The 72,089-nt window shown below is 38.8% G+C and overlaps 1 long non-coding RNA gene across 1 annotated transcript; it reads left to right on the top strand.

Annotated features, from left to right (window-relative positions):
- The first annotated feature begins 42,337 nt into the window (after positions 1–42,337).
- Positions 42,338–50,596, top strand: LOC309387313. The gene is made up of 3 exons (XR_014174579.1): positions 42,338–42,429; positions 47,223–47,323; positions 48,500–50,596. It is a non-coding gene; the product is annotated as an uncharacterized lncRNA (long non-coding RNA).
- The last annotated feature ends 21,493 nt before the right edge of the window (positions 50,597–72,089 follow it).

Genomic DNA, 72,089 nt, shown 5'->3' with positions numbered 1-72,089 from the left:
GACAGTTAGAACAATTAATCAATGCAACAGCTTGCCTCCAGAAGTTGTGAATGCTCCAACACTGGACGATTTTAAGAAGATGTTGGATATCCATTTGTCTGAAGTGGTGTAGGGTTTCCTGCCTAAACAGGGGGTTGGACTAGAAGACCTCCAAGGTCCCTTCCAACTCTGTTATTCTAAATTCAGACCCTTGGCAACTGACTCATACTGTATTTATGATGGTTGCAGTGTCCCAGTGTCATGTGATCACCTTTTGTGACCTTCTTACAAGTAAAGTCAATGGGGAAGCCAAATTCACGTGACAAGAATGTTACTCACTTAACAACTGCAGTGATTCACTTAACAAGTGTGGCAAGAAAGGTTGTAAAATGGGAGCAACATTTACTTAATATTAAATGTTTTGCTTAGCAACAGGAATTTTGGGCTCAGTTGTGGTTGTAGATCAAGGACTACCTGCATAAATATGGGACAGAGATTGCTATATAAACAGGATTGAAATAATGGTATGCATAGAAACCTCATCTCTGTTCTGGGTTATTCCTAATTGTTAACATTTTTTTTCAAGCATTTGTCATGTAACCATGAAGTTCGAGCCATTATTAAAGCTGTAAAACTTATCTAAAAGTCTTGTTGAACTCAGCTAGATTTACGACTAAGTCACTATGGATAAGAGTTAGTATATGAATACTAATTGGCGAATTAGTATATGAAATAATTTGAATACTGAGGAAAACTGCTGCATAAATCTCAGTGCTATTACTAGGCTTGAAATGAGAATTGTAATAGTTGATGGGCAAATCTGCAGTGATGGAAATAATCCTCAACCTCTCCTAACCCATCGTTCCCCATAGATGACAGTTCTATGGAAACAGCAGGCAAACAAATAGGGCATAAAGTTCACTTGCTTGTGCATTTCTGTCATTAAAGCAACGTATTTGTTCAAGTCAGATTTATTGCCATCCCTATCTGAGAAATGCCTCTCTAACTGCTAGAGTGCAGCACTAAGTTTTCATTAATTGTTTCTCAAATGTGCCTGCATTAAAATTCATGGATAAATATAAAATAACACAATTTTCCTTTATGAGTTTGAATCTACTCAAAGTGTTTCACTTTATCAGATTAGTATTGCAGCCTGTATTCAATAAACCCAATGCTGGGCATAAAGAAAGGAACTGATAGTATTTACTGATCGATCATTCGTTCATTCATTCATTCATTCATTCATTCATTCATTCATTCATTCATTCATTCATTCTGCCTATCGCCAAATCAAAAACCCTCCTGGCAGTTTACAGCAATCCACTAAAACTTACAGCCAGTTTTAACATCCATGGTAAGGAGCATTACAATCAAAATTGTAAATAATAATAGCAACAACAAACAGCAAATAACAACAAGAAGAAAGAGTTCAAGCAAAATACAAGATGAAAGTGGAAACTGCAAGCAAAATTGAAATTTTAAAATAGTGTCAATAAATTTTAATTTAAGCAGCTTCTTAATGGGGAGAGATGGTGCAAGTTTTAAATTTAAAGGGAAAGTATTCTGTCAGAATAGTACAACAACTTATAGAAGTGCTCCTGGCCTCTTTTTCCATTATTTCAAGAAATAATAATGCTGTAGATTTACTTATGACTTCCTCGAGATACTCCAGTGTTGATAAATAAGTCCAAGATTCATTGGTTTTACTTGCCATGACTGTTGACAAAATTCTCCTACTCAGACCAAGAGTATGCTTGGTGCTTATGCTCTGAAGATAGGAAGCACTATCAAGAATGTAATTTCATGAGAAGTGAGATGAGAGAGGAATCAGGCCACAAAATTAGCCCAACTCAGCATGAAATATTGCTAACTATTGATATTCAACTATCAGCAAGAGTACCATACATCTCTGATTTCATCAAAGGAAGAATCTCTTCTCTTAACAATTCATTTTGTTACAATCACATCATTAGTAGTCAAACACTGGACCAGTGAGTATTGGGACTCTGAGTCATTCCTGAAAATGCAATGAAAGATAAATGTAAGAGTGTTCCTTATAAAAGAGGTAACTTGACAACATCATTAATTTAAATGAAATTGTTCTGTAACCAAGTTCAGAATTTTCCAACAGGCCAACATGAGAATGAGGAGAGAACAGGAGGGAGAATGATTAAAACAGGAATGATCTTTAGGGATATTGCTCAAACATAGCATAACATAACAATAGAGTTTGAAAGGACCTTGGAGGTCTTCTTGTCCAATCCCCTGCTTGAGCAAGAGACCCTATACCATTTCAGATAAATGGTTGTCCAGTCTCTTTTTAAAAGCCTCCAATGATGGAGCATCCATAATTTCTGAAGGCAAGCTATTCCATTAGTTGATTGCTCCCACCATTAAGAAAGTCCTCCTTAGTTCTATAATGCTTAGTTCTATAATGCTTCTCTCCTTGATAAGTTTCTATCCATTGTTTCTTGTCTTGTGTTTTGGTGTTTTGGAAAATAGTTCAAGGTGTGATCACACAACTGAAGCCTCAGTTATTTAAAGTGCATCCTGTGCATGTAAAAGAGGAAGAATTATTATTGCATGGCAGTGGTCATTATCTTGACTTTTTAAATTGCCTGTACCTTGGATGTCCCTGGTGGTCCTAGTCACCTGTTGACTATGACAAAATCTGTGGCTGACTCAACCTTTTTCACCAAAGGCATGGCGACCCTGACAGACTGTCCCCTGCAATATTTAAAAAATAATTGGGATAACAAGATGGGGGTGGGGAGATGATACTGTTGGATGAGTAGGAAAAACTCAAATTTTATGATAGTCTACACAAGTTTTATTCAAGAGTTAAATGCTTGGAAAAAAGAGTTACCTTCCTACTCTTTCTTCTGCTCTTCCTTATTTCCTTTTCTACTTTTGTCCATAACAATGAGTTTTCTACCATTGGGATCTCATTTCTTTGCCTGAGGAATTCTTGTAATCATCAATGGAGTTACTTTCATAAGTATAATCTTTATTGTCATTGTACTTAAATACAATGAAATTGGTTACTCCCAATCATACTCCCATCACTCCCATTGAAGCCGACACCATCTGGTCCACCCTCCACAGACAAGAGCAAAGAAGACAATTTGCTTTTACTATTCCTTCATAAAAATGAAGATGCAATCAACGCAAAGGAATCTCCGGGCCCTCTTTCAGAACTTCTGCTGTTTTCCCACTGTGGGAAAAAGCATGCTACAAAAAGTAGGCAAATATATAATCTGGGTGAATGAACACCGTGAATGTTAGATGCAGAGAAGCAGCCAGGACTTTAAAATGAAGAATAAATATCCTTGTGAAGAGGCTATGCTGCAAAACCATGTGGCAAAATTATGCCTAATAAGCTACAGCAAGTTTGAGTCAGTGCTCATATTACAGAAAATAGTGTCCACCAGAGGTCTATAAAAGAAAAGAAAAAATGTAGCTTGAGACACAGGACTTTTTTTTTAAAGGCAGTGATTTATTAACCAAATAAAGATAAAATCAAACTACTTGGAAAGGTCAATAGAAGGCAGTAAACATAATCATCCAACAAGAAGACAAATATGTTTCTGTGAAGCACTAGCATCTATCACTTAGAAGAAGGCTTTGAACACAATGAATTTAATAATGCACAAATGTTTACTTCATGTAAATTTCTCCAACAAAAAGATGGTTGATCTTTCACAAGGAGCTTGAAACTGTGTGTGTGTGTGTGAGAGAGAGAGAGAGAGAGTCTGCGTGAGTGTGTATGTGTGTGCATGTGTGTCTGTCTGTGCTTTGTCTGAATCACTTTGTGAGCTGTTGTGCAATGACAGAACTGGATTTATAGTTGCACTTTTAAATTTAGCTATCTCAGAGGTAGTAACTCAAAGTCTCAGAGAAAGAAGTGGCTGCTTACCTGCATTTTTGTGTTTTCACACAATCCCCTCAAAGCAGAAGTACTAAAAACTTTCTTGTCAAGAGAGGAATGGCATGGCCATGAAATAGAGAAGGAGAGAGATGCTAATGTGGTGACTTTTGATTTACATAAACATTGCTTTTGTAGCAACAGAGAATGCTTCACAAGACTTTTGATCTCATGTACATTTAGAGAAAGATTATGCCAAGACAGCTGGTGTATACGTGTGTTGTTTCGCTGAAATACCTATGCATGTTTAGGCACACAGAACTTATTCCCTATTTTTGACTAAGATAGGAACAATTATTTAGATGAAACTTTCTTTGGTAGATATTTTTCAATGTTAAAAAATAGTGTTAATTAGCTTTAGCTCTTTCTCTGATTATTTGGAGATATCCCTTGTTTTTTTTATTTAGAAGTAAACTGTTCTCACAATGGCAAACACTACTTCAGGTCCAATTAATTCTGGGAGGGGTGAGACAAAAGAATCATAATTGATTTAATGACGCCTTCTCAATTTCATTGTTACAAATAATCAGCCTGGCTGATTATTTGAGATAAGCATATGCTACTGTCCCTTGTGAGTGACACATCAGCAATTAAAGAAAACATTTGATTGCAGTTGCTCATCTAAAGAGTTTTCAGTTACTCAAATGCATCCAATGTTTTCACACTGCCTGATGTATTATTGATTACATTGTTTATGAAATAAAAAAAAATGCTCACCATGCACATGTCCCTGAAATTCAGATTATTATAATATAATATACAGGTAGTTATTAACTTAGAGATGTGGTGGCTCAGTGGCTAAGACCCTGAGCTTGTCGATCAGAAAGGTTGACAGTTCGGCGGTTCCAATCCCTAGTGCTGTGTAACGGAGTGGGCTCTCGTTACTTGTCTCAGCTTCTGCCAACCTAGCAGTTCGAAAGCATGTAAAAATACAAGTAGGAAAAATAGGAACCCACCTTTGGTGGGAAGGTAACAGCGTTCTATGCATCACATGATCACAGAGACATCTTCTGACAGCACTGGCTCCTTGGCCTTGAAACAGAGATGAGCACCACCCCCTAGAGTCAGGAACGACTAGCACATATGTGCGAGGGGAATCTTTATCTTAGTCATTAACTTATGATAGGTCACTTAGTGACTGTTCAAATTTACAACAGATTTCTCTAAAGCTACTTATACTTTGGTTTTGAATTTCCTATGGATGCTCTTCCCCTGTACTCATGTGATCACACAGCCAGCCTGAATCATGGCATTTTGTAGCATCCCACAGTCATGTGACCATAATTTACTACTTTTTTTGCCAGAATGCTGATGTTTACTTCCAGTTTCCAATAAAAAGCCACAATTGGGTACAATGGGTTCACTTAACAACTGCTGCTACAAAAAAAGTGTGTCAGGCCTGCAGCCATATTCCTTTTGGATCTTTGGCCTCCCATAATTTCTATTATTCTACTATGCCTTTTCTATTGTGGGAAAATGGGAGGGGGGATTGTATGGAGTTAGATGCTATGTAGCCAAAACAAAATTCCTTCTAGAAAGCCAAGGTCAACCTTGTCTCTGCACCTTTGCACCTGACCAGAACTGGATGGGTGGAACTGCCAGCATGGAAGTGAAAGATTGGATCATATGATGGGCTTGTAGGTGTGGGGCAAGATCTTGAACTTTCAACTGGGTGGGGAAAACCGGAAAGCTTTCAAATTCGGCTTTTCCCAGATGTGCCAACATGGCTCTCTTAATAAATTGGAACTTTGAGCAATACTTTGCCTTGGACTCTGATTTAATTTTGGATGCTATTTGGAACCCTGACAAAATATTTAACACCCGGCTTGACTTACACATATAAATCCAGTCTCAATTACAGTCATAAATGAGGAACTATCTGAAATAATAATATAATAACATAATTAATATAATATAATTAATACAATATAATATAAATACAGAATTAAGAAACCCCCAACTTTTTTTCCAGATCTGTATCAATGCTTTTTCATTTCCAGGCCAACCCCTTCGATCGCAACATAAAAAGCCCACAGAACGAAGAATAAATTGTAATATAAAAGCACCTTTGAAATGTTAAGTATACTAAGAAGTAGGACCAGAAAAAAGGGCTGTCATTTTACATATTCATATTTAAAAAGACCTTTATAATGTAGTAAGATGAAAAAATGCCTAGAACAGTTTGATTTTATAATCAAACTTTTATAATTTTATATAATTTTCTGATTTTATTCAGGAGATAGAATATGAAACACAGCCTGAAGGCAACTGAAAGAATAATGAAAGATACAGCTGATTCATTACTTTTTCTTTCTTTCTTTTTGCTCTCATTTCCAGGGACTGGGGAAATTTGTTTCTTAAAGCATTTTAGGTGACCTGACACAATTTGCACTTTCTGAAGTAATGCAGTCATTCTTTTGATTTCCCATTTGTCTCAACAAACAAACATGCAATAATAGAGGAAGATGCATATAGAGAAGAGAATGCCAGCAGAAATGGGCATGAAAATAATAAAATATTTCTAGTTGTCGTTGTTTTGTTTCTTCACATGGCAGCCTTGTGGGAATAGGAATGACAGGAACCTAGGCATAAATAAATGTGGAAGCTTCTAATGTTGTGGATATAGAATGATTGATCATAGTAGGACTTAATTAATTTTTAGTTTATTAGAGATTCTCAGAAATCATCTCGAGGTCAATTTGTGGGCACAATCACATTGTTTTCTTGGCATCAATGAAGCATTGCTTTTTCACAGGAATTGCTTTTTCAACTTCCTATTCTATTTCATATCCTTGGGCTATCCTCAGAGGTGGGCTTCAAAATTTTTAGCAAGGGGTTCTCTGGCCTGTTGCTGGGTGGGGGTGGCCTAGTTGGCCTCCTCCACCATGGCAGGGATGCATTTTTGCCCTCCCTGGGCTCCAAAGGCTTTCCTTGAAAGTGAAAATGGCTTCCCCATGCTCTGGAGGCTGGAATTGGGCCCATTTCTGGCCTTCCCAAACTTCCGGTAGGCCTGTTTTTTGCCCTCCCTGAGCCTCTGTGCACATCCTGCACTTACCTGCATCTAAAACAGGCCACATGGGGACTCCTGAGAGGGGCAGGTCAGGGTGGGCAGGGCCAGCCAGTAGTGGGATTTGGGGGGTCTCCAAACTGCACAGAATCTTAGCTAGAGTTTCTCCTGAACCCCTGCGCACCCTCCTGATGCCCCCCTTCCAGTTACAAACCAGCTTTATTGAGTAACTAATAGTACTTAGTACTATCATCCGCTGTGGCTTTTTTCTAGTAAATCACCCTAAATTATAGTCTGCCCTTAGTTATGTAAAGATATCATATTTCTCTTTCTTGCAGCTTTGCAGCTTATGCTTGCTGAAGAGATCCATGAGCTTAACTTGAAATAATCCATGCACTTAAGTTAAAACCGAAATATAACTCTCTCGAACCCATGGGTGCAGCCTTTCTATTAGCAAGCACTAAGTCTTCACACACACTTAAATGAGTTCCATAAGCAAACTACATCTATATTTTAACATTGCTCCTGTCATGTCTTCTACAACTTCAGCCTTACCATTAGTCATCATTTTAACAGGGTGTACAATTTTTTTTCTTAGTTATTATCAGTTATAACAATGAGTTTCAGTTCAACCCTTTGACAAATTATTATCAATGCAATAGGAATCATATGTGTGTGTATATATATATATATATATATATATATATATATATATATATATATATATATATATATATATATATATACACACACACACACACACACACACACACACACACACTATTTTTTCCTCATCCATATTTTTCCTACAATCATACCTCTACATGTCTATGGAGATTCTCAGTCATCCAGGTCATGGTTGTCCCAAAGGTGTTTTTTCAAGAGGCAACTGGACTTTCTGGTTTTTCTTTAAAGATGTTTCGCTTCTCATCCAAGACGTTTCTTCATTTCTGAAGCTACCAAACATCTTTTTTCATACTATCCCTTATTGGAAGTCTATACAATTCTGTAACACTCTAAGAAACCATTGTTCCAAGCAGCTTCCATATCCTCTTTTGCTATCTTCACTTCCATTCAATCTAATGGGAGAGTAATTTTAAGTGTACAGTCAAGATGGCTAAATGGTTAAATGTTTTCCACTAACCTGCTTGAGAAGAATCCTCCATGTCTCATATCGCGACCACGTCACTAAACAAGAGGTGCTAGAAAGATCTGATTTAGAACATCTATCGAGAACTGTGAATAAACAACAAATGTGGTTTCTTGGCTCTCTCTTATATATACCTAAAGACCAGCCTCCAAAAATTGAATTATGTTGAATGTTTTCTCCTGGAAGAAAAAGGAAAACTTGATGCCAAACACTTAAGGAAGCTCTTGAGACTATTAATGTCTTTTGGAACAATGCTGAAGATGCTACAAATGATTGAAACCTCTGGAAAGCACTTGCTGCCCAATGAAACCTCTGGAAAGCACTTGCTGCCCAATGTCCTGTATCATCCTCATACAGGACCTGATGATGATGATGATGACAATGACTTCACAAGATCAGATCACCTTCATTGGATCTATTGTATGTACTTCCCTTCTTAGTTTCATAGTTACACACCAACCCATACCATTTTTGGAAAAAAAATATTTTATTTGTTAGATTTGTGTTTGTTTTACTATTTATACTTCTTTTATTCGAAGACACAATTATCCATTATATCACCAGGGAGATACAGGGATGCTGATCATAAAGTGAAGCTTTTCCATAAAAAAGACTTAAACTTTCTCATGAAGGTGATTAAAATAATACTTAACTACAGTCACAGACCAGCGTAGGCAAAATAGAATGAATAATAATATAAAATGTAAAAAAAAAATCCATCCTTATCAAATCCTAACTACGTAGATAAGTGAATAAGAAAATAAATGTAGCATAACAATTTTAAAAAAACCTTGTAGTTATAGAACTCATGAAACACATAAAGCTAATCTAAATGACTGAACCTATAAAACCTTTTCTCTGTGAGGCTATCTTCTGTATTGTTTTAAAATCTTAGGTTGAGTGTACTTTCAAAGAAGAAAAAGAAATAAGATAGAAAGTAATTTTATAACCTAAAATGTTTAAGACATTAAAATAAGTTAAAATATAATTTTGGACTTCCTAAGCATGCTGGCATTTTACATTTGCAGGTTACTTCTATTTTTATAGGAGCAAAATCTCGGACCTTGTACCAAGAAAAGATTGTTAATAAGTTGAAATGTGGACTAAATTATCAGATGGAATCATGTTCATGCTAGGTGCAGCATTGGCTACTAATGGTAAGAAAAATACTAGTTTGATTTGTTCCACTTCGCCCAAGATGCCACAAACACAACCAACACTCATTTTTTACCCTCCAAGCATGCTCACGCTGTATTTGGCAAAAGCTAGGACTTATCTTGACTTACAAGCCAGCATGGTGTTCTGACCCAGGCTTCCTTAGAAAGCAAAAGCAAATATTGCCCCATATTAGAACTACTACCGATTTCCGCTCCTTCCGACAAAAACTTAAGACTCACCTGTTCCGACTAGCCGGCCTGGCCCACTTATAGTTCTACTCTTACCTCCTGGCGGATATTTTATTTGGGATAGCTTTTAAGGTTAATGTTTTTAACTTTTTTAAATTGTTAAAAAAATTTTAATCTAACTTAACTAAATTGTACAGGGAACTTCTACTACCTCCTCCAGTCCTATGTTTAATTTATTTATTGTATACTTATAACATGTATATTTACTGTTCAACTATTTTAATATGACTGTACACCGCCCCGAGTCTCTTTTGAGAGAGGGGCGGTCTAGAAATCCAATAAAGTTAAGTTAAGTTAAGTCAGTGCTTCTCAATTATTTTCTGTCATGCCCCCCCTAGGAAGAAGAAAACATTTCGCGCCCCCCCCCCGCGCGACTGTAAATAGTATCATTTGTCTATAAAATTGTTATAAGTACACCTCTGCATAACATAGCACACCGGTCTTTCCTCGTCTCCCACCGTAGTCACATGCTTTCTTTCCTCTTTCCCTCTTACTTGTCTATCCTTCCTTCCACCCTCCCTTCCTCCTTCCCTTCCTTCCTGCCTCCCTTCCAGTTCCCTCCTTCCTCTTTCCCCCTGCCTGCCTGCCTTCTTTCCCTCCTGCTTATCTATGCTTTCTTCCTTCCTTGCACCTCCCTCCCTTCTGCCTGCCTGCCTTCTTTCCTCTTTCCCTATCCTCCTATCCTTCCTTTCTCCCTCCCTCCTTCCCTGCCTCCCTTCCAGTTCCCTCCTTCCTCTTTCCTCCTGCCTGCCTGCCTTCTTTCCCTCCTGCTTATCTATGCTTTCTTCCTTCCTTGCACCTCCCTCCCTTCTGCCTGCCTGCCTTCTTTCCTCTTTCCCTATCCTCCTATCCTTCCTTTCTCCCTCCCTCCTTCCCTGCCTCCCTTCCAGTTCCCTCCTTCCTCTTTCCTCCTGCCTGCCTGCCTTCTTTCCCTCCTGCTTATCTATGCTTCCTTCCTTCCTTGCACCTCCCTCCCTTCTGCCTGCCTGCCTTCTTTCCTCTTTCCCTATCCTCCTATCCTTCCTTTCTCCCTCCCTCCTTCCCTGCCTCCCTTCCAGTTCCCTCCTTCCTCTTTCCTCCTGCCTGCCTGCCTTCTTTCCCTCCTGCTTATCTATGCTTCCTTCCTTCCTTGCACCTCCCTCCCTTCTGCCTGCCTGCCTTCTTTCCTCTTTCCCTATCCTCCTATCCTTCCTTACTCCCTCCTTCCCTGCCTCCCTTCCAGTTCCCTCCTTCCTCTTTCCTCCTGCCTGCCTGCCTCCTTTCCTCTTTCCCTATCCTCCTATCCTTCCTTTCTCCCTCCCTCCTTCCCTGCCTCCCTTCCAGTTCCATTCTTCCCTCCTTCCTTCTGCCTCCTTCCTGCCTGCTTGCCTTCTTTCCTCTTTCCCTCCGGTGTGTCTGCTTTTCTTTCCTTCCTTCCACCTCCCTTCTGCCCTTCTTCCCTTCCTCCCTGCCAGCAGCTCCTCCAGCATCCCAGCTGGAAGCAGCAGCACAACAGTCGCCGTTACCAGGGGCGAAGGGGTGGCGGTGGCAAGATCGGGCGACCGCCGCCCCTTTGTCCCTTCCCCAACAGCGGCTGTTGCGCTTCCGCTTCCAGACGGAATGCTAGCGGTGGAGCTGCTGGCGGGGAGGCGAGCTACGCGGTGGCGAAGACGGGCGGTCCCATGCTTCCCTCCCTCCCACCCCCACCCGAGCAGGCTTCTTGCACAGCTCCAGCCCGCGGCTCCAATGAAAATCCACAGTCCGAAGTGCTGCCACTTCCAGGCGGGATATATTATGCCTCGCCCACACCTTCGCCGCCGTTGCACCCAGATGGAAAGGGAGCCTTCGCACCCCCCTTTATGGAGCCTCGCGCCCCCCCCAGGGGGGCACGCCCCACTATTTGAGAACCGCTGAGTTAAGTTAAGTCTTAGTCCCAACAAAACCTCTTTTATTTACACCACTGAATTCTTTTCATTCACAGTCAGAAAGGCTTATCAAGCAGCCTTTCAGAGGAATGGTTTTTTTCCACACGTGCCTTAACCTCTTAGGAACGCTGCCAGATAACTAGTGTCCAAACACAGAGCAAAGCCAAACTTGGCACAGAGTCTCTCACAAACAGAACTTTCCAGACCAATGAACAAATTGTTCCCTGCAAAAGCCCATTCCCCGTTCATTCCTCTTTTGTTTCCTATGGGAGGGCCCAATCACCCCCAAGGTGTGGTTTACTCTTGAGTCGACCTTGCTTTCTTAGTTGTTCTTGTTTCTGGCAGCTCTGTGCATGCACACACTGGGAACAAGCTCCAGCTGTTCCTCTGCCTTGCTGCTGTCTAGCTCCCTCTCTGCCTCCGATGCAAAGCGCTTGTCTGAGCTTTCCTCAGCCCCCAAGACGGGCCCATGTTCCTCCCCAACCTCCTCACTGTCTGAACTGCCAGCTCCACAGGCTGCTGGTGGACCAGAACACGTGGTGCTTTTTGCCTTCTGCCTAATGCAGTGTAAGATAGGAGATTTATTCATTTTTATTTTTTTATAGGTAGGGAGTTATAAGCCAGACATGTGGTCATTCAGCAAATCTAGCTTTGCTCACTGACTTTGTTCATTGGAAGGCAGCTGGGAAAGTCACAACTGATGATGACACGACCCAGGGATGCTGCACGTTTTGTAAATATGTTTGGGTTGCCTTGAATTTTGATTGTGTGCAAAGACCAGTCATAAATCCTTTTTCCCCCACTGCCATTTGTAACTTGGAACAGTCACTAAATGAATGGTTGTAAGTTGAGGACTACTTACATACATTTTCCTAAAATGCTTTTTTAGAGCAAGGCAAAAAGAGTGTCTGATTTTATTTTCATAGCTTTATTCAAATAATAATGCAACTGAAGATCGACAAACAAACAAAAAGAGAAAAGATTAGGTCCTTGGGAGCATTTTATGAATGTTGTCTTTAGTCTTGGTCTTGTAATTAAAAGGCAATATTGACAATGTCAGTGGTAAGAAGAAATAGATAATTAAAATTTGTATGCTAGAAGGAAAGTCGACCACCTGCAGAGAATAAATCAAAAGGGAAATTTTAATAGAAGAACAAGGGCTCTACGGAAGAAATTTTAGTTAACTATATCTGGATTCTTCTCTTAATGAGACAATGGATAAACTGAAAACTCTGAAGTACAGTTTATTAATCGAAGCACTCACAGAGAAGAGTTTCTCCTAAATTTAGGACAAAAATGTAAGAAGGGATTTTGCATCAAATCAGCCAAGCAATGCTTTTCACATCCATCAGTTCCACAGTAATTATAAGAGAAAAACCCTAAGTATATTGTAAGCTACAAGGCACAACCATCAGAAATTTGTGATACTTTAGCTAATCGTAATGCATTCCACTTGATACGCAGTAGTTTGCACTTATTCGGGAGAACCGGTTGTTAACTTTCTAAGCAGTTTGGAGAACCAATTGTTGGAAGAAATCTCATTTAGCTTTTTCTACTTTACAGGGTTAATCCTGTAAGGAAGGCAGGAAGGAAACATTCTGGCGTTGTTTCTAGCCTAATCTTTATTGCCCTGCTTACAGAAACTGCCTCTCCGGTTAACCTTTATTACATTGTAACAGCTAAGGTGAAGCACTCATCCATGTGAGTGACATTGAGTTGGCCATGCCCACCCAGTCACATGAACACTGAGCCCCGCCTACCCAGCTGGTGATTAGGGCAGAGAAGTGGTTGTTAAATTATTTGAATCCCACGTCTGTTGATAAGCCATCAGCTTGCTTTCCAGTTCTAAAGTGTTTGAAAAGGACAGAGAAGATGACAGTAATTAAAGAGAGACTTAGCTTCAGATTCCACTTCCGGTTTCTGGGGACGATGGACAGGCGCCGTCCTGGTGGACCCCCCCTGATTCTGCCTTGTAGGGGCATCCTGCCAGAGGGACGGCTTGTTGGAGCCCCCTGGAGCGGCGGCGGCCACAGGGGGGCTGCCAGCTTTGCCCTAGGCACCGGGAGGCATTAGGGGGTGTGCAATGCCACGCGCGCCTTCGTCCTGAGGAGATCGGAAGAAACGCTCTACTTGAAGGCAACAGCTGAAATGCGGTGAGGGGGGAGTTCCCCCAGAGTCTTTTTCTTGCTTTTCTGAACAATAACTAAATAAGGATTAGCAGCTTTCCTAAGACTCTTCGATCTTCGTAAAGCGTTAAGATTGAAGAGGGGGGTTTTTCTCCCCCCCTCTCGGAAAAGAGGCTTTACACGATCTCACTCTCGGAGGAGAGAGAGAGAACTTGAAAAAAAAAACTCTTTTGATATTCACTTCTTTCAAGCAATTGGATAATGACTCTTTAGAACAATTGCGAAAGAAAGAATGTGAGCTGACCTTATAAACTATGAATGGAAACTTTTTGAATGGTTGCTTTCCAATCTCCGGAGAGGGCTGAGCCAAAATAGTGTTTCTTCCCCCTCTTTTACTGCAGTTATAAATGAACTGTCGCTTTTGAAAAATCTTCTGGTTTGGAATTACTTTACCCCAGTAAACTCTAGAGGCATCTTTTCATATAACCTTCCTTGGATTGGGAAAAATTGACTTTAACTGGCAGGGAGCTGCATTGAAAGACTAATATCCCACATTGGACTTTGCTTCTCTGTGGACCCCGCCCGGCGGTGCACTTCTGCAGACGCCATTTTTCCTGTCTAGACTTATAACTTTCTCTGAATTTCGCAATGCCTGCGAAGAAGGCCCCCCCACCTAAACCAGCGTCGGCTTCAACATCCTCTGTCTCAATCCCTGTCCCCCAACAAATGCAATTATCTTCCTTTCTACAACCTAAAGCTTCTGAGGGGGAACAGCAGTCTCAAGAAATGTTTCATCAAATGTTCCAGACGCTTATAAAGGGACAGAATGAAATTAAAAAGCAGCTGACAGATTTAAAGGAACAACTCAGAGAGAATCAACAACAGACTTCGCAAAATAGACAGAAAATTGGCGCCCTGGAGGAGGGTGCTGTGGGGATGGGAGAAGAGGTGAAGGCATTACAAAAAAAAAATATTGGAATTGAAACCTACATGGAAAAAATAGAATTTGAAAGGATGTCGTTCTTTCTTAGATTTCAAAATATACCTGTAACGGAGGGTGAAGATTTAAGGGAGACTATGATAACAATGTTAGCAGACTATCTTAAAAGAGATAAACAACAGCTATGATTGAAGATGTTAAAGAATTTGAGACAAACCTAAACTGCTAATATGTATGTAATAATGATATTTTGATATATATATAAAATAACAGAGAGATGTAAGATCCCGGGGAAACACCACCTTCCGTATGATGTAGCTGTCAAATTTTTTTCCATACCTATGTACCCTTTTCCCCAAAATATTTGTAAAAACCAATAAAACTTTTTCTAAAAAAAAAGAGACCTTCAAGGTAAAGGTTATTTGGTCTATATTTGAAGACTATATGGTGAAGATTATTAGGACCTCTAGCTTGTGGCCTTTGCTGCTAAGAAAAAGAAAGGGGAAGAGAAATGTATATTTACTAATTTTGTTCTTAATATTACTGCTGCTTAGCTTCCAGTGGAAAAATAATGTACCAGGGCCAAAACATATTAATTTGGCCTACAGTTTTCCCTTGAAGATTACTTCACTCAAAATGTAAAAAGAATAATTTACAAATAACAGATGTTCAAGTTACTTAAGACTAAACAATAATATGTATTAATTAAATAGCTATTTGTTTATTATTTCATGTAAAGTACTTAGTTAGTTAGTTAGTTTGCTCATTTTACCAAAGTATGATACAGGAAAAAAGACACAGTGACTGTAAATATACTGCCCTACAAAAATTATTAACTAATTCAAAACTAAGCCAATGAAACAGATACCTACAATGAAGACAAATCTCCACATAATTACCTATGACTAAAGCAGTGCCTGTGATTTAGATGAGCTCGTATACATCTATAATTAATATAAAGTAGATACCCATATACGAATTGTCAATATTCATGAGCTAGACAGGTTCCTCACAAAGCCACTTCTCAAAGAAAAAGGATTTTAAAACTCTTTTTAAAAGCCATCCCACTTTCACAAAGGCAAAAGGGTAAAGGAAGGTGATTTCAGAGCTATGGGGTCAGACTCCAAAGAACCTGGAATACAAAGACAATATAGTCCTGGAGTGGGAAAACAAAAAGATCATTAAGAATTGACAGGATTGTAGAGAGAAATGAAGGCAGACAGATTCCAGGGAGAAATGTTTTCTCTTGAATTTTTGGCACAATTCTGTTTGTCTTCTCAGGAATAAGCTTCATTATATTTATTTGTTAGTAAACATTTTAAATAAGTGTTCAAAGAGTATAACCTTCATTGGCCAAACCTTTTGGTATTTCATAGCCTGTCTAGATCTGGATGAATGGCTGGAAAACTGGCAGCCCAGGTTAGAGTCTGAGCGCCACATGACAGGATGAGCTCCTGTTTTGTGCCCCAGCTCCTGCCAACCTAGCAGTTTGAAAACATATAAATGTAAATAGATAAATAGGTACCACTTCAGTAGGAAGGTGGTACCTTCCATATGACCATAGAAATGTCTTTGCATGGGGCTCTCTCAATGGCCTTGAAACAGAGATGAGCACTGTCCCTACAGTCACCAACTACTAGCAGAGTAACATCTACAGGGACATACATACATACATACATACATACATACATACATACATACTTGTTCCTATATTTATGTTATATTCTGGGGTACAGGGGCAGTGGTGGGATTCAAAATGTTTTACTACTGGTTCTGTGGCCATGGCTTGGTGGGCATGACATGGCTTGGTGAGTGTGTCTTGGTGGGCATGGCAAGGGAAGGATACTGTAAAATTTCCATTCCCTCCCCACTGCGGGGGAAGGTTACTGCAAAATCCCCATTTCCTCCCATTCAGTTGGGAGTTGGGAGGCAGAGAATAGATGGGGGTAGGGCCACTCAGAGGTGGTATTTACCGGTTCTCCAAACTACTCAAAATTTCTGCTACAGTTTCTCCAGAACTGGTCAGAACCTGCTGAATACCACCTCTGTAACAAGGATAAATAGATGTAGACAAGGTATGTTTCACTAAATTTTTCATCTTTTTCACTTTCAACTGTGAAATGAACATTGAGGAAGATCTTTTGTAAGTTGAAAGCTCATGGTTTGCATTTGAAATATTGATGGTGTTAATTACTTTCTACGTTCAAGGCCGTATTAGTTTTTAAAGTCAAATTATAGACAATTATAGGATCAGGCTGCAATCCTATTCCCTGCTGGTAATCAGACCTATTGGAGTAAATGTCAAATAATAATCTATAACTGTGAACGTAGGTATTCTCACAGATGAGCCCTACGTATTTGAACAGAGGATAGTAGCTGATCAGGTTTTGCCTTGCATCCTTTTCACCAGTTTTAATGACACGCAAATGACGTTAAATTGCATGTAGTTGACTATGCAAATTAGTTCTGGACCACCAGTGCATGAATTGACTCCACTGCAGCTTTTAGTAATGGACAAATCACTTTAGAGGATAGGCAAATGTGTTTCTGCTCCAACACTCCTGAGGGCAAGGCTTTAATAGGGTGTCTGTATGAATTTCACAGTCCTTGCTCTGAGCCCCCTAAATAGAAAGGTAGAATGAAAAGTCTTTTGACTTGACTCAGAGATTCGATCTTTATTTGTTGCTTGTTATCAAAAGCTGACCTTCAGGTTGGGAAACTCATTAACACACCTATGACAAGCTGAGCCAGATGTTTTCTGGCATGCTGTTTCAGCAGTTTGCTTTCCCAGGTTCCTGTCATCATATAATTTGAGGGAAAATATAAGGATGGAAATAATATCCAGGCCAATTGGGTCAAATCTCCCTTTTCCTTTCCCTCCTTCCTTCAAAATATCCCGGAGTACCACAAGCCAAAGTTCCATCTAACTAGATTGAAGCAGAGTTGATGGATCAACTCAGCTGATCATATTTCTGCTAAATGAAAGTACAGGTAGTCTTCGACTTACGACTACAATTGAGCTGCACATTTCTGTGACGAAGTGAGACATTTGCGAAGTGAGTTTTGCCCAATTTCACGATCTTTCTTGCCACCACTGTTCAGTGAATCACTGCATTTGTTAAATTAGTAACACAGCAACCTGGTTCCCCCATTGACTTTGCTTGTCAGAAGGCTGCAAAAGTTGATCACGTGACTCTGGGACACTGCAACCGTCATAAACCTGAGTCAGTTCCCAAGTGCCTGAATTTTGATCACATGACCAAAGGGGATGTTGCAACGGATGTAAGTGTGAAAAATGGTCATAAGTAACTTTTTCGATGCTGTTGTTACTTTGAATGGTCACTAAACAAACTGCTGTAAATCAAGGATTACCTGTACAGGTAATCTTTGACTAGCAACCATTCATTTAGGGACCATTCAAAGTTACACTGGCACTGGAAAAATGACTTATAACCAATTCTTTTACTTACAACCTTTCCCACATCATGTGATGATAATTTGGGCATTTGGCAAGCGGCATGTACTTATGATGGTGGCAGATCCCAGGCTCACGTCATCACCATTATGACCTTCTCAGCCAGCTCAGAAGCAAAGTCCATGGGAGAAGGTGAATTCACTTAACGACCTCATGACTCACTTAACAACTTCAGTGATTTGCTGAACAACCTGTTGTGAAATTGGGTGCAACTTACTTAGCAAGCCACTTACTTAGCAATGGAAATTCTGCTTCCAATGGAGGACAACCTATATCTCATTTACTATATGTGGGATTTTTTTATACTGAGAATTGCATGCTTATGATAGTATCATAGAGGCATGATACTACATGAAGCAAATATCCCAGCAGTAGCCAGGACCCAGATCATGAAAATGACACTATCGGTAATAAGCAACAATCTGAATTATACACAGAAACCTATAGACAATCAAGGCAGGGACTACAGAAAAAGTATGACTCTGCAGAGTTGACTTTCACCTGTCAACATGTATAGATTTTGCACTAGGTGCTATTTCTGAATGGTATTTAAAGATACCTCCAGAGTACATTGTTATAATCAACCAAGTGTGGGTTGCTGCCGGTTTTACTACTGGTTTGCAACATGTGTGTGCGCTGTTCAATGTAAATTGTTCTTCGTGCATGCGCATTCATTAAAAACCAAAATGGCAGCGGCCCAGCGGCAGCTAGGGGACTGGTTCGGGGGCGTGGCAGGCATGGGTTGCTGCCAGTTCTGCGACCCAGGCCTGAATTCCACTACTGGTTCGGCTGAACCTGGCTGAAAAGGTGCGAGCAACCCACCTCTGTAATCAACCATTAAGTGATGAAGGTGTGAATAACTGTACTTAGAGAACCTGGCTTCAAAAAGGCCAAATCCAGCAGACTAGCTGAAGCTGAGTGAATGTCCTTCTGGATTTGAATTTCATAGGCTGCCCACATCATGAACAGTGGCTCCAGTTTGCTAGGTTTTCTTTAGGATGCGTTTGGAATATCCAGTGTGTCTCCTGTTTAATCCAGAATAAAGATCTCCCACATATTTCAACTTGGCTTAGCAGATAGCCCTCTTCAGTGGCTTCACCCTGATGAAACTTCACCTTGGCTCAGTAGATGACAGTCCTCAATGGCTTCATATGGATGTTGAATAAGGTTATGATACTGTTAATGTTAAAGTTCAATGTGATATCTTCACATCATGCTCATAAAGAGAATTATGAAATCTATCAGCTAAATACAGGTCAGGCAGGCATTTCCTTAAGCTTTGTGAATCATAAATATGTATATTTAATCAAATCCACATTATAACAGGTTAAACCAAGAATATAAAAGACAATGAATTTATATACAAATGCATGCCATACAGCGCCAAGGTGACCTTATTAATATTTATATTCTTAAGCTTTTCTGCTGACATGGCAGTTATCCATGACCATATCATTTTTCATTATCTTCCTAAATTTCTCTCTGTTTCAAAATTAGATCTGATGGTTTCAAGCCTCATAGGTATCAGAGATGACAACTATTTGGACAGAGATTGATGTTCCCAGCTATGTTTCCTAATAGGTGAGCCCTTCTTTTGTCCCCATCGTACCTTTGGGAATTTACACAGGTAAATCTCATATCACCTTTGCATTGGAAGAGAAATGTTCATCTTGGGGAATCACAGTCTTATTAATGTGTTTTGAATCATGGTGAAAATGGAAGTAATTCATTTCAGTGCCAATGCGACTTTTTTTTCCAGTCACCATAACTGATGCCAATAATGTATTAATTATCAGGTTCTTTTTCCTACAGAGCAAAATAAATAAATAAATAAATAAAGCAAAGACTTGTCATGCTGGGAATCGGTAATGCAGGTAGTCCTTGATTTATGACTACAATTGAGCCCAAAATTTATGTTACCAAGTGAGACAGTTGCTAAGTGGGCTTTGCCTCATTTTACGACCTTTCTTGCCACAGTCAGTTGTTAGGTGAATCACTGCAATTGTTAAGTTAGTAACACAGTTGTTAAGTGAATCTGGTTTCTCCACTGACTTATCAGAAAGTCGCAAAAGATGATCACATGACCCCCGGGAAACTGCAACCGTCAAAGATATGAATCATTGGCCCAGCCTCTGAATTTTGATCATATGACGATAGGAGTGCATGAAAAACAGTCACTCTTTTCAGTGCCAATGTAACTTCAAACAGTCACTAAATGAACTGTTGTAAATCAACAACTACCTGTGCAATAGAATGGGATAATCCATACAATAAACTGCTCTTCCAAGGGTGGCACTGTTGTTATACATAAGCATTTCCATTAGTTTCCATTAGATAGTCACACCTTTTGAATCAGCCTTCAGCTAACTTTCCTTAGAAACCAATCTTATACCCACTTACCGCAAAATAAACTTACTTTCCCCAGTAGGACATATGTATATCTAAACAGAAATCTTTAGCGTGCACTATAACGTGGAAATGTTGTTGCACTATCAGAAAAATACATCACTCATATATAATAGTGTCATTTTGAATTTTCTAATCAGTTTTCTGAAATTAAGACTGTGCAGCGCTTTCAATAAAATTTACCAAATTTATGGCTCATGAATATAGCATATTTTTTTCATTTCTTAGCATTTTTCTGTAAGTATAAAGTCCACTTATTTAGAATCAACTGAGTATTGATCCATTGGTTGGGACAGAAATGGATCCACTGGCTTGTCACTGAAGTCTGACATTGTGGGCTCAGAGAAAGACTGGCCTAAAGTCAACCAGCCAGCTTTCATAATTAAGACAGGACTAGAACTCAAGTCTCCTAATTTTGGAGAGCAAAAGGTTGACTCTCAGTCAAGACAGAGTGACCTTTGGGTTCAAAGACTTAACAAATACATTGAGATACCTTAGTTGTACAGTATATGCTGTTGGTTTTTACACTTACGTTGCTTTTAATCCCAATGAAACATTGTAAAGTTGTGTGCTACTCAGAGTTTGAAAGACATCTTCTGACTTCCAACTTTCCTTTTTGTTGGGAGAAACAAGTTCTGGTTTTGCTAACAAACTGCCTTTAATTTACTGCAAAATCTGCATGTAGAAATCCATTTTTCAACCTTGAGGTAAGGAAGAGGGGTGGGTAGATGTTCATTTTTTCATGGCAACACCAACTCATAATATTTTTTTTAATACTTGATTTTTAAAAAGAAGAAAGGGAAAACAGATAGAAACTTGCCTATGTACTTCAAGGACATTAGCATTGCAATGCTCACTGATTAGATTTTCGTGTTTAACATTTATGGGGTGAAATTTGCAGCAATTATAGCATTGCTAATATAAAAAAAATAAGATATTCTGTCTTCCTAGGGCCAGAAGAAAATGAGTTTTAAGGTACCCTAAAAAAAAATCTAACACTAAAAATGATTTAAATATGCTGAATTAAAGATGGAAATGAGACGATGGTAATGAGTTCAACCTATGTAAACTCTGCATAAATAGGAAGTTGATCACTAAGACATTTCTGGTTATTATTATCATTATGGAAAAAAGATAACAATAATTTGTGTGTAAGCATAAAAAAGCTCATCTATATTTAGAGCAGAGGGATTTCTCTGCTTTGCCCTCTCTGTGAGTTTTTTTTCTTCTTAAATTAATGGTATCTGGAATATCTATGGGAGATCTGGAATTTATCTGAATAATAAACCAATTAAAAAGCTATAGCGGGATCCAGCTAAAATTAAACCTATTTAAGTCCCACTGATTCCAGTAGTAAAACTAAATACATGCGGTCCATTAAAACACAAAACAAAACACATTGCAAAATTACAGAAAAAAAGGTCAACAGAGTACCAACAGAGCGATGATAATAAAAGGAAGTGATCCAAAGAACAAAAATGACATTTTATTGCCTGCTTTTATATTACTATCAGTCTTCTACTCCCTCCCCCCCTGCCTACAAAAAAAGACTCTTTTACAATAATTGGCTATGGAAAATTTGCATGATACATTTTATTTGCTTTTTCCTGTATCAGAACTTATGTGAGGGCACCTGATTAATTTTTTTTTTATTAATTGCATGTTTAAACCACCTTTCAGATCCACTTAGCAGTGATACGTGACTTTAATCACCATCTATGTATATTCTCAATAGCTCCTGTAAAGTCTGAAAAAAGATTACCCAAGAGTTTCCTGGTTAGATTAATATTTGTGTTTTTCTAATTCTGGGTTTGGGATTATTAAGAGGAGGGAGGGAGGGAGGGAGGGAGGGAGGGAGGGAGGGAGGAAGGAAGGAAGGAAGGAAGGAAGGAAGGAAGGAAGGAAGGAAGGTGAGAAACAAATTCACCAGTCAGAAATTTTAGAGTCATGAAGTGAAGCAGCAAGCAGTTTATTGCATGTAATATACATTCTTGCAAGAACGGGTGGCTAGCAGCTAGACATACAGAGGAATACATTTCTTCAACTTTTTATTCCCTTCACCCAAGCCATAAATCCCTCCCTGCAGCTCCCTTTGACAAAGACCACAGAGTTGCAATCTTCCCAGAATGCTTGTTTCTCCATGAATTTCTCCATGCTTAATCTGTTTCCCCACCTTTGCACAGTTCCCCCTTTTCCATATTGCCTTTTGTCCCTTTTATATATCTTAACCTATATTTCTTGTTTCCTTACAATCCTAGCAGCATAAACATAATAAACTGAGGCAAGCAATTGATTAATTTCTCACTATATTACTAGACTGTGTGGTTAAAACTGTTAACTGATTTGCTTGGTAAAGCTGATTTGCTTATCAGAATAGCAGTGTCTCCCTGTTCTCCAGACTTCATCCTTTTTCCTTTAATGTCCCAATGTCAGTGGTGAAATTAATTTTTTTTACTACCAGTTCTGTGGGCGTGGCTTGGTGGACGTGGCAGGGGAGGTTACTGCTAAATCCCCATTTCCTCCCGATCAGCTGGGACTTTGGAGGCAGAGAATAGATGGGGGCGGAGCCAGTCAGAGGTGGTATTTCCTGGTTCTCCAAACTACTCAAAATTTCCGCTACTGGTTCTCCAGAACCTGTCAGAATCTGCTGAATTTCACCCCTGCCCAATGTCCTATTGAACTTTTATACCTACATCTCTGGAAAATTGCTTTCTTTGCAAAAACAACATTATCTCCCTCAGTTTCTTACAGACCGATGGATGGACGGACGGACGGAAGGAAGGAAGGGAGGGAGGGAGGAAGGAAGGAAGGAAGTTTGGGCTTCAACCCAAAACCTTATTCCTGTTCATCCTAACGATTAGCCCTTACATATTAACCTGACACCATAAATTCCTTGGCATTTTTTTAAAAATGTTGCTTTCAAAACATTTATTTTTTCTTTTTCTTTTTTGATTCTGTATTTTAACTTTGGAAATAAATAAATAAAAATTATAATAAAAATGTTTTCACTTTAATCCCTGCATTGCACTTTCACCCCTGCATTATCACACAAGAAAGGGAGCCTTGTTTCTTCTTCTTTTGTGGAAAAAGAAACCACAAGATTTGGATTGTTTTTAGATTGGGCAATCTTGTAATGGTTTCAGCCAGGTGAAGTTCAGCAGGTTCTGACAGGTTCTGGAAGTACCACTGGTAGTGGAAATTTTGAGTAATTCAGAGAACCGGTAAATACCACCTCTGACTGGCCCTACCCCCATATATTCTCTGCCTTTAGTGAACCATACCTTGTCTACATCTACTTATCCCTGTACAGAGGTGGTATTCAGCAGGTTCTGACCAGTTCTGGAGAAACTGTAGCAGAAATTTTGAGTAGTTTGGAGAACCGGTAAATACCACCTCTGAGTGGCCCCACCCCCATCTATTCTCTGCCTCCCGACTCCCAGCTGATTGGGAGGAAATGGGGATTTTGCAGTAACCTTCCCTTGGAGTGGGGAGGGAATGGAGATTTTACAGTATCCTTCCCCTGCCACGCCCACCAAGCCACGCCCACAGAACCAGTATTTTTTTAAAAATGAATTTCACCACTGGTTTCAGCTCATCCTGTGTAAAACTCCACTCTCTTCTACTATGCCATACTACCTGCCCATTACCTACCTGTCTGTCTCATGTGAAAGAACCCTCAACTTTCTCTTTTTTGTTGTTTATTATTTGTAAAATTCAATTTTATAAATTAACAACTATTATTCCTTACCAAGCCTCCTCCCTATCCAACTCCATGGATGCCAATGATCCATCAATAGCTTAAGCTACCTACAGCTGGAAGTACAGGTAGTCCTTGACTTACAGCAGTTCACTTCGTGACTGTTCAAAGTTACAACGGCTCTGGAAAAAGTGATTTATGACTGCTTTTCACAAAACCATTGCAGCATCCCCATGGTCACATGATCAAAATTCAGACCCTTGGGAACTGACTCACATTCATGTCCCAGGGCCATGTGATCCCCTCTTGTGACCTTCTGACAAGCAAAGTCAATGAGGAAAGCAGATTCACTTAACAACCGTGTTACTAACTCAACAACTGCAGCGATTCACTTAACAACTGTGGCAAGAAAGGAGGTAGAATGGAGCAAAATTCACTTAAATAGTGGTCATAAATTGAGGATTACCTGTAATTGAAATCCACTTTATTTTCTGATGAATAAATCAAGTTGTAATGAGGTTTTCAAATCTTACTCTGATCTGTGATTAATTAGCACAGGAACACTAAATCTATGAGTGTGGAATTTTCTTTCATTTTCTTTTATGGGGTTCTTTCTTCAAAAAGTCCACTTTAAGCCACAATCAGCAAAAAAAGACTGATGCAATATATTTAAAGAAAATCAAATTTTACATTTCAACTGGCTGAACATCTTTTGGGAAATTCAGTGTCTTTTACAACATCTGGTATCAGAAATCAGTGCTTTCAGTGAAGCCTGCTCCCACTGTGTCTAGCATTTTGCTTAACCCAGGACTTAATAAATGGATAGCATTTTGTTGAACACTGCTGTTCTTTCATCTGCTTATTTTTTTTCCTCTGTCTATTGTGGGATGTTTTTGTGGGAAGAATTTATTTCCCTTTATTCAAGATGTGGGATACAATACAATAATACAATACAATACAATACAATAGTAGAGTTGGAAGGGACCTTGGAGGTCTTCTAGACCAACCCCCTGCCTAGGCAGGAAACCCTATACCGTTCCAGACAAATGGCTATCCAACATCTTCTTAAAGACTTCCAGTGTTGGGGCATTCACAACTTCTGGAGGCAAGCTGTTCCACTGATTAATTGTTCTAACTGTCAGGAAGTTTCTCCTCAGTTCTAAATTGCTTCTCTCCTTGATTAGTTTCCACCCATTGCTTCTTGTTCTGTCTTTGTTGTTTGGATGTTTGGATAAGATTTTCTTTTGGACAAGGGATTGTAACTATAATTACATGTAGTCCTCATTTAGCGACTGCCTTATTTAGCAAGTGTTTGGGCAGTTACGATAGTGATGAAAAAGTAAGTTTGTGACCAATCCTCGCATTTATGACCTTTGCAAGTCTTCAATTCAAAGAAAAGGTTGAAGTAAGAATTGAAGGAGAGTTGCAGTTTCATTTAGCAACTGCTTTGTTTAACACACTCACACTCACACACACACACACACACACACACACGGAACCAGGAACTGTTTATTTCTCCCTCTAGGTCAGGGGTGTCCAAACTTGGGAACTTTAAGACTTGAGGACTTCAACTCCCAGAATTCCCCAGCCAGCATGGCTGGCTGGGGAATTCTGGGAGTTGAAGTCCTCAAGTCTTAAAGTTCCCAAGTTTGGACACCCCTGCTCTAGGTAATCTGATTACTACCATTCGCAATTGCAAACACCTCATCATTTACACTGGGGGATAGCCTTAAAACAACCCTGATAGTTCATCATAGGAGAACCCCCCCAAAATTGACTGATACTTATGTTTTTCACAGCATTTTCTCTGTAACACTAATTCAAGATGAGGTGACGAATGAATATGGCGGCATGGTGCAGTGGGACATAACACCACCTTCTCTCTTTCTAATGCCTTTCTCAGCATTATTTAACAACTGTTTCTAAGAACAGCTGTGTCAGCCGGGTTGAGAAAAGAAATTGTTCCTTCAAGGCAATTTCTCAAAATGAAACAGCTCCAGCCTGGCTTGGATTTGCGGGCTATGCTTCAAAATTCTGAATGTGTGTCATAATTTTTTTCAGTCAAAAATATACAACCCCCTCAAACAACAGCAACAACAACAACAACAACAAACCCTGTTGTGAAAAACAGCGAGCACAGAAATATCTGTATTCATTTAAACAGCATGTAAGTAAGCTTGAAACCTTTGGGAAATGCTCTAAAAATGACAGGAAACATGAGAAGGAATATGCCAAAAAGAATTAGAAAAAGATCACACATTTTTTAAAAAAAGTCTCAGGCTTACTAAAAGTAGGATAAACTGCATATCATTTGTCTTTATATTTTATTTATAGATCATACAGGATGATTAATATCCATTGAAACCTATTACAAAAACCAAGAATGCTGGAAGGAAAAAGAAAACACATCAAAAGGGAAAGGAACCCAAATCACACTGTTAAAATCCATCTGTCCAGAACAGTCTTCACTGCCTATAAAAAACATGATTAAAGAAGAAAGGATCGTGATATCTCTTATGAGAAGGCAGAAGTTGCGTGTTGCTATTTAGAAGCTCCTGTCTTGAATGCTCGTGACAGGCGTGGGCTGCTGGAGGTTCGCTGGGGTCTAGGAGAACCTCTAGCTAAGATTCTGTGCAGTTCGGAGAACCCCCAAATCCCACTCCTGGTTGGCCCCGTCCATTCTTCCCCTCCCAGGAGTCCCCATGCAGCCCATTTTGGATGCAAGTAAGAGCAGGGTGCCCACGGAGGCTCAGGGAGGGTGAAAAACAGGCCTACCAGAAGTTTGGGGAAGACATTTCTGGCCTCCAGAGGGCCTTCGGCACCTGGGGAGGCCATTTTCACCCTCCCAGAGGCTCAAGGAAACTCTGGATGCCCCCACCCCCCAGTGTGGTGCAGGAAGCCAACTAGGCCATGGCCACGCCCACCCAGCAACCAGGCAGAGAGCCCCTTGCTAAAAGTTTTGAAGTCCACCCCTGCTCGTGAACCAATTATCACTAGGGCATAATGTCTGTATCATATTATTATTAAGGTGACCAACTTTTTTACAATGAAAAGGAGGACAAAACATGTTCTATTGTCCAAAATATTATTCAAAATATTAAGGTTGGTTTTCAGAATTAAAAAAGACTGATCTGAATTGCTGGCTCAGAAATTCTATGAGTTGAAGTCCACAAGTCATAAAAGGGCCATGGTTCCTCACCCCTGACCTAGGACTTCAGAAGAAAAGAGATTTCACTCTGGGAACAGAGCAGTAATTTGCTAGGGTTATATACAGTATGTATACTTTCTCTGTGAAAATATTTTTGTTATTTGGCAATGAAGAAGGAAATGTTAAATTAGCTAAATGCTAGAGAGAGAGTAATGGTTAAGGCACCAGGCGAGAAACAGGGGACTATGAGTTCCAGTTCTGCCTTAAGTACAAAGCCAGCTGGGTAACCTTGGCAAGTCCCTCTCCTTCAGACCTAGGAAGGAGGCAAGGATAAACTACTTGCCAAGTTTACATTAGAAATTAGTCCAGGCAATTGCCAGAAGTCAATATCAATTCAAGGGGTCACCCACAAAAATGTTAAATACCGTGTCTTTTGTAGGTTCACTTGCACAGAAGTATCCATTAGGTTAGAGAAAGAGAGAGAGACGTACAAAGCAGGGCTGATAAAAAAATAAGTGACTGTTTATTTATGGTAAAAGAAACTAGTAAATTTGTAAAAAAAAAAAAAACTTTCTAAAGAAATATTCCAAAGGGTTGTAAAAAGGATAATAAAATAGAATGGAATAGAATTCTTTATTGGCCAAGTGTGATTGGCCACATAAAGAATTTGTCTTTGGTGTATATGCTCTCAGTGAGTGTACATAAAGAGAAATAAAATAGAATACATTCATCAAGAATAATAAGATACAACACTTAGTGATAATCATAGGTTACTAATAAGCAATCAAATTATACTAGGAAACAAATAAAACAATATAATTTTTTAAAGATACAAGCGACATGGTTATAGTCGTAAATGGAAAGAGAAAGGTACTAGGAAAAGATAGCTACTAGGAAGGAAGAGAAGATTAATAGTAATACAGTCTTAGTAGATAATTGGACAGTGTTGTGGGGATTCGTTGTTTAGCAGAGTGATGGAAAAAACTGTCCTTGTGTCTAGTTGTTCTGGTGTGCAGTGCCCTATAGTGTCATTTTGAGAGTAAAAGTTGAAACAATTTGTGTCCAGGATGTGAAGAGTCTGTAGATATTTTCACAGCCTCTTTTTGACTCATGCAGTATACAGATCCTCGATGGAAGGCAGGTTGGTAGCAATTGTTTTTTCTGCAGTTCTAATTGTCCTCTGAAGTCTCTGTCTGTGTTGTTTGGTTGCAGAGCCAAACCAGACAGTTATAGAAGTGCAGATAACAAATTCAATAATTCCTCTGTAGAACAGAATCAGCAGCTTTTGGGGCAGTTTGAGCTTTCTGAGTTGACGCAGAAAGAACATTCTTTGTTGTGCTTACAGACATGCAAAAGGGTATAAAAAGTCACCAAAAAGTCTTTATCTCACACACATTCCTATTGGGAGTTGTGTCCAAATAGATGACCAAATAAAATTCTTCTGGAAAACTGACCCTGACTCCAAACCCATCCCTCAGAGAAATCCAGATGAAAATTTCCAGCTGCAGTTTAACCTGTGCTCTCTGTCTCTGTTGTTCTGTCTCTTTGTCTCTGTCTCTCTCACTCTCTCTCCCCTCTGACCTCTGTGCTTTTGTCTCTCTAGCATTTGAGGTTCTCTTTATGGGACAAAAGGATTCACTCAACATTCTCCCAAGTTGTCTCCTCTGATATTTTTATTTTTTATTTTAATTTTTTTATTGAATCAACATTAAAAACATTGGACATAGAGCAACCTTTCTGGCATTGTTATTTCCATACATATCAAATACAGTTTCTACTTATCGTACATAACTGCATTAATCTTATTAACACATCCCTTATCCTCCTTTGTATATTTATCTATGTATTATCCAGTTCCAATTTTACAATCCTCAAAAAATTATGTTCCAACTCCTTTTCCTCATTTCCAACCATTGATACATTTTCTTCCAAATTTCGTAATATTCTGTCTTGTCTCTATTTTTGATTTCTAGTGTCAGTCTGTTCATTTCTGCACAGATCAAAATTTTCTTTATTACCTCTTCTTCAGTGGGGGCATCTCTGTTTTTCCAATTTTGTGCATATATCAATCTTGCTGTGGTTTCTCCTCTGATATTTTCCGGTATGAAATAATTCTGCAAATCTGCAATTTGCATTCTGAGTCTCAGGTACAAAGTTTGCCTTCGACTGGCAATGTTTCCCTCTTGCTTCTAACTGTGACACAAAGTTGCCCAGGCAATGTGTTGTTGTTGTGGCCACATGATGTTGCCTTCATCTCATGAAACAAATATGCATTCTCCTTCATTGTGCCAGTCCCTTCTTCCTAAAGAGACCCTCGTATACAATCTTCTCTACTTTGTCTTCAGAGAGGGAGGCCCTTGCTAACCTCATTGACTTGAAATAGTGACAATAGAGCAAAATGGAGATCAACAAAAGGGAAAGAATATGTCATGCTGATCAACTCATACTTTGGGAAAAAGCCATTTCTTTCTTTTTTCTTTGTAACTAAGCAGTATCTGTTTCAGTCAAGTTGTTGTTAAACAGGCTCCTGACCTATGGTAAGCTAAGTTGTGGAAGTGCCCATGATTTTTCCACTCGGGACTTTAAACCTCTTCTATAAATCCCAATAAATAGAAGACCCCAGATCGGCATTACTAACTGTTGCACACAGAAATTTCAGAGCTGTATTATCTCAGTTTTACATTCTGTAAGAATTCCCCATCCATTTCTGTGTCTATTGCGCACACCTTTGCAAAATGCCTTAATCTAATCTTCTAAGCCCCACACTTTCATTCCTCTCCTTTCTTTCCATGTTCACGTAAATGCTGCCTTTTGAAAACTTTGCCCGGATAGGGTTTGCTTGACATGTAGAATGAATGGCAGTTTGTGGGAATAAAGAGTAAAACAAAACAATACAACTATGTGCAAATAATAATGTCAACAAAGAAGCTCCTGAGAGGTAAGAATAAATTGCAGCCTGTCTGGTGATAGATCATTGCCATGCTGTTAGTGATACATCAAAGGCGCTGTCATGCTCGTGAAGTCAAATCAGGTTTTTACATAGTTGTGTTGTACTTTCTTGAAATGGTACATGTTGACTTTCCACACATCTTTTCTCTACCATTTCGAAAAACAATAAAACTCCTCCTTAGCCTCAAACGCTAGAAATATAAAAAAGGCATTGATTCTGCTATTCCAATACTGACCATCTTAAAATAAGACAGTGGCTCTCACACATTTCAAAGGTATTTTTTTCTTAGTTCAATGGAATTTTATCTATATTCTTTAAACATGAAAAAAAAATCCCCCGCTTAATGGATAGGTTGTCAAGTCTATAATAAAGATGTCAAAAAACTTGCAGTGAAAATTAGAGTCAAATATATATCCAGTGATATGGTTGAATCAGTGAAATTACTTTTCTCCCACTTTTCTTTTAAAAAAAAATCCTGACTTATTTTCACTCTGTTACATGAGCCAATTTACAAATATTAATTGCACAGAGTCATGTTAGAACTAGATGTAAATTACAGAATTGAGAATGCCAGTTTAAAGTAGTGGTTCAAATAATATATTAAAAACTAGAAGACTGAGATTTAGTTCTCCCTTAGACAAAGAAACTAGCTGGATGATTTGGGGTCATTTTTTCTTGACCCAATCTATTTCACAGATTTATTGTTGGAAGGAAAATAGACAGAGGGAATATTTTATACACCAGGGGTCACCAGCCTTTCGGAACTCAGAGACTACTAAATTCATAATTTTAAATCCCGCAGACCATTAATATAATTTTTTAAAAGATAAATAGTATATAGTGCAATATAAAAAATGCAAATATTTTTTCTGCGGACCTCCAAAATTTTCTTACAGGCCACCTGTGGTCCACAGACCACTAGTTGGTGACTGCTGTTATACATCACTTTGAGTTGTGCTTCAAAAAGCTGAGATACAAAACTAATTAAATATGCAAGCCTACATCCTATTGATATCTGCAAAACATGTTTTCAATGGAACGCTGTGCAAAAACCCCCTTTCAACATCTTTTTTTGTTTTCCTATCAGTTTTCATTCAACTTAATGATAATGCATTTGCTTGCTTGCTTTTTCTTTTTTCAGGAGCAGAGAATTTCAGATTGCAATGATTCTGCAATGTTTAATTGAGGAAGAAATATGCATGACAGTCCTGTTTTCCATTGTGCAATCATCTCTCTAGGAGTCAGCAGAATTTCAATTAAATCTAAGATATCATCAGGAAGTTCCCCTCACTGTTTTCAATTTGTTTCCATTTTAGGAAGCTAGGGATGCTTCTAAGCAGTGGAAAGATGAGGAAGATGTCAGAATATATTCATGAACTGGAATAGGGCTTAGTAACAAGGTCAGGGAATGGGAGCTGAAACACTTTGGAGCCTGGGTGTGGCTTAGCTCTGTAGCTCCGAGTCTGTGCTAAAGCTGCAATCTAATCAGAGCTCGGAACTGAAACTGGAAACTGTTCTCTCCTCTGCCTGTGTTTGGTTATCCTCTCTACCATGTTGGAAGAACCACTCTTGGTATTGTATATATGTCTCATGTGTTATTATGTATATAAAGAAGAACTGAGTCCTGCTGAATCAGTTACCCATGTGTGCTTTCTGGATTTGATTGCTGCAACAAACTCTGACAGAAGAGATAACAACCAGACCACCATTCACACCTTCAGCACCTTTGACAATAATCAGTATCACCATTTAATTCTTAAGCCAATTGGAGAAGAAAAGAGATGACTTCTTCAAGTTTGCAGATTGTTTCTTTATTTTCAGATGAAAAAAAGGAAGTTGTGTATGTCTTTCTGATCAGGCAGGTGCTCCCCAGGGGTGACAACTAGTGCCTTCAACAGGTTGTTGAGATGTGCTGAGCTAGTTGGTTATTATAAACACACTCAGTTGTTAAGTCAATTTTTTCCCATTTCTTATCATCATAACCTTATTCAGAAAGGGAGTACTTCTGTTTTCCCAGTGATTGCCTGCTGCTTGCCACCCATGGAGATTATTATTGTTTGTCTCTTGAAGACATTTTGTGTCACTAACTGAACTGTCACAAATCCTTACTGAGCAACATTAGCTCACTGTACATTGATCTCCTGTGAATTCAGCTCCTTGCATCACTTGCCTGCACAAATGTCACAAACCACCACCGGTCCATTAATCATCATTGTTAATGGCTCTCAAGGAGAGCATTTTTGATGTTTGGAGACCAAAGCTATATTCTGATCTGCTACTGCAAAGTCGATTCTTGTACTTGATTATGTTTGTCATCATGTAACAGTGCCTTAAAAAAACATGTCTGGAATTTAAATGCATTTAACTCAAGTTGTCTCTGTAGCTGAGCCCTCTGATTGTTGATGAAGCTGATTTTCTGCATGCCTCATAATCATACCATACATTTGTAAAATCTAGGTCAGGCTCTGAATCCGCTAAAACTTTGGGGTTGTTGTTTTTGTGTGTGTGTGTGTGTGCAAGGAATATTTTCATAGTGTCTTGATTGAAGATTTGTTCTCTCAAACCAAAGTATAACATAATTATTAACATAAAAATAACATAAAAAGGATGTAACAGCTTATCAAAGCAGCTATATTTACTATTGAGCTACGTTGATATATATATATATATATATATATCAAAGCAGCTCAGTACTAATAATTGTGACACAGAACTTAGAGTCCTAGTGGACAATCATTTCAATATGAGCCAGCAGTGTGCTGCAGCTGCTAATAAGGCCAAAACAATCCTAGGCTGCATTAACAGAGGGATAGAGTCAAGATCATGTGAAGTGTTAATACCACTTTGCAATGCCTTGGTAAGGCCATACTTGGAATACTGCTTATTCCAGTATTGGTTGCAAAATGTAAAAAAGACGTGGAGACTCTAGAAAGAGTGCAGAGAAGAGCAACAAAGATAGTTAGGGGACTGTAGGCTAAAACATATGAGGAACGGCTGCAGGAACTGGGTATGTCTAGTTTAATGAAAAGAAGGACTAGGGGAGACATGATAGCAGTGTTCCAATATCTCAGCAGTTGCCACAAAGAAGAGAAAGTCAAGCTATTATCCAAAGCACGAAGGCAGGACAAGAAGCAATGGGTGGAAACTAATCGAGAGAAACAATCTAGAACTAAGAGAAATTTATTGACAATTCGAAAAATTAATTAGGGAAACAACTTGCCTCCAGAAGTTGTGAATGCTCCAACACTGGTGGTTTTTAAGAAGAGATTGGACAACCATTTGTCTGAAATGGTATAGGGTTTGCTGCCTCAGCAGGGGGTTGGACTAGGCCTCCAAGGTCCCTTCCAACTGTGTTATTCTGTTATTCTGTTATTTGTTTTCATCAACTATAACTTTTAGAGAGTTCCTCTTTTTTTGGGGGGTGTCCATCCATCTTTTTTTGGGAGGGGGGGACTTCTATAGGTAGTCCTTAACTTATGACTATTCATCTAGTGCCTGTTTGAAATTAGGCTGGTGCTGAAAACAGTGAGTTATGGCTGGTCCTTGCATTTCCAACTGTCCCAGTGTCCTCCCAGGCACATAAACAAAATTTGAGTACTTGGCAACAGGCATATATTTACAACAGTGGCAGTGTCCCAGGGCCATGTGAATGCCATTTGTACCCTTCCCAGCCAGCTTCCGATAAGCAAACACAACAGGGAAAGCCAAATTCATTTAACAACTATGTGATTCATTTAATGACCAGAAAACAAAATAGGATATAAGAGGTCATAAAATTGGGAGCATCTCAATGATCACCTCACTTAGCAACAGAAATTCCATTCCCCATTGTGATTTTAAATTGAGGATTATCTGCACTGACTTTAGGTTTCCTAAACTGAAGTTTCTATAAAATCCATGTTTGAATGGGATGGTAAGATTTTGGTTGAGCTTTTATGATTGATAGTACAGATAGTCCTCGGCCTACAACAGTCCATTTAGCGGCCATTCAAAGTTACAATGGCACTGAAAAAAAATGACTTATGACCATTGCAGCCTCCCCTTGGCCACATGATCAAAATTCAGATGCTTAGCAACTATTTATGACAGTTTCAGTGTCCTGGGGTCATGTAATCAGTTCTCATGACCTTCTGACAAGCAGATTCAATGGAGAAGGCAGATTTCCTTAACAACGGTGTAACTAACTTAACAAATGCAGTGGTTCACAATTGTGTCAAGAAATAATAGGGCAAAACTCAACATCAACTTTGGGCTCAGTTGTGGTCGTAACTCCTAGGACTATCTGTAGCCTTGAATTCATGTTATGGTAGAGTTTGCCTACTATGGTAACTTTTAAGGCAGAAGATTTCTCTTGGCAATAGATGAAGATAGAGGAGGGATTGTGCTGTTTTGAAGCCTGTGGTTCAATTTAGTATGGGATTGCTTCTAGGCAAGCTTTTAGTGTTAAAAAAAGATTCATTCAGCTGTGGGGTTAGGGTTAGGGTTAGGTTAGGTTAGGGTTAAAGTCAAGGGTGGGTTGCTGCTGGTTTTACTACCGGTCCGCAAGCCGTGCGCATGCACTGTTCAATGTAAATTGTTCTTCGTACATGTGCAGAACAATTTACAGTGAACTGTGCATGCACTGTTACTAAAAAACAAAATGGCGGCAGCCCAGCTGCAGCAAGGGAACCAGTTCAGGGGCATAGCAGGCCTGCCGGTTCTACGACCCAGGCCTGAATTCCACTACCGGTTCAGCTGAACTGGGAGCAACCCACCTCTGGTTAAAGCTAAGGCTAGAGTTCCTTGGTGATAATTAGATGTAGGCTGAGTTATTGCGATTGAATCAATGGTTGAAGGAGATAGAGCCCCTCTAGTGGGAATAAAAAAAACATTGCATCTTGGAGTTGATTTGGGGAAGGAAACATTTGAGATCAAACCCTTAGCTCTATATGTGTCATTCCCTAAAGAATAAAAAGACAATCTGGTGATATTCTTGTAATATAGATGATCAACAATAAAATATTTACTTGAATCTATTCACAAGTGACTCTGTTTCCTTATGCCTGACACTAACCACGTCATTATATTTTGTGCCAATTGCCTAGCAGAAACTTTTTTTAAAGTAGATAATTTATCTTGCCACTAGATAAAGTTAGGATGAGTTGGGATTAAGCTTCCTTAAAGTCTATAATTCACTTCAATGTGACATCTAGCTGTAAGCCCAATTTATTAAAGGTTAAGGTTAGAATTCTTTGAATTATATGGTTAAATTTAACTAGAATTTTAGGTTTTGCATGTGATTTCCCGAATTGCCATTACCTTACATTAGGATAGGGATTGCCTAAAAGAGTCAGTGTAATGATTAAGGAACCAGGCTAAAAATCAGAAGGCCATGAGTTCTAATCCTACCTTGGGCCAGTCATTCTCTTTCAGTTCTAGGAAGGAAGCAATGGCAAATCTTGCCAAGAAAACTGTGACTAGTCTAAGCAGTTTCCAGGAGCCAATCTAATGGCTATCTAATAGGGTGTATGGCTAGTAGATCTATGCCTCAATTAGATGTCTGGCAGAGACTGAATTCCTTTCTTAACTAGGAACAGTTTAAATTGTTAGTTCTGGCCTTTTGGGCCACGACTATTGAAAATATGTTTTTTTTAAATTTTATTAAAAAAAAAACTTGATTAAATATTTTGCTCTTGTGCCCTCAGCTTGATACTCCAATTATGCCTGATTACTTTTTCCTCACGATAAATTTGCTGTCTCTTCACTCCCCTCCTCCCCTGTTTAGCTCCAGATTTTTGGAGCCATCTGCCCTTGAAATATGTCTGGAGTCTGTCCTCAAGAAGGCCCTCAAAACATATTTCCTCTAATTATTTGCTGTCGACCTACACTAAAGTTGTACTAGCATTACTGATCGTTGACTGATTATTGCATGGGATTAGGAATGTCTCACACTCGCTAATACATTGGTTTATTATGATTTACCAATATGTATTGATTTATAGTTTATTCAACATATATGCTACCCATTTTGCCTAGTGGTGGCTCTAGATGGCTTACAGCCAATAAAAGCAAGGAGATAAAATATTAAAAACATCAAAATAATAAATCTTAACACTAAAATTGACCTAAGAATTGCCAGAGATGGCAAGAAAGTGTAGAAAGTTAGCACCCACCTCTCTCCTACAAGAATGAAATATTTTGAGAAATATTAAAAAGGCAGAATATTATATTTCCCTGGATGAGAAATGGAAAACATGTTTTTTTAAAGGGGGAAAGCAGCTTCCACCTTTCTTAATAGCATTCAGCAGATATCAGCACTTAAGAGATAAAGAGATAGATAGCTCTATTCATAAGCAAATATCCTCACCCAAGATCCAACACAGGAAAAAGCCATTAAGCCACAATAGGAATTACCCAACACCCTTTCAGAACACAAACCCCTTCATTGCATCGCCCTCACAAACTTCAACCAAACCTGGGAGCTCAGAAAAACTCCTAGGATTTGTATCTTGCCTATAGAGCCAGCTATGACCCCTACATAACCCCCACATGGCCCCATGGGAGTCTGACAACAGTCAATATAATACATGTTCTTGCATAGGAACAGGAAGCTCAAGTTCAAAGCCCTAGAGAAGGTATTTAAAAAAACCCACTCTCAACTCCATGTGGTCAGCTGCCCAGAACCACCCATGTGGTCCCGCTTCATCATTAAACCATCTTTCCAATCAGCCTCCAGCCTCCATTTTGTCTCCAGTGCCTTTCTCCTGGATTGGAACTGAACCAGATGGATATTTCTTCCCACAGAAAGAATCAAGAAGCACATGGAAGGATGCAGGGTCTTATCCATTAACCAGAATGTCATGCCCCCTTCAGGGCTTCAGGCCAATTAGCAGAGCCAGGACTTCAGATCCTTCCAGAACATAAAAATGGCAGATGCAAAGCTCACATCAGGGGTCATGATAGGGTGTTATGTCCTGGCAGCCAGCAACAGCCAAGCCGCACCTGATTGGCTAAGACGCGGCTTGGCTGAGCGCGGGCTGACAGGAGCTTCTGATTGGTTGTCCTGCCTGACAGCTCCGAATAAATATCTGTCAGGCAGGAAAGTGCTGAATTCTTTTGCTGTATGTAGTTGATGCCTCGCTGTTAATAAAGTTGGCTGTTAGTTGCCTCAGAATGAGTCCTGCCTCATCCTTCGGCCAATCTTTTACACCATTGCCCTTGCATTGCCTTTAGTCATAAGTGCACACTAAATACAAATACTACTATTAGTGTTGGACCTATCCGTTCCTAAGAAAATATTCGCCAGAGTCCCAAGAGTTGAAAATATTTATTGGAATCATAAAGACAACGAAGAATTCTGGCTTTTCACCATTGCTGAATAAATGCATACGTCAACTTGACAAGGGAGCAATCTGTTGAAACAGGGAAGCTTTATTATGAAAGCTGGAGCCTTATTTATCTTCCCCTAGGGAGTTATTCTAATAATGAGTGATTGGTCTTTTTTTAAGAAATTTTTTTTAAAAATCATCAGAACACGGTCAACCACCAAGGTCCAACATCACACTCCGTGACTCTAAGGTTCAAAGTGAACCTACGAAAGAAAATATATAGTGCTTAGTATGCTAATCCTTAAATATTGAATTATTTGGGAAATGGAGAACAAAAGTAAAGGTTTTAACACAGTGCTTAAATTTTGCAACCTGGGAATCTGCACATAGGGTTTAAAAAGACAAAACTGACTAATGACCATCAGTGCTTAGATGAAGTGGGCTAAAATGTAATGTTCTTTCTATATAGGCAAAAGCATAATTACACCAAACAGCTAAACATTCTGTCCACTTTAATGACTGCATGGTAGGAAACTATTTAAGTCATTTACCCCCTATTGTTTTTTTTTAAACTATAGAACAAATGTAAACAATTGTAATGTAATTGTAAATGCAATTGTAATTGTTTACGATTGCAACTTCTTGTAATATCTGCTCATTTTGTATATATCTGTTTCTCTGTTGGAAAAATTGTTCACAAGCCCTCCAAGTTGTATTTCTGTTTTAAAAAATATATCGTACTTATTATGAAAGCCAGTTTGGTCTGGTTAGATTAAGGCACCAGGCTGAAAAGTGGGAGACTGTGAGTTCAAGTCCCGTCTTCAGCATAGATGCCTGCTAGGTGACTTACGGCCAGTCGCTCACTGTCTCTCAGCCTAACCCACCACACAAGGTTGTAGTTGTTGTTGTTGTTATTGTGAAAATAGGAGGATAAAGGTGGAAAATAAATAAATACATACATACACACACACTGTATTTTTCGGAGTATAAGATGCACATTTTTCCACCCCAAAAGAGAGTGAAAATCTGGGTATGTCTTATACAGTAAATACAGCCTCCCAAAACCCCACCCTGCAGATCCCACTTTTTGCAAAAATGGATGTGCAGAGGATTTGGGAGGCCTCAAAGTGCTTCTGGGAGCTAGGAAGGACAAAAATGGGGCTGTTTTTGCCCTCCAAGCCCCCAGTAGCACTCTGCAGGCCTCCCAAACTCTGCACACCGTGTTTTTTTTGCAAAAAAGGACCCGTTATTGCAAAAAACAGGCTGTTTTTTGCTCGGTTTTTTGCCCTCCTTGGCCCCCAGGAGCACTTTGCAGGCCTCTCAAAATTTCTGCATGCCCCTTTTTCACAAAAAAACAGGGCGTGCAAAGTGTTTGGGAGGCCCGCAGAGTGCTCCTGGGGGGCAGGGAGGGCAAAATCCTTTTTTTTTTAAAAAAAAATTACCTCTTCAAAATTTTGGGGCCTCTTATACTCCGGTGTGTCTTATACTCCAAAAGATATTGTGCATACATAAATACATAAATACATACATACATACAATATTCTGCTATTATTGACAAGCATAGTCCTCTGGAGAAAGTTGTGCTGGATATGTTCGCCATCTTGTGTTATTTGGACAAATAATAAAGAGGAATACAAATTAATGAAAGAATGAGAGAGAGAGAGAGAGAGAGAGAGAGAGAGAGAGAGAGAGAGAGAGAGAGAGAGAGAAGATTCTGCTATTATTGACAAGCAAAGTCCCCTGATCTGTATTTAAATATGCAAATCCCACAGATGCATGTTATATCAATTGATCAATCAATCCATATCTTGGGAGCACACACTCTTGAAATGTCCTTTTTATGAATTTTTAATTGGGAAATTAATGCTGTTTTACTTGTGTGATTCTAGTATCCTCTGCAATACCCAGTGGGAGTAAAATGTCTAAAGGATTTATGAATGGAATTTGTGGCTAACTTCTCTTTTATTCTTACTAGATCTCCTTTTCGTCCCATTTTCAGAACATCCACTTCTTTTTTCAGCTTCTTTCTTTCTTTCTTTCTTTCTTTCTTTCTTTCTTTCTTTCTTTCTTTCTTTCTTTCTTTCTTTCTTTCACTTCTCCCGTGACATGACACAGGACAAAACTGTGTCAATTTCTTCTCCAAGTTTGGGAGAAACATAATGTGGGGACATTGGGAATTTTCAAGAGCTGAAGCTGAGCCATTCTGAAGAAGTCTGTCTTTTTCAATGGGTTGCATTTTAACAGAATAGCAGAGTTGGAAGGAACCTTGGAGATCTTCTAGTCCAGCCCCTGGCTCAAGCAGGAGACCTTATACCATTTCAGACAAATGACAGTCCAGTCTCTTCTTAAAAGCCACTAGAGATGGAGCATCATTTTTATCATCCATTTTTGCATCTCACTCTCTACTTCTTCATGGTGCTGCTGGGATTTCATCAGAAATAAGAGAAAGGGTTTGGTTTTGTGGTGGGGTGGAACGGGGCAAACAATAAAGCATCAATAAATCAAAAAACAGTGCCATATGACCTGTAGGATTATTTTTTCATTTATTTTAATCTTGTGTCATTTATAAATGAACAACCCTGAGCCAGGGATGTGCAAACTAAAACATACATTTTGGTTGTTGTTTTGTTCCTTTGAGGCAGTATTAACTCCTGGCGACTGCCTGGGCAAGACCCTGCAATTTTCTTGGCAAGATTTTGGATGTGGTTTATCATTGCCTGCTTCTTAGGGCTGAGGGAAAGTAACTGGCTCGAGGTCACTCAGTTGGCATTTTCCCTAAGCAAAGACTAGAACCATGGTCTTCCAGTTTCTAGCTGGTCCCTTAACCACTGCACCAAAATAGCTCTACGATATTTAGAGAAGTTGCATCATTTTTCTTCATTTGAAAAAGTAGCTTTTGTTAGTCATGAGAAAAGGCGAGCACTTTGAAGTTTCAACCTTTGACAAATGGACTACTTACTAGGAATTGTCCACGCACTTGCAAGCAATGTGTATTCTCCAGTCCATAAGTGCCAGAATTAGAAGCTTACTCTTTACTCGCCCTAATTTACAGTCAATAATATTTTTTGCTGTGACTTTTCCATCTTCCCTTTGTGTCTGACTTTACTTCATCTAATATTGAACAATTTGTTCATCTCTCTCTGTCCAAAGTCCTCCCAACAATTTTCTCCAGCGCTGCAGTCAAAGGCATCGATTTTTCTTCTCACAGCCTTTTTGAGGGTTCTGTTTTCACAACCGTGTGAAACTCTTCTGAGGAAAAAAATGCCACTTTCATTGCACCTTTTAGCTGCCTTTAAGATTCACTTATTTTCCTCAAGCGGGAATCTTCTGGTTTATTTTCCATTGGGATTTAGATGAGAATTATTGATCACCTAAAGAAGGAATGAGCTTCCTTCCCACCCCTTCTAAGGGTTCGTTACCCTGTAAAAAGGGCACATGTTGATACGTGGCGTTGACCATTCATTTTAATATCTCCTTTTCCTCTTGCTGACATTGTCTTTTCACATGTCCTTTATCTCATCCCACACCTATCACCACATCAGGAAAGAGAGAAAGGACAAACATTTTTGACAAGAGATATGAATCACTCACTTGCAGAGGTCTCAAAAGTGATCTTTTTTTCCCCTTCAAAATGTAACTGGACTGTTTTTTCCTTGAGGAAGAAGAAGAAGAAGAAAGTTTTGCTTCTAATCCAAGAAGCTTTATAGTTCTGATGGCTTTTAAAGCTCTAATGAAGCTTCTTGGATGAGAAGTGAAACATTTTCTTCTTCCTCCTCAAGGAAAAAAACAGTCCAGTTGTTCTTTTGAAGAAGAAGAAGAAGAAGAAGAAGAAGAAGAAGAAGAAGAAGAAGAAGAAGAAGAAGAAGAAGAAGAAGAAGAAGAAGAAGAAGAAGAAGAAGAAGAAGAAGAAGAAGGAGAAAGTACCTTTGAGACATCTATGACCTTAATGACTAAGAATCTCCACAATCACTTGCAGAAGGCTTTTGGAAAAGACTGAGAGTCACAGGAAATTAAGCTGGAGCTTCGGGACATAAATGTCTTTCATGCCTAAGGTAGGACTAGAACTCACAGTAGCCTGGTTATTCATGGTGCCATGATTAATTAACAATTTTCCTACCTTTTGTTCATGCTCAAGTTTTTCCCTATTTGCAAGTAACCTTTTCGTTTCCAAAGAAAATTTAAAAAACAAAAACAAAATGTGAATCTGTGGAATGATTTAACTTACATATCAGTTCCTTCTGATAGAGAGATCAAATGAAGTGAAGTATTAGTACTGCTTTATAAACCCTTAGTAAGGCCACATCCGGAATACTGCATCCAGTTTTGGTCACCATATAAAAAAAAGATGTTGAGACTCTGGAAAAAAGTGCAAATAAGAACAACTAAGATGATTAAAGGCCTGCAGACAAAAACATGAAGAACGGTTGCAGGAATTGGGTATGTCCAGTCTAGAGAAAAGAAGGACTTGGGATGGCATAATAGTATTCCAATGTCTCAGGGACTGTCACAAAGAAGAGGGTTATTTTCGAAAACACCAGAAGGCAGGGCAAGAAACAATGGAGGAAAATTAATCGAGAGAAAAACCTGGAATTAAAGAGAAACTTCCTAACAGTGAGGACAATTAACTAGTGCAACAGCTTGCCTTCAGAAGTTGTTGTTGTGCCTTCATCACTGGAGGTTTCTAAGAAAAGACTGGAGAGCCACCTATTTGAAATGGTATAGAATCTCCTGCTCCAGCATTCTGATTGATATTGATGTTTTCAGAGCAATACACAATACTTTGTTTAAATTGCTGCTTCTCTCATACTTAGTCATACTTAGTCATGATGGGCCTTTTATGACTTGTGGACTTCAACTCCCAGCATGGTTGGCTCAGGAATTCTGGGAGTTGAAGTCCACAGGTCATAAAAGGGCCATCATTCCCCATCCCTGTTCTACAGTCATGAACCTTGGAGCAAGAGAGCTTGTATTCACCTCAGAGTGTCAAGTGCAGAAAATTAGGAGTCAAGGTAGTTCAAACGAATACCGATTTATTGCAAGCTTATGCTCTCTACAAGAATCTGATCTACTAATGGTCAAAGCAAATTGGTGGTAGATAAAAACTAATGGATTTCAAGGTGGACTTAGATCTCTTGTGGGTATGAAGGGCTTGAGACTGAGAATGCATTTGACCCCTTCCTCAGGCTCAGCCTGGTCATCTCCCATACATAGCCTCATTTTGCATAGATGACACATTTCCTTTTGTAGAAGTAAATATGCAGTACTTCCCACCACACCTGAGCCTCATTGGGCACCTATATGCCTAGCTGACTGGAAGTATCAGACAAGGGTTGTACTCAACACACACGTGCAATGAAGCTCCATCCAGCTATTGGAACAGCCAAATGTGGTTTCAGATATAAGCTGAAGCAAAGCCAGGTAGCCATTTTTCTCTCTCCCAAAGCCATTTTGAAGAACAGTTTCACTTGAGCCTCACTCAGAGCAAGTCATCCCGCCAAAGAACTACACAGCCCTAATGATCACTTAAGCAAAGTTGATGTTATCATAGTCATTCAACGACTGCCATGAATCATGCTGAAATGAGGCTGGAGGTGGAAGAGAACATCAGCTTGCATAAATCATGTTCTCCCTTCCCAAGATGTCCTCTGCAAATTGCAAATGATGGTGAGAATTGTTAGTCCATCGCTAATTGAGATCGTGGCCAGCATTGGTTCTCAGCAAACCCCCCCCCCTCCCATAAATGTTAAATGCAACTTGAGGTCATCAGAGGTTTGTCAGGCTGCCAGAGGAACACTATTTCACAAATTAAATTAGCATCGAGGACATCAGTGTTGAGGTGCCAAATGATTTCCTTTGTGGATTCTGGCTTTAATTTTGATGGATATTTCTTTTTCTTCAGGGTCCCACAGAACACCATTTCCAGCACTGAGATTTTTTAAAAATGGAATGTCTACTATGGACCTTTGCCAATTGACTGGGTTCTGAAACGTCTACAGTAAATTTCATATGCTGGCATTTATTGAAAATATTGTCTCGTTTGCACTGTGACCCACAAAAGATAGTTATGTCACTCAAGGACCATTTAAAGGGACAATGATTAAGGCGTCCAAATCTTGGTATTTACAATTAAGCCTCTTCCACGGCTCATGAAGGCACCAGAATGACTGTGAGTTACTGCTCCTTAATAGCTTGCACTTTGAAAGCAACCCAATCACAGCTTTGAATAAGTGATGATTATATTGATCAGATCCCTCCAAATCAATCCTTAATTAGTCATGTTTAGTGCTGAATTGATCATGGCTTACATGCAGTTATGGCGTGTTGAAGCTGAAACCAAATTCAATAAATTGCATTAAAAAACTCTTCAATCTTGTTGTAAGCTGGAACAAAGACAAGCAATAAATAAATAAAGTTAAGCTCGTTTTTAAAATAATGTCATTTCATGGCATTTAAGCCTCTTCCCCCCCATGCTAATACTTTTAACTTTTGGGTGGTCTCTTAGCTTGGTTGCAGACATTTTATTACCTAACTGGGTAGCAATATCATTTCTGAAAGATGAAATGAAATGAAAGAGCATCAGGAACTCTGCAGTTCAACCCTGAGGTATAGCTATTGTTTTCTCTTCTCTCTCATGATGATGATGAGGGGTGGTGGTGGTGGTGTGTGAGAGAGAGGGGGGGAAAGGGGGAGGGGGGAGAGAGAGAGAGACTGCCCCATCAATTAGACTTTGACATCAAATAAATCATTTCTTTCTTTCTTTTTCAATCAAATTTTTATTTTTTTATATCCTTTATACGTATCAAGGTGTGAATGGTGTGGTAACTGGGTAACATATATTTCAGTACACATAAACACAGTCTTATTATTCCTAAATATTACATTTCATTTCCATTGTTTCATATTATTTATACGTCTTTTATTATCACCTTTCCTTTCTGAACCATCTTTCTGTCCTTTTGTATATCTTAACATATTAATATATAATAATTATTTTCCCCGCTATTTTCTAACCCTATTTTAACTCCCCCCCTTTCATATCACTATAATATTCAAAGATGTGTTTTCCACCGATTTTGTTGTTCATATTTCCATAGTTAAATCAAAGTTCCATCCTTTATTCTTCCATTTTGCAATATCTCCTTATCAGTCACGATCATTTATACATTTAGGGTATTTCTAGTCATGTTCTTTCCAGTTCTTCAATCCCTATAATTCTATTATTAACACACACACACACACACACACACACACACACACACACACACACACTTAATCGCCCATTAAGTTCTAACCTTCCACTTCCAATCATTTCTTATTAGCCTCAAATTCCTCAGGTTTCCCTACATAATCATCCCTGAGGCTCTTGTATGTACTGTCTCATTCCCACTACTTCACCTGCAAACCCCTCCACTCAACACTGTTCTTCTTTGTCCACTGTTGCTAAGAAAATACATTGGAGGTTCCAAGCACATAAGCGTTGGCTCATCATGTTTTTAGGGCTGATATTTTTGTATAGGATGTTTTGAGGTAGTCACCCCTATGAGATTGATTTGGATACATTTCTCTTCACCACTTGAGCTGCTTACTTGTGCTCCTTGCCCTTGTTTTCTATTTTCTCATACTTGCATATTGTAATAATGATTTCTTTAAATCCCACCTTTGCACACAATCTTTTCTCTAAATGTGTTTTAGCTCTCCTTGTCTGACCTTGCAAAGAAAAACCAAGCATCATCATAATTGGCTAGTACTTAGATAGGAGTCCACCCCAACATTCTCAAATTATAGAATAAAAAGAAAGTAAAATTATTTACGATTATTTATGTTAGTGGAAGAAATGCATTCATCATCAGATGAATGCTTCTTTTTACAGAAAAAATAATAAAAAGTCAATAGTTTGCTGTTCATATGCCTCAAAGCTTTATAATGCCTTGGTAAGATCACACTTAGAAGGCTGCATCCAATTTGGTCGCCATGATATAAAAAAGATGGTGAGACTCTAGAAAGAGTGTAGAGAAGAGCAACAAAGATGATTAGGGACTGGAGGCTGAAACATATGAAGAATGTTTACAGGAATTGAGTTTGTCTAGTCTAGTGAAAAGGATTGGGGTGACATGATAGCAGTGTTCAAATATCTCAGGGGCCGCCGCAAAGAAGAGGGGCATCAACCTATTCTCTAAAGCACCTGAATATAGGGCAAGAAGCGATGGATGGAAACTAATCAAGGGGAGAACCAACATAGAACCAAGGAGAAATTTTCTGACAATTGGAACAATTAATCAGTGTAACGACTTGCCTCCAGACGTTGTGATTGCTCCAACACTAGAGATTTTTAAGAAGAGATTATACAGCCATCTGTCTGAAATGGTATAAGGTTTCCTGCCTGAGCAAGGGGTTGGAAGATCTCTCTTCCAACTCTGTTATTCTGCTTCTAGTGCCAGGAAGGGTGCTACAGAGTTAGTCTTCTATCATCATCATCTTTTTCACCATCATATTGATTACAACCTTATATCCAGTTTGTGTATAAGTAGGTTGCTCAAACAGAAAGAGCCCCTCTCTCACACAAGCTGGTGTTAAGAGGAAAAGGCTGGTTATGGCATTTTCTTCCTCCAGGGAGGGGTATATTAATCTGAGGAAGTAATACATAATCCATAACCATAATACTGCTTTGTGGTCCTCAGACAAATAGAATTAAAATTCTGGATCCAAGAAAAACCTCCTACTTGAATTACTCTGGAGCAACATTATTATATGCAAGATTGTATTAGACGTTTACTAGTTTGTGATCAACAGCATTGTACAAAAAAAGTGACTTCAAAACATTTGTTACATTTTTATTCAAGAGCCATAAAAGTATTTAAATAAATTACAACAGGGTACATTAACAAGTGAATATATGATGGCTATATGCAGTGCTATACCTGTCACTGGCTCATGGAATATGATGTCTAATTTTTCTATACTACCCTCTATACCAAATGAATCAATAATATAAATGTCAAAAAGTAGTCCCATAACAATTGAATCTCAATACTTTCATAATCTAGCTAACACAGTTCTAAAAACAGCATTCTTTTTCATCACCAACAATGTTTATCCAATGATTTCCAACTAATAAAACAAGAATTTTTGCACTTTGGATCCTTACAGATGAGATGGAGATTCAAAACCAAAGAATATCAGAAAATAAATATAAATGGGGTTGAATTCCTAGTGTAATATTTGTTATGATTCTAAGTGAACCTCAGGCTCTGGCAACAAAACTCATTTTTGAGATGACAAGTTAATTGATTTCCCTAAACAGTATAAACAAGGATTAATCCAAAAACTCATTAAAATTAATGGAAATAGTAGCAGCCTTGTGGGTGGGGGGAGAGTTTTGGGTGGAGCCGCCCAGAATTTGACATAACTGGATGGCTATATCAATGTTTTAAGTACAATAAATCTTGCAGTTCTACTTAAATTTGGCCACCATTTTTGTTCAATGAATTTCAGAAAGCAGCATTTGAAAGATGGGGAAGGCGTAGAATAATAAGGGTGCTAAAGTTGAGAAGGAGGTTTGAGTACACTGTTGACCATTTCATGAATTCTAATCAAAAGATCAAACACATTGTGGACCACTTTAAGAATGTTAATCTGATTATTTTGCTTAGATTTATATCTAATTAAATAAATATCTCTTGGTTAGCAGTACATTCTATTAAATTCTGCCATTTTGTTTTGAGAAAATCCCTCTTAAGTTTGAGAACAAATACTAGTCTTAGTTCATTTCCACATTTTTTTTCAATCCCATGTTTTCCTTAAGAGGAGATGAGGACAGTCCTGGAATCATCAAGTTGGCAGGGGTCACCTAGATTGTCTTTTGCTTGAACACATCTAGTGAAAAACAGCTTATCATTCTCTGAGGTAAATATTTCCACTGTTACTGTCACAAAGGTTTCATCAGAACCTGCCTTCCTATGACTTAAATCCATTGCTCAAAATCCATTTGTGTGACTCCCCATTGGGGATTTGAAGAATGCCATCCAGCAGTGCTTGCAGGTCAAAAAAAAGGCAGTTCAGTGGTTATGACAAAGCAATCCACGCTAGTAATACTATTACTAAATTTGCAGATGATATAACGGTGGTGGGACTAATCTCCGGGGACGGGGTGTGAGTCTGCCTATCGAGATGAAGTGGAACGGTTGCTTTCATGGTGTGGAGACAATAACTTGGTCCTTAACACCAATAAGACCAAGGAGCTTATAGTGAACTACAGAAGGAATAGATCAGATATCCAGCACTTGCTTATCAATGAAGATCGAGTGGAGCAAGTGGCTAGTTTTAAGTTTCTGGGTGTTATCATAAAAGAGGACATGACCTGGGGCGCTCACATTGCAGCGCTGGTGAAAAGGACCCAGCAGAGATTATACTACCTGAGACTTCTCAGGAAACAACAACTGAATGAAAAACTGCTGGTGACTTTCTATCACTGCATCATAGAGAGTATTTTAACTTACTGCACCTGTGTATGGTTTGCCAATTGCACAGTGACAGATAGGACAGCCCTCCAGAGAGTCAACGTCATTGCCCAGAGGATCATTGGTTGCCCTCTCTCCTCTTTGGAAGAGCTTTATAGCTCTGGCCGCCTTAAGAACATTCTTAAAGATCCATCTCATTCTGGGCATCCTTTCTTTGAACTATTAACATCTGGCAGACGATACAGGATGATAAAAAACAAGGGCAAATAGGCTGAAAAACAGCTTCTATCCCAGGGCAGTAACCATATTGAATTCTATGGTATAGTGCAATATCAGGTTTTCGATTTCAATTATATAGAAAGTAAAGGATGTATGTTTGTGTTTTTATTTTTGTAGTTATAATGTACACTGAAGATGGCATATAATTTCATTGTACCATGTGCAATGACAATAAAGTAAAGTAAAGTAAAACTAAACTTTGCATGTGTGTGTAACCTTGATCCATGTAGAAAACAGCTGGGTCTTTTGTTTCTTGGATTTCTAAACCGCCCCCTCTCCCAAAAAGGTCTTCAGTCATGCTGCTGCTATGCCATCTTGACTTTTTTTTAACCTTTCCCCATAGATATCACTGGTCAGCGGTGACCCCAGGAAAGAGACAGAAGTGGTTCAACAAGATAACAGCAGTGTTGGAAGAAGAACTTTCATGACAGAACAATTAATCCATGGAACAGCTTGCCTTCAAAAGTTGTGGGCACTCCATCACTGGAGAGATTAGATAACCATTTGTATGAAATAGAATAGGGTCTCCTGCTCTCCCATTGAGTTGGACTAGAAGACCTCCAAAGTCCCTTCTGTTATTTTGCTATTCGAGGATTTTCACCAGTTTTATATTTAAAGAAGTCTGACTGTGATGCTGTAGGAGAAATTGATGTAACACAAGCCCTGATCTTTTTCTTCACAGGTTGCAATGTTGCACCCAAAAGGAATAGAGTTTGTGATGTGATGCCATGGTATGGTTTTTGGCATTCTATTGTAAAACACTACTTCTTCATTGTGGAGTCTGGGAGCATTTTCAGGGTTTTATATTCAATGGCCAACTTGCCTCAAATGGGCATATCAGCCATGTAAAACATTAAGAAATTATTTACTGGAAACTTTCCCTGAGCTAATTTTCATATAACTAGCAAGATAACACACAATAAAGTGGAGGGGGGGGGGGCTTTTAAAGAATTTGTATCACTACCAGACGTGGCTGCAGATAAGTTCTAATTAGGACACACGTGTGATCTGTTTGAGAGTATTCAATAATTAAGCTGACATAATCACCCATCCTTTTCTCTTCAAATAGCTCCAAAAGCAATGCCTTAATTAAAAGCGAATTTATGTCAGTTCCGAGCCAGTTTATTTGAATGGCTGAAATTAAGCTTCATTCCCTTTTAAAAGCAATTCAGATTCTAAGACAGGCTATCCTTCTCTTACCACAACTAAGCACAGAGCGGGGTTTTTTGTTTTTTTTAGCCCTTAGAACAGAGCACTCGTTTTATTTTCAGCTTTTAAACTAAGTTTATGAACGAAGTATACAGTTTGGATGCCAGCATTCAGACTCATTCATTAAAACTAGAGAAAAAAAATGTATTCTATTACAGACAGGGAGCTGAGAAAGTGCTCTTTGTAGAAACCCTTCCAACTGAAATTCTCAGGCCTAATTTACACAGCAGGAAATGTCACTAAAGTTCTTTCTTTTAATGTTGTGCTGGAAAAAAAGAGAATGGTGACATTCCCACTGGGACTGTTCTCCATTTTAAAAAATTATTATTCTGTAGGCCTGGTGATGTTTTCAGTCTTCTACATTCTAGGCATAGATATAATTTTTTTTCTCAAGCAAATATCTGAGGAATATTAAGAAAACGGGATCATTTTACAAAAGCTGTGACATTTTTTTATGGAGCTTCACCGATATTAAAAGTCACCAGCGAGGTTCAAGGTAAAGATTAAAATTGCATTCATGCTTGTGAAAGAGATTGTCAAAATTGGATGGTTTCAAGTTTTTGCAGTCCATTTGAGGGAAAGGAAAAAAAAGGAAACTGACAGATAGTTGAGAGTCTTCTTGTTGATAGAGAATGATGCCCATTGGCGGAGCCTCAAACATTAGCCCTCAGACCAACGTCGTGGCAAAGTGGAAAAGATGCCAGATTAAGGGTACCACCAATAGACTCACCTTCCATACTAATTGCAAGTTCCTTCGGTGTATGTTGACTACTACTGGTTTACTATCCTCCACTTCAACTGAGGGAAATAGGCTACAATGGAACATTTGCATGTAGCACAAAAATTCTGCTCTTCAGCATGCCACCACTCCATCCTACAGAGATGGTTGCTTTAAATATGCTATCTGAAATGATTGGTTTTTCTCTCATAATATTCCACCCTTAGATGGCTGCTTTCATTTGAGGTGAGCGATTAGAAAAATTCAGCCTGAAAAATGTATATTTCACAAAAGGCTACTTGGGAAATGTGTGTGTTAGAATGCATGCACAGATAGTTCAAGGTCACACTATGGATCTTTGGAGAGGGCTTAAGCTTGATTGGGGTGTTAAGAAAGTAATTCAGTATGGTTTAATGATCAGAATAAGAATAACATTTGGAAAATTGAACTTTTTCTTTCCATAATATAGCATAGAAAAACATTGTAGGAGTAAATTTGCAGGTAAAATAGACCTTTGAATAGATGATGCATGCCAAAATTATGTTTCACAGGGTTTTTGAGCTACAATTCTCTAAATTCTTACTATCCTTTACCTTAACTTTGGAGATAGAAGTTGACATGGGCAGTGATCCTAGCCCTTATGGTAGGGAATAGCTATGTCAATTTTTATAATATATCCTGAATTAAATGTTATATACTAAAGAATAAAAATATCATCATCAGGTCAAGTCAATTAATCCTTGCAGTTCAAGAAACATTATTACCCAGTTGTTGAGGATAAGGGCAGGAACAATGAAGAAAACCAACATGGAACATTTTTTTGAAAAAAAAGAATACAAAAACCCACACAATTTCATCCTCAATGAATACTTGAGGCTCAATGTTAAGTGGAAGAATCAATGCATGATAGCTGAGTCAAAGTTAAGAGTTCTTACCATCACAAGAAGAGAAATCGAGCAAATACAGAACAACTTCCAAGATGCTATAAAAGAAAGAACCACTTATTGTAGCTTATTGATTGTTACAAAGAACATGGTTTGCCATTTTTATATTTTATGATTTCTCTGCTCCCTCTTCTGTTCCAGATTATTCAACATGAGTTTTGCTTTATGGTTTGCTAAAAGATGGCGATAGGTTGCCATGCAATGGGGAAAATCCAGAATCTAAAAGAACAGGAAAGTCAGACTCACATTTTCCAAGGCTGACAAATTCCCCGTTATCATCAACTCATCAGATGGCAGATCTTCCTAATTATTTTCTTCCTCTGAAGGGTTCTTAGATTTATTGTGCAATTAGGTTGATCACTGGCGGCCTCATTCTGATTCATTGAAATATGGTACTCCCTCTTTTTCCTCTCCCCACAATATGAGATCAACTCCCATCAGCCAACATTGGGAGTCATTTCAAGTTAATACTTTTTATGGGCATAAACAAACCCATATAGTGAATAAAACAGGAATAAGGTACTATTCTTCTTGAAAACTCACTGAAGGATTCAAAGGTGATGTTCTTTTGGAATTGTCTGTAGAGATTCTCAGTCATCCAAGTCATGGTTGTTCCAAAGGTGCTTTTTTCAGGAGGCAACTGGACTTTTTTTGTTTTTTCTTTGAAGACATTTCACTTTTCTTCCAAGAAGCTTCTTCAACTCTGACAGGATAGTGGGAAATGAAAGGATTTATATTCCTTGAAGACAGCTGGTCATTTGCATCCTTTTCAGAGGGTTGTTGAGGCACTTGGAGGTTTATCTGTGTCCTCAGTTTCACCTGGGGTAGTGCTCCTGGTTCCTGTACTCTGCAGTTTTTCTCTGGAAATCCATTCCTACTCCCTCATCATTTAAAGGGTGTCCATCGCAAATTGTATAGCTAAACGTCTGTAGAGATTCTCAGTCATCCAGGTTATGGCTGTCCCAAAGGTGCTTTTTCAGGAGGCAACTGGAATTCTTTTGTAATTGCATTATGATACTACCTTTTAAATATCCGAACAAGAGGATGATCCTAGGCTTAGTGTATCCCTATTTGATACTTGCTCACTGTTTATATTTTGATTTGGATCAATCTTTTGCCCCATCTTTTGCCCCATTAGATTGAGAGATTCTTAGAGAATAAGACATTCCAACTTTCAAGTACATCAAATGCTTGAAGACCTTTTAAGACTTGCGGGTTCCAAATAGGATGAGGCTAAATATTGGAGCAGTATTGTATGGAAGATTTGTTTCTCTGCTTCATTTCTACTAAGGTCCAGACCCTGCCTTGTACTGCAACCTCCTGAATTTTTGAGGTTCAATTTTTATTTTTTTGGTTAATGTCTCTAGCCACGTCTCGCATTAGAAATTGCTTTTGGGCCTCTGAACCTTTCTTAATAACTCCAATTTTTCTTTGTATAATGAACCTCTAAACACTATTCAGCAACTCAGGCTTCATACTTTTGCATGGTATTTGGAGGAGCGGTTTGAGTTGGGATTTCTTCCTCATGATCTGCTGATAAAATGCTGCATAGATGCTGCAGCACAGCTGTGTCTCTGCTGTAAAACACAAAAGGTCAGGTATTGCCGCTAGGATACCCAGGACTGTTAATTATTAAACTTTGCTGCATCATGTGAGATCTCCAAGAAAGCATTCGTGAAACACCAAGTGGATTAACTTTTTCATAAATAGTCAATTTCAAAATGTCTTCTGCAAAATAAAGCGCTATTTTTTGAAGCTGGCATGAATTAGTGTCACCCTTCGAACAATCACCATCATTAATGAGATACTATTTTACGTTATCTCATCTTTCGCCTTAAAGCTTTCAAGTCTGAAGTCTTTAGATCCAACTAATAGACCTAGGGCTTTCTATAATGGAAAGAAGTGAAACAGATCTGCAAAAGGAAGTAGGATCTGTAGATTGTATTGCTTCCTACTTCCATCTTTTCTATTGACCAGGATAGTTGGTCAACTAAGAAAGTTCCTTCCTTCCTTCCTTCCTTCCTTCCTTCCTTCCTTCCTTCCTTCCTTCCTTCCTTCCTTCCTTCCTCCCTCTCTCTCTCTCTCTCTCCCTCCCTCCCTCCCTCCCTCCCTCCTTCCTTCTTTTCCTGCCTTTCCTGCCTTTCTTTCTCTCAAGATAACTATATTACAAACTCAGAAAATACCAAGGTGTTAGTCAATGTGTTTTATGGTGATATGGGAGGAAAGAGCTGCTTGGGATTTCTTATTGCGAGCCAACTAGTCCATAGAGAAGTGGATCAGACCAGTCATGGGATTCAAATAATTTAACAACTGGTTCTCTGCCCTAATGACCAGCTGAGTAGGCATGGCTCAGTGGTTATGTGACTGGGTGGGCACGACTCAACATCACTCATGTCACCTTAGCTGTTACAATGTAATAAGGGTTAACCAGAGAGGCAGTTTCTGTAAGCAGAGCAATAAAGACTAGGCTAGAAACAACACCAGAATGTTTCCTTCCTGCCTTCCTTACAGGATTAGCCCTGTAAAGTAGAAAAAACCAAAATGAGATTTCTGTTCTGACCTAGGCTTCCTGATAAAGCATAAATCACATACTTAGTCCCCCAAACCCTCTTTTATTTAAATGGCTGTGAATTATGGTCATTCACAGCCCATAATGATTCACAAACAGTCTGTGAAGAGTCCGACAGATGTCTGCCACAGTCTTTCAGGGTAATGCTGATAAGCACCCACCTTTATCTCCCATGAATCGGAGATAAAGGTCAGAGACCTAATTGCCAATTAGTTTTGCAAGGGCAAATGGAACTTCTCAGAGTTTGAACTGATCAGAATGAACAAAATTGCTTCATGAAAAGGCTCACATCTGTTTGCTCCTTTTTTATGTCTTATGGGAGGAGCCAATTATATCCAGGTTTTACTTCTGTCACCCCTTTTGTCTTAACTGTTCTTGCCTTCTGACAGCTCTGCTCATACGCACACTAGGAACAGGCTCACACTGTTCTTCTGCCTCTTTGATGTCAGATTCTGGAGTTTCCGGAGGCAGCACATCACTACCAGATGGCCTTGGCCCCCTCTCTGCCTCTGATGCAGAGCCCTCATCCGAGCCTTCCCCAGACTCCAGAACTGGCCCATGTTCCTCCCCAACCTCCTCACTGCCTGACTCTGCTGCCAGCTTCACAGACCATTGGCAGACCACAACAATTTCTTCCAACAACCGGTTCTCCGAACTGCTTAGAAAATTAAGAACCGATTCTCCCAAATAGGTGCGCACTAGCTGAATCCCACCACTGGTTCAGACTTGTTATTGTAATATTTCATAAAACATACTTTTTAAATTTTTTCTCTTAGAAGGAACAATTCCAAATCTTTCTTTTTAGATAATCAATTGGGCCTCTTTTGCAGATCCTAGCAACAGTTACTTTTGCTTAATCCATAGCAGAACATATGGTGTAAAACAATCATCCAAATGATGTGAAACCTCACCTCCCCTTAATAATGTTTAGAAATGTGTCCCAAACATACTTTTAATTATTTTTGGGCTTTGCTGTTATTTAACTCTTTAAATTGCTATGTTAAAATATATTTTTGTTCTTTTAATAACATGTTAGGGTTTGAATTAAGACCTTTTTGTAATCTTGCTCATAGTCTAAATAATAATAAAAAAAACACTGGGCAACAGAGTGAGCAACTGTGTCAGGCAACATATACTGAACCATACAAAGTGGAAGATGACTGTCACATAACCTGGCCTCCACCACCGAGCTAGGCTTAAATTCTGAAATATAGTGGAAGATGCTATCTTAATTCTAGCTTTGAATTAAGATTAATGTGGTCTTTTGTTCACTGGGGGACCATTTTATTCTATCTTGCTGAGAAGCAAAATATGTAAGGCAGCACTTTTTCTACAAAGTAAGCATCTGTCTCCATGGTTAAAGAGATTCTTCAAATGTCAAGGACAAAGCAGAATTGTAAACTTTAGTCCCACGTCTTGTGCTCTGGATGCATACAAAAAGCCAATCTGCAGGAAGAGGTGGGGGGGGAACCATCAGGTATTGGCTGCTAAAGAGGCCCAGACTACAATTCTATTATCAGAAAAAGTTATTATGATGCTTAAAATTGTTTATAGAAAAAAGTTTCCATATATTTCTGTGTTCCAATAATTGCAAGTAAAATCTGACAGCACAGTAGGAAAGAAAACATGGCACTAAAACTGGTGTTGGGGGATGGACGGTGTATACCCCACCCCAGTCTAATAGTTGTGCAGGTGGACAATACAGTATTTCCACTTTATCAGATGGCATAGATAAATCTCATTTTGGGGGACTTGCATTTTTAGCAGAAAAATACTGCCAGAGATTTGTTCGTTTTAAAATTATTATTTCAATGCATTAGATGCAATATTGTCATTTTTGCTTTCTTGAACAGTGTTTTACATTGTATGCATCAATTAAGCCAATACTAATGTAAGGCTGAGCGCCAACGAATTGAGGCCTTTGAACTATGGTGCTTGAAAAGACTCCTGCGAGTCCCTTGGACTCAAGGCGATCAAACTGGTCAGTCCTAGAGGAGATCAACCCTGAGTGCTCTTTAGAAGGCCAGATCCTGAAGAGGAAACTCAAATACTTTGGTCACCTCATGAGAAGGACTCCCTGGAAAAGAGCCTAATTCTGGGAACAACTGAGGGCAAAAGAAGAAGGGAAGACAGAGGATGAAGTGGCTGGATGGAGTCACTGAAGCAGTCAGCATGAGCTTAAATGGACTCTGGGGGATGGTAGAGGACAGGAAGGCCTGGAGGAACGTTATCCATAGGGTCGTGATGGGTTGGACACAACTTCGTGACTAACAACAACAACAACAACATTTGATTCCAGTGCTGCTAATCCCCAGCTAGCAGAAAGCTCATGGAGCACTTTTGCTTCAGGTGGCTCTGAACTGGGACTCCCAAGTCTTCAAATTATGTCAAACACCTCTTAAGTTGAACATCTTAGAAGTTGCAGAGGGAATGCATGAATGATTGAATGAATGAATGAATGAGCATCATTTTCTCCAAAATTATTAATCTTACCAAGTAAAAGAAAGCATTGAGCAACCCTAAAAATAACATCTGGATATTCATTTTGCATAGTTGGAACCAATAGTGGTCTTGTGCATTAAAATAGGTCTTGTACTTTGAGAGGTAGAAGTACATGTTTCACTGTTTAGCATGCTATCCTACGCACTATACATATTGCTGCAAAAGCTGGAGCATCAAAAAAGCACAATGGAGAAAATCTGATGCCTTTGAAGCCTAATGTTGAAGACAATTGTTGATTACCCTTGACACCCAGAAGAATAAATAATTCAATATCAGATGAATCAAAGCAAGATAGCTCACTGGAACAACTAATCATAAAGATTAAATATTTTCGAAAACAAATGTGGAAGCAAGAGCTTTTGAAAAATATCATATTGTAAAAAATATCACTAGATACCACAAGGATGCAACTGACAGATATTCATGGTGAAATGATGCTCATCACATTGGGAAGAGTCAAAAATGACATTCTGACTGAACAACGGCAGAAACTTTCTGCTAACAAGGTGCAGTTCAGTCCAGATTTGTCACATGAAAGTATGTCAAGGATCCAAATATTACAACCTTAAATCATTTCTGGCCAATTATTAGAAAACAGTCACTCAAAGAATCCATAGCTCTCATTGTGTGTCACTTTTCCTAGCCTAGACATTTTGCACCATCTTTTAAAAACATATGGTCTTTGTATGCATCTTTTTCCAAATAAGTATTTTTCTATACATCTTTCTAAATTATATGCATTTTCCCCACTGCAGATGCATTAATTTTGATATACAATTTTGGGACTGAGAAGTATTTTGAGATGAAAATTGAGCCCTGTTGAATTGTGTGCCCAAATGTATCACAGCAGCAGATCGTAGCTATAGTGGCTTTCTGTTACATTTCAAGTTTCATGCCAATGGTCATTTCTCCACTAGTGATTTATAGTGTGTCCTAAAATCACCCAACAATAGTTATGCCAAAATAATAACGAGAGGCTTTATATCACTTCGAGAAAGGCTGGATAATGCTACGAAGATTCTATAAGGCACTAATGTGAAAATCTCTCTCTCTCTCCCTTTCTCCCTCTCTCCTTCCATCTCTGTAGTGGGTGTGTGCAGGATGATGACAACTAATGAGTTTTACACATATGAATAGTTTTATAGGTACAATAAACTTAGGAAAATCTCAGGATTTTATAGATGTGATTGGATGTAAAAACGAGGGAGCGAGTCCTGTATGCCCTAATATTACTAATGTTTCACTCTCATAATTATATATGGGAAATATAAAATAAGGCAATACTTTTTTTAAAGAGTTTATGAGAGAAAATTAGCTATGTAATGCTTTTTCCTATAATAGGAACAGGCAAGACAAAAATAATAGTGCAGTAATAAAATGATACCCTTTGTTTTAATGGGCCTGACCTTAATAAGAATCTTCATACACCTGGAAAAATAACAAAAATGAGTGCTCTTTCACATGAAAATAAATGAATAACTTATATACAAACCTTTCTCAGAAGGATTATAGCCTAGATCCTCTTAAAATTCTAAACATCCTATGAACAAGAGAGAATTAGTCTGGAGGATGATATTTATTGTTGTCATTCATTCAAATTTACAATCATGTTTTCACTCAAAAACCTAATTATAAAAAACATGGCACACACAAAAAAGATCAAAACAAAGAAAACAGTTTTTATTAACATAATTTAACAACAATAAACAAAAAGGTGCATCTTTGCAGATTCTCTAAACATCAAGAAAATAAAGCCATAACATAATCTCCAAGTTTTAGTTTAATCTGAGAGCAATGTTAATTTTATCTAATTTTTTTAAATGTTATTGTCCTATTAATTGGGTTTGGATTTTTTTGGATATGTATCTAATTTCCTTTTAACTTTTGTGATATGTGTTTTTTAATGTTGTACGCCGCCCTGAGTCCTTTGGGAGAAGGGCGGCATATAAATCCAATAAAACAAAACAAAACAAAACAAACAAACAAACAATGTGCAAGAAGTCCCAACAGTTTCCAACATGACCCAAAGATAGTAGAATTTCTTGTTTTATTGTGATGAGATCACTTCCCTTAGGAAACCTTAGGCATTTTGGTTGAGGAGGGTGGTAGTGGCCAAAAATGACTGATTGTCACCACTAATTCCTTTTCCAAGAACAATAAATGAAAATTTCAAGAAGGTCTTCATGCTTGTGCATTCACCTCTATGCACATTTCAGTACAAATATACATTAAAACCATTCAGAAACATTCAGTGATGTTTTCTAGAAATGTATGACTTTAATAATACCTTAAACGGCTTAAATCATTCCCTATTTTAGATGATGCTTTCTCAGTAGCTCAAAAACATTTTACCTTTCGGCATGATCAAGAAAAATATATGTTAGGAAAATGCAAGGAAATTAATTTCAGATAATTCTTTATCTAAAAGGCATGCAGCTGCTGGCTACAGATGAAGGGGGGGGATCAACTTGCAGAGCCCCTAGTATTCAAAGTACCCTGACATAATAGCATGTAAAATAAAAAATAAGGAAGGTAGCAATTAATGAGGCAAAAGGAAGCGCTGAAACTTATAGTATGGCAAGAAAAATATTTTATTTTGTGCAATTATGTGAATGGAAGTTTGCTATGAAAGCCTTCTTGGAGCTTTTGGAATATTAAAAGTGAGTTACGTACTTCGAACACATACGCCCATGCAGCCATTTTCAATATGTGCCAGTAAACTAAGGGACTAGTCATAGACAAGAAGATGATTGCTGGTTAGATTGAATTTCTTTTTTAAAGAAAAAATTTGAGTGAAGTTAATGGCAAACTATTGTATTGTTGTCAAAATAATAATAATAATCATAATAACTCACCCTATGTTGGACAGCAGCAGTTAAGCTGAACTTGAATGAAATGATATCTTTTACTGTATCATTATATTATATAACTAAACATTATTGTTTCAAATGTTTCAGTCATTTGAGTCAAATTTTTGTTAAAAATTTAAGCATTGCACGTTTATAATATTTAACTCCTAAAGGAATTAAAGTTAAATTGAACTTGAGGCAGTTGAACCCAGATCTTGGATAACTTTCTATCAGAACCATCAAAGTCATAATGGAGGCATGTTGAGCTTGGAGACAGACTGAAGGCAGATATGAATAATAAGATTGCTTGCATATTTCAAACCTTATGGATAATTTGGAGTGTGCTTTGATGAACATCATAAATATCGGTGGGAAGGGATATATTGAGGGTGCCCAATATTATGTTCTAAATATATTTCAAGGTAATATGATTAATTAAATTGGAGAATGTAAAAAAACACATTCATTTGTGAGAAATAACTTATCTATCTAGCAATTATTGATTTAAACTCTGGAATAACTTACGTACCTCTGTAGAATGATGTTTTAAAGCACTCAAGTTGCAATGTTTTTTTTTAAAGAACGTTAAGCAACATTCATGCATGGTGACCATATTTGGGTTATCATTCAATACTCAATTGAACGTTGCAGTTTGTGGTGGGAAAAATGCCCATCTAATAAAGAAATCAAATCAAATTTGATGAAAGAAGGAATTATATCTCTTTTATTGCCCTGTATATTTCAAAGAAGTAGCGCAAAAACAGAAGATGTGGAGTCCTGGTTCAAGACTCACCAAGAGTCGGACATAAGTGAATGGATAACATCATCATCATCATTACAATTACAATGATCCCAGCCAAAAAATGCAAAAGAGCCCCAAAGAAAGTAACATTACACAACACACGACGATTCAAAATAAATAACCCTAGCTATACCAAGTTCTTACAATATGTCAAATTAATGTTTCTGAAGAAGACAAAGAACCTATATTCTTTCAGATGTGGTGGGAATTTAATCCTATCAGCTCAAGACCACATGGTCAAGGATGCAGAGGGTGGCAGCCCAAGAACATATTGAAGTACCACAGATTTCTTAGTTTAAATATCAAAGCTTTCATATCCTCCAAATCCAAGAACTAATTTTTCTCTCTCCCCCTTTTCAACTGCTTCAGACACTAACAATTCTGCTATCACTGGAAAAAAGGAACTGCCTTTATGGTGAAGTTTATATTTAGTTCAGTTTGACACTAATACAAAAGCAAAATTTAGATCACACATCTGCAGTACAGTTTACCACTGACTGGTATACATTAAAAATCATAGAGAGAGCCTTTTTCTTTTCTCCACACCAGAACTACTGTGTAATATTAAATGTTTATCACACTCTATTATATTACAGCTCAAAAGCAATCTCTCATTTTGATGATTTACTGCTCACTGTGTCTTAAACATAGCGCTCAGCTATTTTATATTTAAGGGGGGTGGGATTGAGTGATTTGCCAGTCTTCTTTTGAAAGGTACTTATATGGAAGGTTTTAAGTAGATGATCAAACGTATAATCAGTGGAGATTTTAAACTGTTTGCAACAGAGAAAGTACGTGCACTTTTTAATGCAAACCTGAAGACCTGTTATTAAAAAACAATTTTCCCTTAATGCCAAGCAAAGATCAGAGCTTTAATGCGAATGGTGAAGTCATTGTGTGCTGTTGTGATTGACGTTAAAAGGCTTTGCAAATATGTGGGAGATTTTTTTTAATTGCTATTCTTCGTGCAATTCTATGGCAAGTATAGCAAGGTGTCAGGAGCACTGCACAGTTAAATACTGATGGCTATTAACTAAAACACTGAGACAGTGGTAAAAGTTCAAGAAGCAAAGAAAAGCCACAAGGAATGGAATCTGTTTTAGCAGAGGAAAAAGCTGCCTTGAGTTTAGAATCCCAGGTAGTCCTTGACCTATGACCACAATTGGCCCCCAAATTTATGTTGTTACGTGAAACATTTGTTAAGTGAGTTTTGTCCCATTTTGCGACCTTTCTTGCCACAGTTGCTAAATGAATCACTGCAATTGTTAAATTAGTAACGTGGTTCTTAAGTGAATATGGCTTCCCCATTGACTTTGTTTGTGAGAAGGTTGCAAATGACCCCAGGACACTTCAACCATCATAAATATGAATCAGTCGCCATGCATCTGAATTTTGATCACATGACCGTGAGGAACACTGTGTTGGAAGAAATGTCCATCTAGGTTCAGTTCCAAGTGGGGAGAAAGACACTGGAAACATGGAGGCTGCTTGGAAGGTTGGTTTAATGGTGAACAGGACCACATGGGTTTGAAGTCCTAGGTAGCTGTCCACATGGAAGAGAGAGAGTGTGTTATTTACACCGTTTTTTGGTCTTTGACCTTGAGCTTCCTGTTCCTGTGACAAGGGCATGTATCCTATTGGTTGCAGACTCCCATGGGTACAGGGCTAATTCTATTATGTCTTGAGAATAATGTCTTAATCCCATCAGCCTAAAGCTGAGGTCTTTTGTTTTGTAGATAGGCTGGCCCAGTCCTCGATGGGCACCAAATATCTGCTGGGGGCAGGGAGCTGCAGGGAGCTGCTTTGTCTTTAAAAATATGTTTCTTCTTTTCTCATGTGGGGAAATATAATATTTTGCCTTTTTAATATTTCCTAGAATATTTCATTCTTCTAGGAGGGGTGGGTGCTAACTTTCTTTAGCTGTAATGGTTGTAAGTGTGCAAAACAGTCAATGTCACTTTTTTTTTCAGTGATGTTATAACTTTGAACAGTCACTAAATAAAATGTAAGTCAAGAACTACCAGTATTTTAATAGTAAACCCATCCATGAAGGATTGATTGCAAAGTACATCGTTTAGTTGCTAAGCAAATGAAACTTGCAGTTAAAAAGTAAGAAGGGAGTATCTGAAAACTTTAAATACAAAGCTGGCTATATTTGCATGACATTTGAGTGACAAATTAGCCAGCCTCATTTTAGCCTACCACATAATGTGAACCCAGTTATAGGGTTAGTTTATGGTTGAGTGTACCATACACATTCAGAAAATTAGATTAAGAAACCCTACTTAAATTAGCCTTGAGTATGTGTGTTGTGCAAAGATAGTGGCTATGTCAATGTCAAAACTGCAATTTAAAATGTCTGAAAAAAGTCACCAACTCTAAATCTCCTGGGATGTAATGAAATCTCCTTGAATGAAAAACTAATAATACATTTCAATTCTGTAGTTTTCCTAATTTCACGATATAATTTTCACCTCCCCAAAATAACATGCTTTAAAAATGCTGTCAGATTAAATAACCAAATAGAGTACACTTTGAGTGAAAAAATATAAATACATATATGGCCAAAAAAATATTCCATCTGTCTGTCAAAGGCTATTTAAATTCTTATTTTTGAATGCATTTAAATCCTTTCCCCCACTGAATATAGCAAAATCAGGATTTAAGAATCAGAGCAAATTAGCATAGGCTGAAAATAGGTTTACTGAATTGCAGTTGATATGTAGTGGAATGAGAACACTTTTTATCAAAGACAGTAGGTTGTATTGCTGAGAAATCATGGATGAAGACCGAGATAAAATTGAATGACATAATGACATAAGGAAATGTTTCCTTCTTTCAGTTAATTTATTTCAGATTATTAGTGAGCACACTAATGTTTCTGGTAAACTGATGATGTTTGTCCATCGTGTTTGAAGAGGACCTTTACATCAATCAGGCTGTGGGCCATCAACGATGTGTCTGCAGGTGGCTGGTAAGGCCTATACGGGCATGAAACTTTCTGCCAATGTCGGGCAGACAAGTGTGGGCACCATTGTTGCAGCATTTGCTGCTCTGGCTTCTCGGAGTGCTCGCTTCTCTTGTGCTATGGTTGTTCTTCTGTCCTCAGATGTCTGGCAGCCTTGGTGGATCAGCGTGTGCCATGTCGATTGATCTTGTGCCAGGGTTTTCAAGGAGCTATTGTCAATTTCCAGGGACTTGAAGGAGGCTTTCAACGTGTTTTTGTATTGCTTCCTTTGTCCTCCGTGCAATTGCTTTCCTTGAGACAGCTCACCGTTTAGGAGCTGTTTGGGGATACGATGGTCTGGCATCCTTGCAACATGGCTTGCCCATCATGTCTGGGCTTTCAGTGAACAGGGCAATAGTCTCCTTCTGATTTTCTAGTATATTTAAAAGGAAAGCCAGTGCTAGAATGCCCCCTAGTCAGCAAAATGTTCTCTTTTTCAATACTGCTAGCAATACATAACCTTCCTTAGTTTGTGAGAGCCCTGCGTAGAGAATAGAAAAGAAAATCTCAGGGAAAAGCATACCTCAATTGACTAATGACAAAAATGCTAGTTAGCCCTGCAAGATCTACAAGAAGAGATAACTAGGACAGATGACTTCAATATTTTTCCCCTGGAACAGTCCATTCACTAGATCTCCTGGCTTTCCAAGTAGGTGTACACCCACATGACTTCTGCCTCAATGTATGAATCAGAGCATAGAAATGAACACATCTGGGATCCTGCTACTTCCCTACCCTTTACCTGAAAGCATGGGAAACTGTGCCATGACAGCTGACTGTATGTTATTGTCCAGCTGCAATTTTGGGGAGGGGGCCTTGAAATCACAGCATACATGTCTTATTTTAATGACAACTGGCCAGATCTATAGCTAAGATCTACAGGCCGTAACTAAATTCACTTACGAATTTCTGTTCATATATCTGCTTAGTTTTTGCCTTTCAACACTCCTATTTCTGTGCGCCTTTTGTGGCTACCTTTCTTTGTGATGTTGCTCGCTTCCTTCCTTCAAGAACCTCAGGTGATTCAACTTGACCTCAACTGTTCCAAGACCTTCTAAACTAAAGTATTCTGCTGCTCAGTTCACTGCTTATCACCAGGAAGGCCTCCTGTGCTGGACGCCTATTTGGTTCTTCCCCCAAGAATTTCCCCCTGCCATATGACTGTCAGGGAAGCTGGATACCAAACATATCTACACTTTCTTGATTTGGTTAAAATCAGCCCAGTAGCTTTCTACTCGCAATGTATTGCCAGGCTGAAGAAGTTAGTTCTGGAATTTCCAAAGTGGGTAGTTGTGCTTCATCTATCTCTTACTTCAGTGGATGGGAAAGAAAGAAAAATGTGAATCAAACAGCATTCTTGACTCATGGCACAAGAGGGTTATCCTGAGAGTATTTTATTATAGGTAGTCCTTGATTTATGACCACAATTGAGCCCAATTTTTGGTTGCTATGTGAGACATTTGTTAAGTAAATGTTGCCCCATTTTATGACCTTTCTTGCCACAGTTGTTAAGCAAATCACTGCAGTTGTTAACCTAGTTGTTAAGTGAATCCGGCTTCTTCATTTCCTTTCCTTGTCAGAAGGTTGCAAAAGGCGATCACATGACCCCAGGGCACTGCAACCGTCATAAATAGGAGTCAGTTGCCAAGCGGTTGAATTTGATCACATGACCATGGGGATGTTGCAATTGTCATAAGTGTGAAAAACAGTCATAAGTCATTTTTTCCAGTGCCGTTGTAACTTTGAGCAGTCACTAAATGAACTGTTGTTAGTTAAGGACTACTGTAATAAGAAGAGCTATCCAGAGGGCTAACCCTAACACTAACCGTTCCTGGGAGTCACAACTAACATTTGTTGACTCTGAAGGCTTGACAACATTTAGGTACCCTGCTTCCTTCATAGTTTCCACATTATGCCCAGACTGCGGCATCCCAATGCCACAATATCACATCAGTTTTGCTTTGGTTTCCTATACAGATGAGTCCTGATTTCAAGATCTTTCATACGGAAAAAAGGAGATACTTATAAAGGGGATGGGAGAGAGACAGACAGAGAGAGAGAGGGAGGGAGGGAGGGAGGGAGGGAGATAGAGAGAGAGAGAGATGGTGTAGAGATGTGTAGATTAGTGGATTAGAAAATCTCTGCCTAACTTTTAGTTTACAAGATTTATCTGAGTAGGAATGCAGAGAATGTAAACAAGCATCCATCATCAATAGACTGTAAGAGGTAGAGATAAAAGGAAATCCTTTTGTTTCCTTTATTGAGGGCAGTATTTCAAGAAAGTAACAAAGAGTTGAAGTTCACTGGGTATAAATTCCTATTGTCAAGTGGCTTTTACTGTTATCCTTTTCTTAAATGCAATAAAGGTATAATCTCCAGCTGAATTCATCATTATCACCAAATAGCCCTACTACTGGTATGTTAGTTCCATCTCATAGAAGTTTCTTTGATCTTTTGTTCTGTGTTACAGCTGTTGTACATATAAGAAACATAGCAATACCACTGTTCTTCATTTAATGACCATTACAACATACTTCAAAAAGCTACTTGTAACCTGACCTTGAAGTTATGACTGAGGCTCCCTCTGAAGTCATGTGAACACATTTAGAGTACTTGGCTCACATTTATAGATGACTGGTTGCAATGTCCCATGATTCTATGACGGTGATTTGTTACTTTTGCCAGAAAAGGGCAAAAAAACACCTACTGGATATTTATTTATTTATTTGTTTGTTTGTTTCTCTCTTTATATTTCATATTTCTAAACTGTCCATCTCCCTCAAGCAGGTGCTTGATATGTTGGAGTCGCTTAAGGATCATGTGATTTCTAAGACAACTGCATGATTCACTTAAGAACAATGGTGACTTGCTTTACAACCATAATTAAAAACAGTCTTAAAATCAAGTAGAGCGACCTGGCTCCTTGACTTATAACCAAAATGACTTTACAACTGCAACTCTGATCTTCACTGCAGTTGTGAGTTGAGGACTACTATAGGAAAGTTAAATTTAATTGGCATTTTAGAGTATATAAATATAATCTCAGTTTTTCAATGACAGCTTGATGCTCGTTGGAAACTTGGAGGAATTACCACTATTGTAAGAAAATCATTCAGAGAAAGGAACATGAAATCAACTTTGGGAAGAAGATACGTCTTTCCCAAATATATTGTTTTTTTTGTGTATATGTTTTTGAGCAGTGGACCTGTTCACTGATGTTTGTCCAGCCATAGCACAGCCCATTTTGACCTGGTATGCCATTTAATCCTATAGAAACTGCAGTGGACACTGCACCAATGCAAAAGCAAGCAATAACCTTCCTTCCAATATCTGTCAACCAAAACAATTGCTGTCAATTCTTGAGAGCCAGCCCAGCCCTATGGTGCATTCTGCAAAACCTACATCCTGAAGGAAGCTGTTTATACCCTACAGCAAGGAAGGGGAATGCTATGAATAGTGATCTCCCCTCTTCCATTGATGAACTTTGATTAAGTTGCAGTGATACAGTGATCAGATTGCAGGCTAAATCTGCCTACAGTCTGGAGTCTGATTCTGACCGGCTGGCTCAAGGTTGACTCAGCCTTCCATCCTTCCCAGGTTGTTAAAATATGGACCCAGATGGTTGGAGGAAATATGCTGAACCACTTTAAACCACTTAGAGAGGGCTGTAAAGCATTAAGAAGTGATATATAAGTCTAAGTGCTATTGCTATTTGATTATTTTTGTGCATACGACTCTGCAGAAACCACATGCATTCTCCCTTTACTTCCTTTTTTTTAATTTTTATAAATAGTAATCCATAAACATGAACTTCTGTTAAAACATTCCCTTCATTAATGCACAGTTCTTGCTCCTGGACTAGTTGCTGAATCTCATCTGTATTCCTTTGTTTTCATCTCCTTTCAGCAGGAATTCTTCTGTCGCTTCCTGACTTCTGTCTATACTCGCTTCTTTGAAGCCAAGATCACCGACATGTGCTCTAATGATAGATCTTTGCTCTGGCTTCAGACAGTTTTCAACACTGAACCTCTTTACGTTTCACTTATTTTTCCCTCTCCTTTACTGGATGCAGTTACATTGACTTTAGCCAATGTTTACCAATGGATCGGTTGACTGAACTTTTTCTTTTTCTCTCTGTCTTGCATCTCCCACTCCTTCCCTGTGGTTAGAATAAGTAACTTTAATAGACTGTCACAATCAAAAGCAACCCAGAACCAGTCCACCTCCTTTTAAAAACATTTTAATGTTTACTTTAATGTTTTTTTAAGCATGTGGGAGCAAATCTAGCGTTGTGGTAAGTTTATTATCACTTCTCTTGAATCCAATTCCATTGAGTCACAGCTGTCGATGCTATAGTTTTATAGACTATGGAAGTCTTTAAGTAATTTTTCATCATCAAAATGAATGGAGTTCTCTCTCCTAAAGTGTTTACATATTTTCAAAGATTTGGGTAAAATACAGTTTGCAAAGCTTTAAACCGCATCTGTTTTTTTTTTTACATAGAACCACAGATATACAAAACCATAGAACCAAACGAGTAAATCTTTCATTTGAAGCAACTATACATAAAGCTATTCTGATGAATACAAGCATTGGAGCTCTTTCCTTCACCTTTTGCAGAAAACTCCAAGCAACAGGACAATAGCAATAATGATCAACTTTATAAATTGTAGTTTGAAGGATAAATTTTAATCATTTCCTGAGATAGAAACATTGATTCTGTATCCTCTTATCCTGAAAATAAGAGCTCCACGGATAATAAGCCCAATCGGGTTTTTGAGTGCATGCTCTAAAATAAGCCCTCCCCTGAAAATAAGCTCTCCCCAAAAATATTGCAACACACCAGCAGCCATGAGGTGACTATGCTCGCCGCTCCTGCACCTCAAAAATAATAAGACCTCCCCAAAAATAAGCCCAAATGCTTATTTTGGGGGTCAAAAGAAAATAAGACCCTGTCTTACTTTAGGGGGGAAACGATATACACATTTTAGATTTTTTAATCCCACCTTTATTATTTTTAGAAATAGCTCAAGATATCAAATATACCTAATATTTCAACAAAAACATGTGAAGTGAGTTGGGTTGAAAGACAGTAACTGGCTTAAAGTCACTGAGTAGCTTTCATGCCTAAGGCAGGACTATAATTCATAGTCTCATAGTTTCTAGCTTAGTACCTTAACCACTAGACCAAATGACTCACTTATGCATTTATTATATATTTATACATGCATAGGTAATAATCCAATTTATTTAATGCATTCTTCTTCAGGTCAAACTCAGTTCCAAGTGACATCAGGCAAACCTCTAGTTTGCTTTCTTGGTAACAATATACTGTGTTTCCCCGAAAATAAGAAGGGTTTTATTTTCTTTTGACCCCTGAAATAAGCACTTGGCCTTATTTTTGGGGAGGTCTTATTATTTTTGAGGTGCAGAAGGACCCTTAATCTCAGTCAGCAGCCCATGGATCAGCTGATCCAGAGAGGGGTGGAAGTTCTGTCTCTGTTTCTGGCACACTCTTGCCAGCCCCAGCGTCACTGGGCCTGCCACTTTTATTGCGGCCGCCACTAAGAGAAGGGGTGCGGTAGCTGGGGTTTGTGGTAGCGGCCTCCACGAGGCTATTCCACGTGGATGGCAGGTGAATGTGGGGAGCATGGGACATGTTTTCCCCTTCCCCCCAGGAAATGGCGGGGACCTGCTGTGCATGCAGTTAAATATTTTAGGGAAGGGCTTATTTTTGGGGAAACAGGGTAGGAGAATGCAGAAAAAAATATTGTCTTGAGCTTTTCCCTTCTCAGATGAAATGGCCCTCTGTGATTGGGTGGAAAATTCCCAAAATGTTAAGAAATCATAGTGCTTGAGGTAAAGAAAAACAATTAAATACACCAGCCCCATACCTTGAGTCTGCTCGTGCTGTAACTATGTTACGGCATAGTTACTAAGAACAGTTTATTAACAGCAAACACAAATGAATTCAAGGAATTCAAGGAGCTTTTTATCAAGGACAGGATCTATAAAAGCTACCGTGTGATATTAGCAATAAAAAGGAACAATGACACATAGGGATTATTTTGAAATGCTGGTTTAATAGGCAATCAAGGGTAAGAATTGTTGCATTTCCTTCCAAGTTTTTTTTCCCCTCCAGAAGCTCCTTACCATCAACTTATACACTTTTCCATTTTTAAATTAATAATAAAGCTCAGAACAAGTTCAAAATACCTCCTGGGAAAATGAGAAGAATGTGGGGAGGGTGGAATGAAGGAGCGGGAGGGCTACATAAATACTTTTATTTTTTGATTTTTATTTCATTAGAATATTAAATTTCAAAGAAGACTATATACAGTAAGTACATACAAACATTGATTGCCATTATCAGTGACTAATTGGTTTACATCTGTATGCATATCCTTGAAGATCATTCAGAAGCTCAGAGTGCAGCAGCATAGGCAGTTCTTAGGATGCCCTAAGGGCTGCCACAAAGATGAGGGGGTTAATCTATTTTCCAAATCACCAGAAGGCAGGACAAGAAACAGTGGATGGAAACTCATCAAGGAGAGAAGCAACCTGGTCTTAAGTAGAAACTTCATAACAGTGAGAACAATTAACCAGTGGAAAAACTTGCCTTCAGAAAATGTGGGTGCTCCATCACTGGAGGTTTTTAAGAAGAGTCTGGACAGCCACTTCTCTGAAATGGTATAGGGCAGTGGTGGGGTTCAAAATGTTTACTACCGGTTCTGTGGGCATGGCTTGGTGGGTGTGGCAGGGGAAGGATAGTGTAAAATTCCCATTTCCTTCCGATCAGCTGGGACTTGGGAGGCAGAGAATAGATGGGAGCAGTACCAGTCATAGGTGGCATTTACTGGTTCTTCGAACTACTCAAAAGTTCTGCTACCAGTGCTCCAGAACTGGTCAGAACCTGCTGATTACCACCTCTGGTATAGGGTTTCCTGCTTGAACATGTGGTTGGACTAGAAGACCTCCAAGGTCCCTTCCAAATATGTTATTTTGTTCTGACACATATTATGCCACTCTTCCATGAGCTGCATTGGCTGCCAGTCTGCTTCTGGGTGCAATTCAAGATGTTGGCACCTCTGCATGGCATTGTGTGCAGGTTACTTGAGGTACCATCTCACCCCAATTGGAGTGGTAGAGGAGGCATACTGCAGACCCTATCAGCCAAGGAATTCTGGCTGGCAGGAACAGGGCCATCTTTGCCGTGGCTCCTTCCTTTTGGAACACCTTACCCCCTGAGTGAGATTGGCTCCCACCCTTCTGTCCTTCCGTGGGACTCTGAAGACCTGGCTTTGCCAGATGGGTTCAGGCTCCAATGGGGAAGCATCACATTGAAGGGAGGGTGTTGAATTAAATGGCAATCCCATCTATTTTTATTATTTTAAAGATATTTATTTGTTAGGATGTTTTAATGCTGGAAGCCTCCCAGGTCATTTCATTATGAGATGGGCAGTAAAAAAAATCAATAAATAAATATTTATTGAATATTTATACAAAGTACAGAGCCTTTTTGATATAGTGATTAAGACATCAGAATAGACAAGCCACTTCTGAAAAATGCTGTCAGGAAAACTAAGAAAGAATTGCCAAGACCAAAAAAAGAATGTCTTGAAGGCAAAACTTTTAAGCATTTACATGACATATTATTATATACTATTTTTTTGGTTTCTCTACTTTTAACCAAGCAATATGGAATAATTTAACCTGTCACTATTGCATTGCATTGGCAATTTAATCACAAGTTTATGTTGGGACACACACATTTGTACTGGGTTTGGGAACATCTGTAGAAAGCAATTTTTTTCCTGCACATGGCATGTCAGAAATGAGAGGCAACATTGCCCAGAAAGGAATTATTAAAAAAAACACTGGTTCTTCTCACCAGTTCTTCATTCTGCTATGGTTGTCCTCTCTGATTTTTGCAGAGTCATCTTCAGTTCACCATTTCTTCCCCAGATGAATGCAAATCAATCAATATGCATTCCCTATAGCAGTGATGGTGAACCTTTCAGCACCGAGTGCCAAAAAGGGAGTGTGGGCATGCTCGTTGGGGCCGCAACCAGGAAGAGGAGCTGTCCAGGGAGCATGTGCACATCAGAAAATGAACTTCTGGTTTCTGGCATTCACATGCGGGCTGGCCAGCTAATCTTCCAGTTACTGGTGCACATGCACACACGATGATCAACTAGCCGGCATGCATACTCACACCAGAAAAAGGAAGGCCAGCTCTTCCAGTTTCCAGCACTGCCGCATGCACAAAGGGCAGTTGATTGTCATGCACGCAGGCATGCCAGAAACCCAAAAGAGGAATGGGCGATGCTGTGTATGCCAGGCGATATGGCTCCATGTGCCACTTCGGGCACATGAGCCATAGGTTAGCCATCCCAGCCCTATAGGCATCTCCTCTGCAAGAAGCATCAGGTTTATCACACAGAGGCAAATCCTTTCCATGAGCCACCAAGCTGGATATTGGAAGAGGAGATTACATCTCAGAGCATGCAAAATTAAAGTGGGACAATAATATGACTCCCATCGCTCCACCCATGCAAGTGAGCTTTTGTAGATCAGTACATGGATACCTTTGTGATTAATGAAATCCACTGAAATTTGAGGAAAGGGGGAAGTATCTTTATGAGTGACAACCTGAAACCTTGTTCTGATACTTCTATCTACTAGGAAAGGGAAATACACAAAGACCAATTGCACTAGTTAGTTGCGAATAAGAGAAAAGGGGACCAAACCTTGCCCATAATGTTCTCTGTTCAAATAGCAATAGCAGTAGCACTTGGACTTATACACCATTTTACAGCTCTCTATAAGCGGTTTTACAGAGTCAGCCTATTGCCCCCAACAATTTGGGTCCCCATTTTACCTACCTCGGAAGGATGGAAGGCTGAGTCAACCTTGAGCCTGGTGAGATTCAAACTACCAAATTGTAGGCAGCAGGCAGTCAGCAGAACTAGCCTGCAGTACTGCATTTTAACCACTGCACCACGTCGGCTCAAAAGAGATGAACAGTCTTATCCGCAGTTATCTAAAGAAGCTTTGTATGTCCAGTTACACAAAGTTAGGGGAATAAACTTTCACGTGCAGCTTCTAGTGTAGACCGAGAGCTGTGGTTCTAATAATACTATATCTGGCTTTTCTCTTGGCCTACCTTTTTTGTTATCTGAAATGTTATATCAATATAGCATCAAAGTGTCATGCAGATGAAGAAGGAAATATCAAAGGATACACATAGACTTTTAGAAGATGTAAGTCTAAGCCACACATTCCTAAGCAGCATTTAGAAGCCAGGCTTCTTTCTGGATAAATGCAAATGGG

The sequence above is a fragment of the Natrix helvetica genome (genome assembly GCF_964273705.1).
Source record: "Natrix helvetica genome assembly, chromosome: 2".
In the NCBI taxonomy this organism is placed as follows: domain Eukaryota; kingdom Metazoa; phylum Chordata; class Lepidosauria; order Squamata; family Natricidae; genus Natrix; species Natrix helvetica.
The sequence above is the reverse complement of the archived record's forward strand: the minus strand, read 5'-3'. Positions and strand labels throughout refer to the sequence as shown.